This window comes from Camelus ferus, chromosome 9 (assembly GCF_009834535.1).
Source record: "Camelus ferus isolate YT-003-E chromosome 9, BCGSAC_Cfer_1.0, whole genome shotgun sequence".
Taxonomy (NCBI): Eukaryota; Metazoa; Chordata; class Mammalia; order Artiodactyla; family Camelidae; genus Camelus; species Camelus ferus.
The window spans coordinates 10,795,933-10,868,021 of record NC_045704.1 but is presented as its reverse complement, the minus strand read 5'-3'; the positions used below and the strand labels follow the sequence as shown (position 1 = coordinate 10,868,021).

General features: G+C 40.8%; 3 protein-coding genes, 1 non-coding gene and 1 pseudogene across 5 annotated transcripts; 1 reads left to right on the top strand and 4 right to left on the bottom strand.

Moving 5' to 3' along the window:
* Positions 1-2,497: 2,497 nt before the first annotated feature.
* LOC102506619 (zinc finger protein 160-like) lies at positions 2,498-19,160 on the bottom strand. The gene is made up of 4 exons (XM_032487731.1): positions 19,068-19,160; positions 12,927-13,228; positions 6,528-6,654; positions 2,498-5,209 (listed from the first exon to the last, which is right to left on the bottom strand). The coding sequence occupies exons 2-4, from the start codon at positions 12,939-12,941 to the stop codon at positions 3,339-3,341; spliced, it is 2,013 nt and encodes a 670-aa protein (XP_032343622.1). The 5' UTR covers positions 12,942-13,228; positions 19,068-19,160; the 3' UTR covers positions 2,498-3,338.
* An 8,597-nt stretch (positions 19,161-27,757) lies between these two features.
* On the bottom strand, positions 27,758-42,427 carry LOC116666003 (zinc finger protein 160-like). Of its 2 annotated transcripts, XM_032487796.1 has the most exons (5): positions 42,246-42,427; positions 40,811-40,887; positions 36,315-36,441; positions 31,728-31,778; positions 27,758-31,412 (listed from the first exon to the last, which is right to left on the bottom strand). In XM_032487796.1, exons 1-5 carry the CDS (start codon positions 42,256-42,258, stop codon positions 30,307-30,309), a joined length of 1,374 nt encoding a protein of 457 aa, XP_032343687.1. In that variant the 5' UTR covers positions 42,259-42,427; the 3' UTR covers positions 27,758-30,306. The 2 variants fall into 2 exon arrangements, with proteins under 2 accessions (XP_032343687.1, XP_032343688.1); XM_032487797.1 differs by lacking the exons at positions 27,758-31,412; positions 31,728-31,778 and adding an exon at positions 35,699-35,915.
* Positions 42,428-46,105: 3,678 nt separating this feature from the next.
* TRNAA-CGC lies at positions 46,106-46,177 on the bottom strand. The gene has a single exon. It is a non-coding gene; the product is annotated as a tRNA-Ala (tRNA).
* Positions 46,178-46,762: 585 nt separating this feature from the next.
* On the bottom strand, positions 46,763-69,733 carry LOC102520173 (zinc finger protein 665-like). Its single transcript, XM_032487972.1, is given in 7 exon segments — positions 46,763-50,599; positions 60,053-60,097; positions 60,100-60,180; positions 60,657-60,723; positions 60,725-60,784; positions 63,901-63,991; positions 69,672-69,733. Coding segments are annotated over 6 exon segments (2,907 nt in total). The 5' UTR covers positions 63,973-63,991; positions 69,672-69,733; the 3' UTR covers positions 46,763-48,017.
* Positions 65,552-66,201, top strand: LOC102519932 (annotated as a pseudogene).
* Positions 69,734-72,089: the final 2,356 nt, after the last annotated feature.

Genomic DNA, 72,089 nt, shown 5'->3' with positions numbered 1-72,089 from the left:
TTTGATAATTGCTTCTTTAGTACATCGCTTAGTTATACTATCTAGAAAAACATTCCCAGACACTAATTTTTAGCAACCTAGTGTAAAAGTCTTAGGTCATATATCTAAGGAAGATTTTTTCAAGCATTTCAAGCATTGTTTCTCTACTGACGAGTATTAAACGTCACCACAACCTCTTCCTACTTGGCCTGTGTGATGTAGGTGACAAAACAGCCTGAGGGCTTCCTCTTTTGAGCAACTTTAACCAACTGGAAGTTCAAACCCTAAGTGGGTGTGCTCCCCTCAGCCCCCACCTAGCAATCACATTAAGAGTAAGCCGGACACCATTCCTTGTTTCTTCATATCATTTTTTTGAACTTGAAAGTCTCGCCTGTGCCCCTAGAAATCTGAACTATAGAACATTCTCATACTTGAACGTTAATACCACTATAAATGACCAAACCAACCTTTGGCTGGAGGTCCGTCATAATCCAGTGAATGGCCACAAAAGCAAATTAGCAACAACAAAAACTATTTTTGCATAATATATGAAATTCCCAGTGTATCTATCAAACAAAAACTTCCCACTGTGCATGGTTCATTTTTAAGAGAAAACTCAGGAATATTGTTCCTCTCTAATTATTGTACTGAGTTGGCCAAGGAGAAAAGTGAAATTATAGAATTTTTAATATGTCTACTATTTTTCATATGCTTCCTATATTCCTATTTTCCCTGCAAATAAATGAAGGTGCATGTCATTAGATGGATTTGGGTGGGAAAAGAAACCTCAGGAAGAAATACATTCATATGCTGAATATTCAGGACTAAGGAGCAGCTTTTAGGGAGTATTTAAAAAACAAATGAAAACAGTCCCAAGGTAGAGTCACTTACCCACAAGATAGCAAACCAAGACTTAAATGTAGTTTCAGCCCTCAAAGAAATAGGACAGTAAACCAATCACTGTCAACTGTCCTGAACACCAGAGGTAACCTACGGGGTAAGATTTCTGTCCTTCCCCTAAACAAGGTAGACTTGCCTGAGAGAACCTTTCCCTTTACTAATAACTTTCTATCCCACCCAGTTTATGCCTGAAAAGGTGTTCCATAGCATACAGCGCCTTGGAACACCTCTTAATTTAGAAGGTGGAGTGCAGCCCAATTCACAAATCATGCAATAAAACCAACTAGATCTTTAAATGTACTCTCTTCAATTTTTGCACATTAGTCGGAGTCTGAAATGAACTGCTCTGCCACTCAAGCTCTTTTGATAAACTTTTCCTCTTGCGGGAACTGCTCTCCCCTCAAATTCCAAAGGTAAGAGGAACTTTTCACTAAACATACATACCTACACCACCTACTCCCACGCGATGGAGAAAGTGACCAGCTTTCCCCGAGCCTTGTTCCCACCACATAACCGGTCACGCTCCTCCTGTGAAACAGCCGGTCCCTGGACGCCCTGCTGCTCTGCTCATGGGCGGGCGCGGCAGGCGGGGAGCTTTCTGCGCTGTAGCCCGCTGCGGCCTGTCTACAGGCCGGCACCCTGAACACGCGTCTGCTGAGTCAAGTCAGCTTTACATTAGTCTCCGACCCTCCCTGATGCTAATCCACACAATATTGAATCTGATAACTCTGGGTCCTGTTTTTCCAGGGAACTTGGACGTGAGTTGCCGTGCCTGATGAAGTTGGCCCCTTCATCTTACTGATTCCTTCCCAGGGAGAAAACTCAAAGGCCTATAATGTAGGAATCAACAGACTTCAAACTTCAGGTTGAGAGGCATGAAAAGTAATGTACTCCTCTCCAGGAAACCGAAATACTGTTTAGACACGGAAGATAATGGGTCATTTCCACATGTCCTTCTGCCTCTTATACACACATCATGTCATCAGTTTTACCCTGTTGTGACTTGTAATGATTCTGCAGTTTGCTGCATTTCAGAGAAGTAAACACTGATTTCTTCCTAGATTGCATTCTCTGACAGGTGGTCTGTTTTAATTATTGCTCAAAAAATTCACAAGATTCATGACATTTGTAAGGATGGATTCCCCGAACAGGAGTTCTTCGGTGAAACCAAAGGGCAGTTTCTTAAAAGCGCTTCCATGTTCAGTGTACCTGTGTACTTTCTGACCTGTAAGGATTTTCTCATTATACCAAAGCGGTTGGGACATGATGAAAAACGTTACAACATTCATTCTGTTTGAAAGCTTGTTCTTCAACTGAAATTCTCTGTGTTCCTGTATAGTTGATCTTCAGGTACAAGCCTTAGAACACACTGCTTACAGACGTTTCTCTCAAAACTGTATATTCTTAAGTCTAGTGGACTGTGAGACTGCATAAAGTTTCTACCGTACATTACCATGGCTGTTCTTCAACATGGAGTTTGTCCTGTTGCCTAAGAAACGGAACTCAAGCTAAAGGTTTAGCCACACCATTACACTTGTAAGGTATCATGCCAGTAAGTCGACCAACTTGTGATCTTTGATTGAATTTCTTACCACACACCTCTGTGTGGTCTCTCCAGGATAAATATTCTAATCTCTAGTGATGAGTATTATTATGAAACTGCTATTTTCATTGCATTTTTAAGTAAGACGTGTTTGGTGAAGCCCCTGCTTTAAGGCATGACCCAAAAGCTTTGCTACATTCAGAACATCTCTAATGTTCCGTCCAGTACGGACTACCTGGTGACTGCTGAGAGATGAGCTCCAAGTAAGGATTTTCCCAATTCAGGGCCTCTGTAATCTCCAAAATGCCTTTTCTGGTGAATGAATCCCCTGTCTAAAGGCCTGGTCATACTAAATCCATGTATCTGACTGCCCTTCAGGACGGCTGTTCCAATGGTTAAGATGTGCACACCTGCTAAAACCCTCACTTAACATTCCTCACCAATAGGGATTCTCTGGCTCTAAGTTAGGATTCAAAGTACAGTGAAGAATTTGCCGCACACATTATATTTGCAACCGTCCTCTCTAGTAGGAATTCATGGAGGATCTTTTTTAATTGAAGCATAGTTTATTTACAATATTGCTGGTTGACTCTGAGGTATGAATTTTGACTGACGACACTGAGACATTCATTACATCTCTCTGATTTGTCCAGTATGGTTATTTGACGGTAAGTGAGGCTTTTCCACATTCACAGCACGTCCATCATTTCTCCCCACAATCAATCTCCTATGAACTTAAAGTGTCAGTTTTGAATGATGACCTTCCCACATATATCATATTGATATGGTCTCCCCTGTGTATCGACTCCCTGAGGTGTAGTGAGGGTTGAGATGTGAGGAAAGGCTTTTCAACATTCTTTAATTTGTAAGGTTTCTCCTCACTATGAATTCTCCGATGGCTTATAAGTTGTGAATTTTAACCGAAGCCTTTCCCACATGCATCACATTTACATGGTTTTTCTCCTGATTGCATTAGTTGATGTTTTGTAAGATGTGAGCCTTGATGTGAGGTTTTGAAACCCTTATTATTTTTATAAGGTCTCTGACCAGAATGAATTCTCTGATGATTTTTAAGGTTTGTTTTTGTACTAAAACCCTTCCTGCACTCATTACACTTGTAAGGCTTCTCTCCAGTATGAATTCTATTATGGCTTGCAAGCTCTCCTTTGCGACGAAAGGCGCTGCCACACTCATTACATTTATAACGTCTCTCTTCAGTATGAATTCCGTGATGACTCCTGAGGTTTGATTTACACCTGAAGAGCTTGCCACACTCACAACATTGATAAGGTTTCTCTCCAGCATGAATTCTCTGATGGTTTGCAAGCACTCCTTTGCGACAAAAGGCCTTGCCACACTGATTACATTTATAAGGTCTCTGTCCAGAATGAATTCTCTGATGATTTTTAAGGTTTGTTTTTATACTGAAGACCTTGCTGAACTCGTTACATTTGAAAGGTTTCTCTCCAGTATGAATTCTCTTATGGTTTGCAAGCACTCCTTTGCGACGAAAAGCCCTGCCACACTCATTACATTTGTAACGCCTCTCTTCAGTATGAATTCCGTGATGACTTCTGAGGGTTGATTTACAGCTGAATTCCTTGCCGCACTCACTACATTGATAAGGCTTCTCTCCAGTATGAATTCTCTGATGAATTTCAAGGCCTTCTTTATAACGAAAGACCTTGCCACACTCATTACATTTGAAAGGTCTCTCACCAGTATGAATTCTCTGATGAACTGCAAGATTTCCTTTACAGCCAAAGACCTTGCCACATTCATTACATTTAAAATGTTTTTCTCCAGTATGAATTCTCTGATGAAGTGCAAGTGATGCATTTTGAGTAAAGCCTTTTCCACAGACGTCACATTTATGTGGCCTTTCTCCTGAATGGATTACTTGATGTTGTCTGAGGTGTGATCTCTCACAAAAGCCCTTGCCACACTCACTGCATTTGTAAGGTCTCTCTCCAGAATGAATCCTGTCATGCTTGGCCACATTTCCGACGTGAGTAAAGACCTTGCCACACTCATTACACCTGTGAGGTTTCTGTCGAGTATGAATTTTCTCGTGCCTCCCAAGTGTTTCTTTATAATTAAAGACCTTGCCACACAAATTACCTTTGTAAGGTCTCTCACAAGTATGAATTCTCTGATGTCTTGCAAGTTTTGAATGAAAATGAAAGACTTTCCCACATACATCACATTTATCTAATTTCTGTCCTGTATGGATGATCTGGTGGGTACTTAGGTATGATCCTTGGAGAAGAGCTTTGCCACTCTGGGTACTTTTGTACAGTCTTTCACTGTGTGTCTTCAGGTCTTGTGTCAGTACTGAAGGATGCATAAAATCACTCCCATCTATTTCAGAAATGTTGGTTTGGACATTAGAAGTTCCTAGAAGTGGTGAAAATGAGGCATTACTGTTGCCTCTCTTGTCAGCTTCATTAAAAAAATCAATTTTCTCTTCACATTTAAAAATATGCAGTTCATTCTGAAAGCTTAATGCAAGTCTGTTTCCCCTGGGCTCGGTCCCTGCACCACTTGTGGCACGTTGGTCTCTCTCATCACGCAGATTTCCACTAGCGTTTACAGACGTTCCTTTGTGATTTCTTTCCTCATCTCTCTGCAGAGAGTCACTGTCATATGCATTTTCCTGGATGCTCCTGGGGTCAAAATGTTTTCTTTCAGTCCTTTCATGAATTTCTGTCATCACTGTTTGGAATAATTCTCTATCGATGTTTGCCTTTAGTTGTAATTTCTTGATCACATGTATATGAGACATATCTAAAAAGAACCATAAGTACCCCATTCATTACAACTCATTAATAAATGTTTCACATTAAATACATGAGAGTACACTAAAACTAGTACTCATACCAAACAGAGTTATGAACCTCCCCAGCGTGATCTTATAAATGTTAGGAACACACAGAAAAACAGGATTCTTTACCAAAAATGAAGTGATCCAAGGTAATTTTAATACTTTTAGGAAAGCCTACTTTCAAACAACCTATGACAAAAGGACACAAATGAAACAAAATTCTGTAACCTATCAAAGAAATCATTTTTCGATCATAACTCCAAAGCACATACCAATTAACAGTAGATACTGCTGTTTCATAATTGAGGATGAAACTATTATGCTACACAGATTTTGCATACTTACTGAAAAGGAAGAAATGCTAAAGAACTGACAGTAGCTGTGAAAGTACATAACTGAAATCTAGCGTATGTAACTAGTAACTGAAATTCGTGGCAGTTTAGAGCAGGGAAACAAATTCAGCACAGGAAAAGTTATGTATTTCACAAACAAATTTAAAAAAACATTTTTCTAAATAATCCTAAGAAAAAAAATGTACCCAAAACTTGGGGAGATGAAATATATTCTTCAAGACTTTTCAATAACAATAAATAAACTTCTGTTAGCCCACAAAATCTCCACAGTGAGAAGAGGATCCCAAACACTATTAATGCTGTAGGGCCCTTCTGAGAGCTGACCTGTGTTCACACTTTTCATACATTCTGACCCATTGGGGCGTTTTTGCTTTTGTCTTTTGCTATTTTCATGTCTCTTCCCATAGTTTAGGGCTCTTTTCTATTATCCCCCAAAATGGAGGTAATATTCAGATCAGAAACAGAAACTCTTGCCTATCAGAAGGAAGAACTGCAAAACCCTGTGTCTTTTCCAGAATCACAACTCTTATTTAGCTGAGGAGTGAGGACTCTGCAGCTGAGTCTGGGAAAATGTTTGATAACTTCCCACCACACGCCTCCTGAATGTATAGAACAGTGTGATATGCACATATCTAGCTCTCTTCCCAAAAATAAGAGTCAAAAGCCAAAAGGCAGAATACAGGAAATTGGGAATTCTTTAAGAGTTTACCATTGAGCTTTATTTATAATTCAGCCCCGAAACAACCCTGACATAACATGAAAAGGGCTGATCATCTGAAGAAAGGGTCAGTTTAAACTCGCTGTACTATATCATGTCTGAGACAACAGGGCTTTCAGATCAACCAAAACAGGGGCTCCCAAGTGGGACACAGGGGAAAATGCAAACACCCAAGGGCAGATCTCAACATCAAAAGGGAAGTTCTCTCACCCACGGACAGCAGGTTCCTGCAGGTCTCCAACATCACATCCCTGTACAAGGCCCTCTGAGCAGGGACCAGGCACTCCCACTCCTCCTGCAAGAATGTGATGGCCACATCCTCGAAGGTCAGCTGTTCCTGAAATGAAAACATATTTCACCAAGGGGTCGAGGAGAGTTCTTATCTCCATACAAAGTGAAAAGAGGAGAGAAGGGTAAGGATTGTTTCAGGTGAAGTAAGTATTCTGACAGATGGAAGTTAAGTATTTGGAGCAAACTGTGTGTCCTTGTTTTATTTTTTAACTTTTTCTTTCCTGTTTTAAATTCTTACACATCTTCCTAAGAGATTATGATATCTTCCAATTAATGGAGATTTTCTGTCTGTCTTGAGAATCCATGACACACATGTAAATAAGACTCAGCTGAGTTGTCTATGCTGATGCAGTAGATATTCTCTCCTACACACAGAGTGACAGTCAATATCTACATGAGCAACAGAATGAGTGGTGTCTTCAGAGATGACAAAGTCCGCATTGGCTTTACAGAAATGTCAAAATCTCAATTATGATGATGATAACAACAACAATGTTTAAATTGTTGGAATATTTCTATAGGTTGAACATTCCTCATACTAAGTAATTTAGAGGCATGAATTTGTTATCAACATATTATCTCATTAGGAAAGATCTGTTCCCTTCTTACAAGGGACAAAACTGTGTCACAGACACACTGAGAAACTCAATTCAACTCAAGAAGCTAAGAAATGTCACAGCAAGCACCTGAACTCAGAGGGTTGGGCTCTGAAATTCAACCTTAGGAATCAAACAATGAGTTACAGAGAAATCCTGGACAGGCTTTGGAGAAATGGAAACCCTACACTGTTGGTAGGAATGTAATTTGGTCCAGCCACCATAAAACACACTACAGACATTCATTAAAAACTCGGAAATAGAGGTACCCTTTGATAAAGCAATCCCACTCCTGGGTGCTCATCAGGAGAAAACTCAAATGCAAACAGAGACATGCATCCCAATGTGCACAGCAGCAGCATTTACAGTAACTGAGCCATGGAAGCAACCTGAATGCCCTTTGACAGATGACTAAATAAAGGCGTTGTGGAATATACAGAGTGAAACACTACTCAGCCTTAAAAAAAGAATTGAATGCCAGTGGTAGCAACATGGATGGACCCAGGGATTATCATACTAAGTGAAGTAAGTCAGAGAAAGACAGATACATACACTACCACTCATATGTGGAATCTAACAAGATGATACAAATGAACTTACTTATAAAACAGACTCACAGACATAAAAAACATTCATGGCGACCAAAGAGGAAAGTGTGGGAGTGATACATCAGGAGTTTGGGATTAGCACATACAAATTACTACAGATACAACAGAAAAACAACAAGGTCCTACTGCATATAGCACAGGGACTATATTCAACACCTCAAAATAATCTTTAATGAAAAAGAATACTATATATGTATGCATAACTGTAACACTCTGATGCACACCATAAACTACAGAAGATTGTAAATCAACTATAACTCAATTTAAAAAAAAAGGAAACACTAGATGCATTCCTTCTGAAATTACAGTTGAGTGAAGTGGCCTGGCCGGGGCTCCAGCCTCTCACCACTGTACCATGTGCCTCAGCAGGGACCAACAGAGGAAGTAACGAGAGGTAAAACAGACAGGGAGTGACACAGAGACACAGACACAGAGGGAGTGTGTCAGACAGTGGGAACTGTTAACTTTCACAAATCTAAGGAGAGGGAAAAGCTAAAACTGAAAGGGTGGAAGAAGCCATCCCACCTAAAGAGAGCAGGCGACTACACTGTGGGGCCAAATGACATCCTTCAAAGTTCAACAGCCCCCGTTCCTGGGCTCTAAGAAGTCTGCCTGCCATCTCCCCAAAGATAAAGTATGTTCTGTCCTGGGCATGTTTGCGCTAAAAAAGTAACAGCCCCAGGTAACACCCAATCTCACACTAGCTCAGAGTGGCTTCTTTCAGGCTGGTCCCCAACTTATCCATCATAAATCCCACAGCCCTTCACAACCCTGAGATTCTTACCTCACCTACAGCCAATCAAAAAACTTGGGCACAGCCCCCAACCCATTGAGCTCACCAGCTCCTCCGCCCCGCCCCGAAAAAGACCCTGGACTTTCATCACAACATTCACACAGGCACACCTCGTGTGTGCACTCCACTGCTGTCTATGGCAGTGTAACCTGATACGTTCCTTTTCTATTTCCAGTCTTTGTCTCTGGTAAATTCTTTGAGCACCCGTGCACCAGTCCGCTGTGTTCCCCAACATACACTGTATCAGACAAAATGACAAAATAAAGGCAAAAACTAACACAAGACACAAAAGGTATTACATAATGTTAACAGTCCATTCACCAAGAAGATGAAAGAATTCTATGTTTATACCTAACGTTAGAGCTTCCCCCAAAATGAAGCAAACGTGAACAGAAATGAAGAAAGAAACAGAATCAGCTCAGCAATAGTTGAGGACTTCAGTGACCCAGTTTCACTTCTGGATGGAACCAGACTGAAGATCAAAGGAATCACAGGACCTGAACAACACTACAGACCGACTGGACATGACACACACATACAGATCACTCCACCAACAGCAGCAGAAAACACGCGCTTCTCAAGCACACATGAAATATTCTCCATGACACAGCACATGTTAGACCACAAAGGAAATCCTAACAATTTTAAGACACAGCGATCATAAAACGTAACTTCTTGTAGTCACAATGAAATAAAACTAAAACAGGAGGAAGAAAAAGGAAAAATTCTGCAAAATATGGAAACTAAGCAACTAATTCTTACACAATCAATGGCACAAAGAAGAAATCACACGAATATTGTTAAACATTCGGATGAAAATGAAAACACAACATGCCGGAATTTATAACACGCAGTGAAGGTTGTGGTGAAAGGGAAGGCAACATAGCAAAATGGTTACAACAAAATGCAAAAGATTTCAGATCAGAAAACCATTTTTACATCTCAAGAAAGTAGAAAGAGAAGATCAAACTAAATCCAACTTTAGCAAAGAAAGGGTGAAATAAGATTTGACCAGGGAGAAGGAAAAGGAAATTAGAAACATTTAAATGTCAACAGAGCAAGAGTGGTGTTTTGAAGAAACCTAAATGGAAAAACCCTTAACTAGATTAGGGAAAAAAAAGAAAAATAACGAAAACCAGATATGAAACAAGAGACACTGCAACTGATATGGGGGGAGGGTATCCCTCAAGTGGTAGAGCACATGCTCAGCCCCCAAGAGGTCCTGGGTTCAGTCCCCAGTACCTCCTCCTGCAAGTGGAAATCATTGAAGAAACATAAGTACCTCCCCCTCATAAAAACAAACAACACAAGCAATTGATATGGAAGTCAGTTTTTCAAGGAGTATAAGGGAATGCTATAAACAATAATGCCTACAAACCACATAATCTAGAACGTTTTTAGAAACACACAACATACTAAACCTCAATCATTAAAAAATAAAAATATTGAACTGAATTATGACTAGAGAGACTCAATTAGTAATAAAAGATCTCAAACAAAGAAAACCCACGATCAATTAAGTGCACTGCAGAATTCTACCATTCAAAAAAGAGTAATTTAAAAAAAATAATAATCTTCAATACTGCTAAAAATTCTGCAGGCAAGATCCTGAAATGAAACCGACAGAAAGACCCAACAAGAAACAGGAACTAAAAACAAATACTCTCATGAATACTGATGCAATATCCTTGACAAAGTACTAGCAAACCAACTTCAACAGCACATTCAAAATATCTAACTTTATGAGCAAAAGGATTCTATTCCTATAAGGCAAGAGGCACTCAATATACAAAAATCAATTCATTTGATAGATCACATTCACAGATGAAAGAAAAAAAAACACACAGATCATCTCAACTGATCCATAAAAAAGCATTCTGCAAAATTCAACAACCTTTCAAGACACACTCAACAAAATAGAAACAGTAAATGTTCTCAACAGAAGGAATATCATTTATGGCGTGGGCATCAGTGGTAGAGTGCATGCCTAGAATGCAAGGGTCCAGGGTTCAAACCCCAGTACTCAAGTAAGTAAATAAATAAACCAAACTACCTTCCCCCATGAGCGAAGAAAACAAATGAATATGATTTATGAAACACGTACAGCTAACACCATACTAAGAAGTGAAAGAATGAAAGTTTTTTCCTTTCAGATCAGGAAGAAGGCAAGGATGTACTCTCTGCACTACGGTTTTAAAAAGTACTGAAAGTTCTGCCAGTCCAATTAGACAAGAAAAAGAAATGAAAGACTCAAAAAGTGAAAAACAAGTAAAATTAACTTGTTTCTTATATGATAAGGTTACATATATATAACCTGTAAAGATTCCACAAGAAAACTGCTACATCAAATAACCATTTTATTGAAGTTGTACAATGCAAAACAAACTTGCAAAAACCAGCTCCATTACTATATACAATGAACAAAGTCCATACAAAGTTAGAGAAGAAAACTATTTAGTAAGTATTTAAGGAGGGATGAAATATTTAGGAATACATCTGCCAAGAAGGGCAAGGACTTGTACACTGAAAACTACTAAACATTCCTAAAAGAAATCCAAAAAGATACACATAAATGACAGACAACCTGTACTCATGGACTGCGAGTATTAATACTTTTGAAATGTCCAAACTACCCAAACTCTTCTACACATTCAACGGAGTCATCATCAAAATTCCAATGGCTTTTCTCTGAAGAAATAAGAAAAACACACTGAAGGTTATAGGTAATCTCTAAGGGCCTGAAATACCCAAAACGTTAGAAGAAGAAACATGGAGGCCTCCTTTTTTTTAGATTTCAAAGCATCCTACAAAGTAATCAAGATGGTGCGTTACCCGCATAGACAGATACACAAATCAGTGGAACAGAAGGAATGCTTGGATACAATTCTTTGCATCTATTTAAAATGTACGGACAAGGACGTTAAGATTGCAGAGTGAAAAAAGACAGTCTCACAACAAATGGTGCTGGGAAACTAGGGTATTTACCTGTAAAACAATGAAGCTGAAACCTTATGTGCCAAAAAGCACAACCAACACAGTGAAAAGGAAAAAAACAGAAGAATGGAGGTGATCAAAGTGATATAAGAATTTCCGACTCTCAAACATTTAGACTTATTTCATAGTTTAAAATAGATGATGGAATAAAACACCCTCTATCACTGATATCTCTTACTCATTATGATTTCAGTCACTGACTCACTCATTCAGCTTCGATTCTCTTACAAAAAGTCACAACAAATTTCCCCTTATTGCTCTATTTTCAGATTTTACCAGGTATTTCGCACGTTAATACTGACATCCACATGCAGCTTCTGTTCATTTTAATGGAGGTACTGGGGACTGAACCCAGGTCCTCGTGTAAATATACTTTTTTTTAATATTTTGCTTTATTTATATTTTGGTTTTGTTTTGGAGGGAGGTAATTAGGTTTACTTATTTATTTTAAACATGTGCAGCTCCCTTATCTTGGCATTATAGAGATTGGACAGTGCATCCAGATGGGCCACTACACAACCCTGCTGACCAACAGCACTGACACACCAGTTCTTTGAATCCACTAGTGTGAAGCCCTGCCCAGGACAATGCTCAGTGGAGACGCTTCGCACGTTCTAGGTCACTGGGTCACGGGGATGGAATCTAAGTGGAGATGACAAACACTGAGGAAAGGAGCTGGGTGACTGTGAATGTACAGGCGTGACACAGGATACTTCAGAGTCAGACAAGATTAGCGAGTCCAAAAGAGGGCATTTTGGAAGGACAGACAAAACGATCAACAGATGTAGTGTATATATACAACGGAGTACTATTCAGCCATAAAAAAGAACAAAATGATGTCATCTGTATCAACATGGATCAATGTGGAGTTCATCATTCTAAGTGAAGAAAGCAGGAAAAAGAAAAAAATACTATAGGATATCACTTATATGTGGAATCTAGAAAAAAGAGTCTGAAAAAAACCCACGCAGATAAACTTATTTACAAAAGAGCAACAGACTTACAGACATAGAAAACAAACTTATGGTTACCAGGGGGAATAGTAGGTGGGAAGGAATAAATTGGGAGTTCGAGATTTGCAGATACTAACTACTATATAAAATAGATAAACAACTTTATACTGTACAGCACAGGGAACTATATTCAATACCTTGTAGTAACCTATAATGAAAAAGAACATGAAAAGGAATATGTGTGTGTGTGTGTGTGTGTGTGTATGAAGGTAACATTACGCTGTACATCAGAAACTGATACAACATTGTTGTCAATGAAACTCACTATACTTTGATAATAGAGAGAGAAAAATCAACTGAGAATATGACTTTACCTGAGAAGGAGCCATTCCTGACTCCTTTTCTTTCCTCTTCCTCTTCTTCCCGACTTCTTCCTCAGACAAGTGGATTCTTCAGAGATCAGTCTTTCAAGCTGAAAACCTTCTGTTTAATGCTCCTAAAAAACATACCCACTTCCTGTGCCACAACCACACACATCGGGGAACCTCACCACGTGCACTAAACAGTCCTCTTCTGCCCACTGTCACAGGAGGGACTCAGGACAGGAAACTCCACACACAGACCAAGCAGGGAGTTCTTCACATTTCTTGGTATCTCACTCCACTTGTGGTGAGGCCTACAAAGCGATTATTTGATAAGTGTACATACTGTGTAATAATTCTCACAAGAAAGTAATTTATACTTCTATCAACTCGAGATTACCATTTTGCCTCTGTGTGGTGATTCCAAGTATACAGTCACACTATGAGAGTAACTACAGTCAGCAGGCTGTACGTTAGATGTGCGGGTTGCACTATTTTATTTTACAATCTCAACGTTTGTAACCTTTGGCCTACATCTCCCCGTTTCCCTCTCCACCCAGCCCTCAGGACAACCTTTACACTCCAAGGCTCTATGAGTCTCACATTTCAGGTTTCCAAGTAGTGTCCTTCTTCTGTCCTAATACTGTCATAATTCATGGCTGACATAAATTTTCTATGTCCACCCATGTGTGAACAGACATTTTAGCTCATTCTACATCTCGGCTGTCCTGAATAATGCAGTAATGCTCACTGCAGTGCAGACATTTCCCTCAATAGAATGATTTCGTTTCCTTTGAATATCTAGCCAGAGGTGTGTGATTTAAGCAAACAAATGTTAAATCTATTACATTCTAAAGCCATCAATCAGTATGACGCAGATTAGTCGTCCACATCGAAACAACTCATCTGCCATCTGCATTCAGTTTGCCCCCTAAACCTGCACTGTGTGTTTCCATTTCATTCTTTATCTGTCTCCCTATTTCTTTGTGTCACTATCTTTGCTTCCCCTCTACCCTCCCTCTGTCCCTGCTGCGCTCCTGTCCCCTCCCTCGCCCCTGGTCCTGCCCCAATCGGCAACGTGTTTCCCCTCTTGCTGCTCCTTCCCCCCAACCTTTCTGATTGCCCCGTATCTCCACGGATTTCTGCCTGATTCTTCTTCCACCTCTGCTCCTTGTCGGCCCTCCGGCTTACATCCCTTCTATCCTTTCACCCTCCCTTCCTCCCCACTCTCACACTCCAGGTGGCTGTGCCTCCTTCCTGTTCTTTCTCTCTCTTCCTCTGCTCTTCAAGTCAATAGCTGTCCTCTGTTTGTCTCCCGGGACCACCATGCTTTGAAGGCCATGGTTCCAAGTCTTCTAAGCTCTCTCCCACTCCCTGTGTGAAGCGCCTAACCGTTGTTAGTCACCGTCTCCCGCCTTCCCGCCGACCCAGGGCCCCTCTCCTGCTGTGGCTCTCCAATGGCCGGAGATCCTGTTCCTTTATTCACGTCTCTATATTATCCACCTTTTACTTTAAGGGATAAATCCATTTACCATCGCTTTGCAAGTGCCTCAGCCATCCTCAACGACACCATCGATTCTCTATCATTCTTTTCTCCTCAGTGTTTCTACTTTCCTCTGAGTTGCTCTGTCTGTTTCAACTGAACCCCTCGCCCAGGAATTTACTGGAGGAGTGAATAAATGCCCGCCTAAAGGAAGAGACTGTTTTCCAGCGGAGTCGAATTTGGGACGTAACAATACTGGGGAGTCACACGGCTCACTCAGGTAATCTCCTTGTATGCGGGTGTAGGAAGGGCTGACTACGAAGGGGAGGCCCGCAGAGCAGGACAGCCCTGAGGAGGCCGCGAGGATAGAGCGGCTGGGAGGGAGGGAGGTCTCTGGAGAGGCCGGGGTTCCCAGAATCCCGGGACCCGGGAGCGGCCGAGGACGCGGCCTCCCGGGAGCGGGGCGGCCCGCGCCGCCCTTGAGGCTGCGGGCGCGAGTCCACCTCGTGGAAGAGGACGTTACACGGCTGGCGGCGGAGGGAGGGAGTAGAGGGTTCTGAGCAGGAAAATATCAGGAAAGGCAGCGTCTCAGTGACCGAAGGCAGCAATGCCAAGAGCAGGGACCAGCCTCAGAGCGGTTTCAGACCCAAAAGAAAAGATCCCCGTCCTGGAGCGGCGCCGTCCGGACTTCCGTGGCCGGGGGGCCGGGTGCTGGGGCTTTAGCTTCGTAGACTCCGCGCAGCTGACTTACACCAGAAAAGAGAAAGGAGCTGTGCCCCACAGCCTCCAATCGGCGACCCCCGCTTCCGCATCCGGAAGAATGTGAGCTGAGTTAGAGGCGGGACCTCGTAGGCCGGGGCGTGGGCGGAGCGCCAGCGGCGGGGCGGGGCGAGGAGGGAGCGCAGCTCTTTAATTGGTGCGCCGTGAGACGGGGGGCGGGGGTGCTGCTCCATATGCTAAAACGGCTCATTTTAAGTTATTCTCTGTAACAGTTTAATGGTAAAATCTTACAGTTGTGTAGACCATTTAGGTAGGAAACTAAGATGCTTCCTCATAACAACTTGAAACCGATTTCAATAAAAAGCTGCTTGAACTTAAGAGTGTAGCTCAGGTAGCTTGTGTGCTTAGAATGTGCGAGATCCTGGGTGAATTCGCAGTCCCTCTATTAAAAATCAAATAAATATAAGGAACCTAACTCCGACCCCGCCCCACCACCAAAGAAAAAAGGAAATTCTGCCAGAAAGAGGTTCTCTTGCCCCTCTCCTGAAGTTGAAGAAATGCAGTGGTTGGGAATTTGGTCTCCATGTGGTTGCTGTTGGCAGCGGTGGATCTACGAATATTTTCTGAAATTACAATTAATTTAACCATTTTAAGGAAATAAGAGCTGGACTTTGTCTCTGTATCACAAACTAGAATGAGAAATAAAAAACGCTCCCTGGATAGAATGGGCCATTTCATACTGACAACGTGACACAACACCTTTTCCTCTCTGTTCTTCATTCGGTCAGGAGGCCAAACTCAACACTGCAGAGTTCCATCAACTCAGAGACAAAACCTAGGGTCTGAGACTTAAGGACTAAAACATACGATAATTTTGATCACTAACCATTGCTTTAAAAAGAGCAATACATTTTTCAAATGGTTATGAATTGCATTGTTTTCTTTTTGCTGACGAGTTTTACTTGCCTTTTAAAACCACATTTTCTCCCCAGTTTTACTGACATGTACTTGACATACATTGCTGTATGACTTAAGGTGTCCAGCAAAATGTTCTGACATTTATTGAAATAATTACTGTAATAAGAAAAACTGCATTCTTTAAAATAGTTGCTCTTTTCCACACTCTTAAGAATTACCTTTAACTATCTTTGACAAAAACTTGTTTATAAATTATACTTACATATATAACTAAACATAATGTAATATCTAATTGATTATATGTTCGTTATGAAGGTAATTAAAAACGTGTTCCTTTTGTTTTCAAATAGTAATCTATTTTTGCTCCTTTCTTTATTTTCTATTCCTAAGAGTTCTGCCAAGTGTGGGTAACAAAGCCTGTAAAATATATAGTCTTCAGAAGACACTGGGTTTTATTACTGTGTAAAGAATAATTAACTTGTAGTATTAATAAGGGCATTTATTTGTGTAATAGAGAAGAACAAATGTGACTCCACATTAGGTCTGTTTCTTCTACTTTAACCTTTGTATTATTAACCTAAGCAAAGGTTATTTATTTTAAACTTTGTATTGCTCTTTTTAAAGTAAGTCACTTAAAGTCTCACCAGTGGTTTTACATCTGCAGAACACTGAGAACTGGGGTGATATTTTGAGGATTGAAATTGCTTCACATTGTGATCCTAAATTTTATATTCACTATATTCCCTAAAGTATACCTTAATAAATATTTTATGACCAGGAAAAAAATGCAAATCACTAAAGAGATATTGCCCATGAGCTCAAATGATACATAAAGGCCCATCTCTGGGAATCCTGCCTCCCAGGCAATCAGCATTCAGCTACAATACCTTTCTGTAGCTCACAGAAACATCCTGACCCGTGAATGACTGCCAGAAGGATGAAATTAACACATCCCCTCAAGAGGCTGATCGGAATCAGGAAATATCTGACTATACTCTCCCTCTTCTTTTAGTACAGAAGAAGACTATATTCCAACTCAGGCAAGATGGTTTCTGGGAAGAGTAATCCCCATCTCCTCGTCTGCTGGTGGTCCAAATAAAGTCGCTACTCCTTGCCCTAGCAACTACTCTGTTCAATTTATCTCCCTGTCATGCAATGAACAGTATGAGTTTGAACTCAGTAACAATAGAGAGGTATATTCTTTCCTAAGAGCCCTAAAGAAAGTAAAATTAGATTATCAAGGATACAATAACTTCATTTCAGCCCTCACCATTTTTCAGGCACTATCTGTTAGATAACTTCTACTACGAAGTAGGTTTTGTCACATCCCTGCATGTGAAACATTTCATCCATAGAGACATGAGAATCCACTGAAATGTGATGATGTTTAGATAGGGAAATTAGTATATTTAAAATATTTTCAGTGGGGAGGGTATAGCCCAGTGTTAGATCACTTGCTTAGCATGCACAAGGTCCTGAGTTCAACCCCCAGGGCCTCCATTAAAATAAATAAAATTCTTATTAAATTCAAATTAGTTACCTTCCCCCAAAATTAAAAAAATTGCTTTTCATTTAATATTTTCAAGCAAAATGAGCCAAATGTCCTGATGTAGCACACATATGAATACAAGATGATCTATCACATTTTTAAGAGATGCAGTAACTCGGATAAATGTAAACTCGACTAGGTAGACTACTCCGTGTTAGATGATATTGCTGCATTTCTGGGAAAACTGGACGGCTACCTGTAAAAGGCTGAAATTAGAACATTCTCTAATACCATACACAAAAATAGTCAAAATGGATTAAAGACTTAAACTATAAAACTCCTAGAGGAAAACACAGGGAGAACACTACTGAAGTTAAATCACAGCAATATATATTTTTGAACAAGCTCCTGGACTAATGAAAATGAAAGCAAAAATTAACAAATGTGATCCGGGAGGTAGGAAGGAATAGACGGGATTTCAAAATGTAGAACAGATAAACAAGATTATACTGTATGGCACAGGGAAATATATACAAGATCTTGTGGTAGCTCACAGCGAAAAAAATGTGACAATGAATATACGTATGTTCATGTATAACTGAAAAATTGTGCTCTACACTGGAATTTGACACAACATTGTAAAATGACTATTACTCAATTAAAAAAGTTTTAAAAAATGTGATCTAATTAAACTGAAAAGCTTTTGCACAGCTAAGGATACCATCACCAAAACTAAAATGAAAAGACAACCTACTGAATAGGAGAAAATATTTTCAAATGATGCAACTGACAAGGGACTAATTTCCAAGATATACAAACAGCTCATAGAAGTTACTGTTAAAAAAACAAGCAACCCAATCAAGAAATGGGGAGAAAACCTAAATAGACATCTCTCCAAAGAAGACAGACAGATGGCCAACAAGCACATGAAAAGATGCTCAATATCACTAATTGTTAGAGAAATGCAAATCAAAACTACAATGAGGTGTCATCTCACACCTGTCATAATGGCCATCATTAACAAGTTCACAAACGATTAATGGTGGAGAGGGTGTGGAGAAAAAGGAATCCTCCTACACTGTGGGTGCAAATGTAAATTGGTGCAGCCACTCTGGAGGACACTATGGAGGACACTAAGGAGTAAGTCAGAACAAACGTCCCTCTGTTCTGTTATCCAGATTTTACCAGGTATTGTGCATATTAACACCTGACTTCCATGGGCACCTTCTTTATCAGCTTTACAGAGGGGGCAGTGCATCCTGATGGAGGCGCTAAATAGTCTCTCCTGCTGAACAGCACTCACACCATGCCTGGAATATATGGGTGTCAAGCCCTGACCGGTGGAGACTCTTCACAAGTTCCAGGTCCTGGGGTCCCGGGGATGGAGTCTGAGTGGGGAGGACAGGTGCTGAGGGAGGGCCCTGGGTGACTGTACACGTACAGGTGTCAGGCAGGACACTGCAGAGTCAGACAGGATTAGCGAGTCCAAAGAAGGGCATTTCAGGAAGGACAGACGGGGAATCCAGTGAGAATATGATGTTACCTGGGAAGGAGCCATTTCTGACTCCTTTTCTGTCCTCTTCCTCCTGTTCTGGGATTCTTTCTCAGGCAACATGAGTCTTCAGAAGTCAGTCCTGAAAGTTGGAAAGATGCAGCTTCATGCTGAGAATCAGCACATCCCTCCCTGTGCCACAACCACACACACAGGGGAGACCTCACCACGTAGAACAGACAGTCCTCTGCTGCCCACTGTCCCAGGAGGGACTCAGGACAGGAATCTCCACACACACACCAACAAGGGAGTTTCCCCACACTGTCCTCAGATCACCCTCCCCTCCTGGTGAGCCCCTCCCCTACAAGGCAGAAGCAGGCGCCTCAGCTGGACCCGACAGCCCCCTTCAGGTCACAGACCAGGCCCTGATCCATCCCCACGCAGAGCAGAGCCCCCTCCCCCTCAGCCCGGATCCCAGCCCTCAGGATGGGAGGACTCAGTCAGGATGCTCAGTGAGGCATCCAGACTGGAATCACCTGGGGCCCCCCGAAGTTTTATTGAGGTTGGATCTTACACACACTATATGAAGGGAAATCTCTGGTCTGAGGGTACAAAGCATGTATATACAAAATGCCCCATCAAACTAATATGAAGCCTGGGTTGAGCACCACAGGAGGCAATCACAGCACACCTCTCACTTTCCTTAGAACAGGATAAGCTCTCAGGATGAGGCTGGAGACACAAGCAGGGACCTGAGGATGACACAGGGCTGTGTAGACATAGTGAGGAGCCTGGATTTTGTCCTGAAGACAAGTTAAGAGCCAATGGAGATCTGAGTGCAGGACTGACATAATTTCTCCTCAAATTACACCTAATGCAGAGAAATAACATCTGACTGTGGCCACTTCTACTCTGAGCCTATGTTCTTGTCTCCATCCTAGCATTTCTGTTTTCCTTTTTCATTTTGGGAGGACTGGTACCCATTTAAAATTAAATACAACTGGACACTCTCTCAAAAATAACTACCATACACAGTCACACAGCCAATTTGGCCAATCATTTCAGGGGTCCGTGTTGCTCTCAGACAGACAATTTCTGTTTGACTCATCTCTGTGTTACAGGTGGGCTCTCTGAGACGCAGAGGAGAGCTATTTCTGAGAAAGTGCTGGGTGGAGTGAACAGAACCTGGTGCAACTGAATTCTGAAATGGGATCCTGAAGGGCCAATGGGCAGAGTCTGTCCTTCTCATCCTTCCAAATTAAAACACCAGGACCATTTTTTCACGTTCTTCAGCAAAGGAAACTTCTCCTTCAAAGTATGATCATACTGATACCAAGCATTTAATTCTTTCCCTGAAGATTGCAGTAAAAATTTTAAAGATAGAGAAATGAAAAAAAAAGGCATTGGTGTAGAAAACACTTTAAGGGGTCAGCTTAGAAATAAGCTAAGCAAACTTCTTCATCATAAATAGACAGGCTCTTTTGGAAAAAGGTTCCAAGTCAGTCCAGCCCATCCTTCATCACATTCAGAGACAGTCAAGAGGGACCTCAGGGAACATCTTCATGTTACCTCATAGCTCACTATTTTAACAGATCACAGGAAAAGGAAGAAAACTGAATATTAGACTAAGTGGTTACACTAGGTTTTGACTGTTAACATAAAAGATAATTGATATCTTTACCAACTGCTCATCATAATAGGCTAAAATTATTTTCTAATTACCAAAGAACTTCTCCAATATATTAGATAAAGAGGAGAAAGCAGGAAGGCCTCAAAAAAAACCCCCTAAAACAAGTAAAAAGAAGAAATGGTTTGTGATTTTTTTTTAATCTAAAAATTCCGGTGTCAAAGTTTTAAAAGCATGACAATAGATCATATATAGAAAAGAAGGAAATGAGTTTATTATAGAAGACTATGAAAGCTTATTCCAGAAGCTAATAATTATTTACAGGGAAATTGAATGAACTAAGATTTATTCCAATCTGCAAAAAGAATTATATGCAAAGGAACAGAAAAGTAAAAGTAAATCATCATCATCAAAAAAACCAAACAAACCACTTTTAATGTCCCATTTAAGAGGCACCATGTAGTGACACTCACTAATTGCTTTGCCCACGAGTCCTCTCCGTAGTCCTCTAGGCCATGTCAGGGCAAGGCAAGAGGGTGACCCACAACCTAGTGAATCAAGCCACTGCCCCCTGATAGAAATTACAAAATGCACAAACTTAATAGATAAGAGTTTTGCAATTCTCATCCTCATCTGAATAACTTAAATTTTAAATGTACAATATTCTAAAGCCACAAATCATAGATCACAACTTAATTGTGCAGATCCAAACTCACCACCCATCCGCATGCAGTTTCCCCCTCTACCTGCACTGCTATGTGTTTCCATTTGTTTATCTCTCTCCCTATTTGCCTTTTCGTTCCCCTCCACTCTTCTGTGTCTGCCCTCCCCTCTATTTCTTCACTCACTCCTGTCCTGCCCCACTCTGCAATTTCTTCTCTCTCGTTACTCTTCCCTCACAACCTCTCTGTCTTAAATTCTCTTCCTCTTTTTTCTGCCTCTTTTTTCCAATCTCTGCTCCCTCTCTACCCTCCGGGTTACACCCCTTCTATCCTGTTATCTTCTCTTCCTCCTCACTCTCTGGCATCCCCTGGTGGCTGTGGTTCCTTGCTGCTCTCTCTCTGCCTCTGCTCTTCTTTGTCCTTTCTCTTCCAGCAGCATGATGCTTAGGCCATGGTTACACTTTTTATCCTCTCCCTCACTCTGGGTGAAGTGCCTCAACACTGTTGCCCCCTCCCCACCGCAGATCCAGGGCCCATCTTCCCTAGGTTGCTCTCCAATCCATGGAAAGTCCGCTTTTTTGTTCACTTCTCTAATTTATCCAAGTGCTACTTTCAAGGGTTAATCTTTCTTTTTGTACCTTTGGCAATGCCCTCCTACCGGAAGAGATCGTTTTCCAGCGGGGTGGAATTTGGAACGTAACAAAACACTGTATGTCTAGGCTGAGCCAGGTCACGTTCCCCTACGCGGGGTGGCGAGAGCGCTAACTACGAAGGGGAGGCCCGCGGAGCAGAAGGATCGGCCTGAGGACAGAGGGGCTGGGAGGGAGGGGGTCTCAGGAGAGGGCCAGGCTCCCCAGAATCCCGGGACCCAGGAGCGGACGCGGCCTCCCGGGAGCGGGGCGGCCGGCGCTGCCCTTCAGGGGCCGAGAGGGCGAGTCTGAGGGCGCGAGTCCACCTCGCGGAAGAGGACGTTACATGGAGGAGAGACGGGCACCGGTAGTATATGGGTTTAAGAAGGAAAAATATCACGAAATGCGGTGCCTACATGGATCGAAGGCAGAAAAACCAAGGAAACAGACCAGCCTCAGGGCGATATCAAACCCAAGGGAGCGGCGCCGTCAGGCCCTACGTGGCCGGAGGGCCAGGTGCTCCGGTTTTAGGTCCGTAGTGACTCCCACATCCTGAGGAAAACAGACAACGGAACACAAACAGTAGGAAGCAGAAACTTTTGATCTGCTACGGGACCGTTCCTCCCCGCTCTCCGCTTCCGGTTCCGTCATTATCTTGGCGCGCGAAGTTAGAGGCGGGACTTCCGGGGCCTGGGCGGGGGCGCTCCGGGCGGGGGGCGGGGCGCTCCGGGCAGGGGGCGGGGCGCTCCGGGCGGGGGCGGGGCGAGGAGGGAGCTTAGGTCTGCGCAGGGAGACAGATAAAATCGGAAAGGAGGTGGGAAGGGGATGCTGCTTCCCCGTACCCTTAAACGATTCATTTTAAGTTACTGTTTGCAACAGTTTTAATGTAAAAGCTCACAGTTGTGTGGAGCAGTTATCTCGAAAACTAAAATGTTTACTCCTCAGAAGTTGAAAACGCTCTCAATTTAAAGCCGTTTTTGCCAGTAGGTGGCACCCTTGTCCTGCTTGTGAGGCACAATGAAGTCAGTGGTTGAGAACCTGGGTCTGCAGGTGGTCGCTGTGGGGCGGTGTTGGATCACGGAATACTTTCTGCAAGTTGAATTAATTTAAGAAGTTTTAGAAAACGAGAGTTGGACTTCTCTCAGTATTACAAAATAGAATGAGAAATACAAAACTCTCCCTGGGTAGAATGGACCATTTCAGACTGGACACCGTACAGAACAGCTTTTCCCTTCTATTCCTCATTCAACCAGGATTCTAACTCAGCTTGCTATCAGTTCCAGAGACTCAGGGACAAAACCTCGAGTCTGAGATTGGAGGGCTAAAGCATGTGGTAATTTCTGTCACTAACCAATTTCTTTAAAAAGGGCAAACATTTTAAAAAATTGTTATACACTGCATTGTTCTTTCTTTTCTGCTACACTGTTTTATTTTCCTTTTAAAACCACATCTCCCCAGTTTTATTGACATGAACTTGATATACATCACTATGTGAATTTCTGGTGTACAGCATAATGTTCTGACTTACATGTATTGAAATAGTCATTGCGATAAATTTAGTAAATTCATCCATCATCTCATGTTGATACCACAGAAAGAGAAAACAAAAAAAAAAAAAAAGAAAAAAATTTTTATGAGTACTGCAATATATTTTTTTAATTTTTTGTTGCAGTTTTTTTAAATTAAATTTTAACTCAAATTTTTTTAGGGCTCAGGTAATTAGGTTTATTTATTTATTTATTTTTGATGGCGGTACTGAGGATTGAACCCAGGACTTTGTGCTTGCTAAGCATGTGCTCTGTCGCTGAGCTATATCCTCCCCCCAATATTCTTTTGAAATACTTGCTAAATTCCACACTTGTGAAAATTACCTTCAACTATCTTTCAGAAAAAAATCTTTATAAAATTATACTTATATGTAGTAACTGAACATAACATAACCTCAAAGTGACTATATGCTTAAGACCATAATTAGAAAGTTTCACTTTTTATTTTCAAATTGTTATATAATTTAGTACTTTCCTTTGTCTTCTATTTCTGAAAATTCTAACAAGTGTGGATAACAGAGCTTGTAAAATATTTAGTCTTCAGAAGACATTGGGATTTATTTACATCTAAAGAAAAATTAAGTTGCAGTCCTTATAAGGGCAGTTGGTAAGTGGTATATTCTTTTTAATATGAACCATAAAGGAAGTAAAGCTAGAATACCAATATGCAATAACTTCATTTCAGTCCTCAATATTTTTATGGCAATATCTGTGAGATAGCATCAACTATGAAGTATTATCACATCCCTACATGTGAAATATTTCATCCATAGAGACATGGGAATCCATTGAAATATGATGATGTTTATATAAGGAAATTTGCATATTTAAAATATTTTCAGGAAAAATGTGCAGAATGTCCTGATGTAGCACACATATGAATATAAGAAACTATGCCACATTTTAAAAAAGACACAGGGATTCAAATGAATTTTGTGAGCTTTATTAGGCGGATTACACTGTATACACAATATTTCTCAGTAGCCATATTGGTAAGAAGATTTTATGAACCTGTGAGTGAAAAACGTTGTCTGCCATATCAGCAAACAAAAGATGGTATGGCCACCAAGCTATCAGCCACTACTACTGCCCCAGACAGTGAATCTGAGGGGACCCAGGATGGAGAAAAAGAGGCTTCCTGTTAGATAAGCCCTCACCCATGGCAGCCACTGCCAAAGGTGCAGCCGAGGGGCCGGGGAAGGGAAAAGAGCAGGATACTGACCTTACATCGTTAAGACTGCATATCAGAGGGATAATTTCAATGAATTGAGAGTCTTCCAGCTTCCCATGTTTAGCAAAGAGCTGAATTCATGACCTTGAGAAGTCTGTTTTGTTTTTCATTTTCTTTTCTTTTAAAATGGAAGTCCTGGGGATTGAACCCGGGACCTCATGCATGCTAAGCATGCACTCTACCACTAAGCTATACTCTTTAATGAAGAGTAATCTTTTGATATACTGACTACCTGGTTTTTGTTGCAAAATTCGTATGTATCCTGGCACCCCCCACCCTCCCTTCCTCCTCAGAGCAGTCTCTCAGAGCTACGTGAGGGACTGCCTCCCAGGATGCAAGAACTCAGAAAGTCCGCCAAATAAAACATAATTCTCAACTTTTACGCTGTGCATTTTTTTCAGTTGGCAAACCCAATATCTTGCTTCTTGTATCTAGACTAGCACTAAAATGACTAATGGTGACATCTGCTCCTCGTGACAACCAGCAAGTCTGTGTCTCCTCAGACCCCTTGGTTTCAGACCCTAACCCTGCAGCTGTCTGGTGCTCAGGCCCCGCCCTGATACCATCTTTCTTTCTCCTCTGCAAAAGCCTGTCCCTTTAAACCCCGACCTTCTGAGGATCCAAATGCTAAACCCCATATTACTGTTTATAAGTTAATGTAGCAATTGCCCTACATTTTTTATAATAGGCAAATATACTCGAAAACTCCCAGAAAAGATTTTCTCTCCATGTTAGCTTTAAAACAGCTTACAATTCTGGAAATATATACATACATAATTTACATTTGAGCTATGAACTCCATAGTGTAAACCTGATTATTTCTGTGGCTGTAATGAAAATACCATGGCAGTGAAACTTCAGACTCAAGCTCCCTAAAACCTGCCTCTCCACACCTCAGTACACACCATATGATAATAATTCCACATGCCTTTTTTAGGGCTGAAATTAGACCCATGGTTTGCATATTTAAATGAAATGAAAATAGAAATATAGTAGGACTATGGAAAATAGGAGGAAATACAATTTCAAAAATAAGGATTAAAATGAGACTACCTTCTGTGCTTGGAGTGCTCAGAGAAACAATCGGAAAAGATCAATGTTCATGAATTTCCTCTAAGTATGAACACAAAAAATGGGATTGTTTGATAGATAAACTTGAAATTTCACCTATTCACTCTCCAACACATTTTTCATTAGTTTGCACTTTTGCTTTCTTTTTTGAAAACGAAGGCGCCCCACTCAATGTTTAGTTTGGATGTCAGGTCTAAGAACTTCATACACTGAAGTGTTAGAATATTTGTCACATGAGGTTTCCTGGGGAGAGCAGGGTAGACCTCCCAAATTGGTCCAAAAATGGCTAGAGAGAGCAGAGAATGGAGATGGGCTCACCTTATGGTGGGTACCGGACTGGGCTGAGTGATGGTACTTCTCTGCAGTGTGAACCCACAACTACTGCCAAGGAAAGGCATGCTCAGTTTTTAGTATCAGCTTGCCGTGCTCACCTGGGCAGAACACAAAGAGCCTCTAGTGAGTCTCACAGTGTCTGGAGGATGGTTGTACTATTTCGGAATACAATATGCCAAAATGCTCTATCTGTAAAGCTGATAAAGCAACGCACAACAAAGAGGTAAGCTTGTATAGACATAATAGGAAGTTACCATAATCACAAGTACATGTGAAGATAACCCATTTAAAAGGGCGAATACACAAAAATACTAACTACATTCAGTAGTTGAAAAATAGAAATAATTTGCTTAGGACATTATATCCTGATATGACGGCTTCATATCCTGATTCAGCCACCTGCTGAGATGGGATTCATTAAGTCCTTAAACCTGCCTTTGTCCTAAGTTCCTTCATTGTAAAAAATATACATATATTTTACTGAAGTACAGTCTGTTTACAATGTTGTGTCAAGTTCTGGTGTACAGCATGTTTCAGTCATACATGAACATACATATATTCATTTTCATTCTTTTTCACCGTAAGTTACAAGGTATTGAATATAGTTCCCTGTACTATGCAATATAAACTTGTTTATTCTATATATAATAGTTAGTAACTGCAAACCTGGAACTTCCAATTTATTCCTTCCCACCCCCTTCCCCCCGATAACCATGTTTGTTTCCTATGTCTTTGAGTCTGTTTCTGTTTTGTAAGTAAGTTTGTCTTTCTTTAGATTCCACATATGAGTGATATCATATGGTATTTTTCTTTCCCTTTCTGGCTTACTTCATAAATAACAATCTCCAGGTCCATCCATGTTGCTGCAAATGGCATTATTTTATTCCTTTTTATGGTTGAGTAGTAGTCCATCATATAAATATACCACAGCTTCTTTATCCACTCATTTATCGATGGACACCTTCATTTGTGATATGAGAACAAACATCAGTAAATTTTTCCAAGAAGAAAACTCAATCTGTATTATGCATTAAAGCATTAATAACAGTGACTCTTATTCAAAGTGTGATAGTAGAATTCAAAATTAAGATCACTTATCAAAGAAGAATTATTATTTTCAGTAGGGAACAAATTCTAAGTGGAAGATACTGGGTGTCAGTTGTCATGCTAGAAATGGCACAAATCTTATTTTCTCTACAAAATCCTCTGTCTCTGAATGTGAATCCATCACTGGGAAAAGGCAGGATGGCTTCCAAGGATTTGGCAATGGAGAGTGTCTCCTTGTCATAAACTACAGTTGTCACCTTGGGGACTTTCTCACTCACCCATATAACTTCATTCACTTCACTATGTGCTTGCTAAACTCCACATACTTGATTTTGAAGCACCTGACTGTAGCCAAACCCAAAATAAAACATTTTAGTTCACCATTTTGCCATTACAAAATGAACTAAAGCACTAAAGGAATTATCTTTCTTCATGTTTAACGTGCACCTACTTCATATACGTACATTATCACATCACAAAAGTCCTAAAACAACCCACAGATTTAACCCTTGTTGTAAAATGGGAAATAAGCGTGGAAAAGAAAATAATGCTAAGGAAAGATTTATTTAAAACATTTTATTATAGCATAAAATTAACCATGTAACATCTTAATATCGTAATTTGAAATCAAAATTTTAAGTCTTTGGATAATTGCTCTCATAGTCAATTATTTAGTTACATTGTTTAATAAACATTTCCAAACATTTTTAGTAAACTAAGGTAAAAATAGCTTAGACAGTTTATCGAAGTATTTCTGAAGCACTTTCGACAACCATTTGAACAATCCTTTGCAGGAAGAGAAACGTAATAAATTATTGGCATGAAGAAAAGTGTGGTCTTTCCTAACCAAGAAAACAGGAGTTTCAAGACTAAACATTCAGTGTTTTATTCAAGAGTCTGACTCCATTTTTTGATGTTTGAGTATTGAGAACTATTATGCCTCACCACAACCTCCTCCTATTCAGATGATCTGGACAAGCTGATTTAAAAAAAAAAAAAGGCCTGTGGGTTTCCTCCTCTGATACCAAATGATGTTCAAACCTTAAGTGGGTGATCTCCCCTGAGCCCCACCCCACTTTTCAAATCCTGAGAGCCTAAAGGTACACCGTTAGCTTCTGTTACAAAGTACTGACACGGGATAAAACTATGTTGGTGGAAGGAAGAGGATTCTCCAAGGGTTATGACAAAAGTGATTCAATTTTATTAATTAAAACAAAACACCTATGATACATTCTGAATAAAAGAGCAGCAGAAGGGAATGGCAGCAGTTACACATGAACTGTGCACATACGTATCCTATTCTTGTTCTTTTGAATAAAATTTCCTCTCAGGATAACTGCCCTGTCTTCGGTTTCCAAAAATAAGACCAATTAAAAAAAAAAATTGTAACCCACAGCCCTTACCTATGGAAGGCACCATGAACAGAAGCATGATGAGCCATGTCACAGTTTTACATTATTCTCTGCCCACCCTGTTCCTATTTCACACAATATTGAGCTTGGTAACTCATGGTCCTCATTTTTCCAGGGAACATGGATGTGAATAAACCACACCCACTGACATCAGCGCCTTCTTACTGAACCTTCCTAAAGACCCTCATAAAAGTCCTGTGATGAAGGCACCAGATTAAACAGACTTCAGACTTCAGGTTGAAAGGCATAAAGTCATTCTGCCTTTTCAAAAAAACTCAAATAATTTAACACTTATACACTGAAGATGATGGCACATTTTCACATCATACACACATCATAAGTTTCACCATCCTGAGACTTGTAATGATTCTGCAGTGTGTAAGACCTCCGATTCATCTCAGAGAACTGAAGACTACTTATTCCTAGGATGCATTCACTGATGTGGGGTCTGTTTTAAGTATTCCTCAAAAGACTGAATCAAGTTCATTACATTCCTAAGGATTCACCCAAAGATGAGTTTTATGGTGACCCCTGCGGATGCACTTTCTTATAAGTGTTTCCAAGTTCAGCTTATCTGTATACTTTCTGACCTGTATGAATTCTCATTGCAGCAAAGACGTGACCACTTGATGAAAACAATTTACAACATTCATCACGTTTGGAAGCTTGTCCTCCGACATAAATCCTCTATGTCCCACATTCTGGATCCTCAGGTACAAGCCTTTAGCACACATATTGTTTTGTGTGGTTTCTCCCAAAGACGTGAATTCTGCAGTCCAGTGCACCGCAGGCCCTCCATAAAGCTGCAGCCCTACATCTACATGGCGTTCCTTCAGCATGGAGTTGTGCTGTTGCCTAATATTTGAACCTAAGGTAAAGGTTTCACATTTACTGCATTTCTAAGGTATTGCTCAGTGTTTCCCAACTTGTGATCTTTGGGTAAAATCCTTGCCACACACACTGTGTGGTTTCTCTCCATGAAAAATTTTCCGGTATCTACTGAGGAATAAGCAATAATTTAAAACTTTGCCACAGTCACTGAATTTTTAAGCATGAGATACTTGGTGATCCCTGAGTTTACGGCACAACCTCAAAGTTTTCCAAACTCTAGCATATGTGTAACATTTCTGTCCAGTGCTGATTATCTGATTATTGGTGAGATGTGAGCCCTGAGTATAGGTTTTTCACATTCGTGGCATATGAGAAGAATCGTTTCAGAATGAATTTTCTAAAGGCGTGACCACACTAAATACATTTATCAGGCTTCTATCCAATATGAATTTTCTCATGAAGCCTTAGATGTGAATGCCCGCTAAAAGCCTCGCCCCATTCATTACATTTTTAAGGGCTCTCGCTCGTGTGGATCATCTGATGGTAAATTAGGCTTGAAAGCACACTGAAGGACTTGACACATTCCTAACATTTAAAAGGTTTCTCTCCAGTATGAATTCTTTGGTGGATCATAAGGTATACATTTCCACTGAACATGCTGACAAAGTCATCACATTTGTAAGATTTCTTTCCATTGTGGATCATCTCATGGTGAGACCCAATACACAAAAGCTTTGCCACATTCAAACTTGTATGGTTTCTCTCTACTATGAATTCTCCCAAGAACAGTAAGGTGTGAATTTTGAAGTTTGAATTTTTAAAACTTCCAACATATATCACATTTTTATGGTCTGTCTCATGCATGGATTTTCTGATGTGTGGTGAGGGTTGAGACCTGAGTCAAAGGTTTTCCAGACTCAATTTGGGAGATTTCTTCGCAAAATGTATTCTCTGATGACTTGTAAGGCATGAATTGCGACTGAAGACCTTGCCACACTCACTACATTTGAAAGGTTTCTCTCCAGTATGAATTCTCCAATGAACACGGAGATGTGGTTTTTGACTAAAGACCTTGCCACACTCACTACATTTGTAAGGTTTCTCACCTGTATGAACTCTCCGATGACTTACAAGGGTTCCGTATAGACGAAATACTTTGCCACACTCATTACATTTGTAAGGCTTCTCTCCAGTATGAACCCTCTGATGAATTTTAAGGTGTGACTTTTGAGTGAAGACTCTACCACATGTATCACATTCATGTAATTTCTCTCCTGTGTGAATTTTCTGATGCCTACTGAGGTTTGAGCTTTGAGTAAAGGTTTTGCCACACTCACTACATTTGTAAGGTTTCTCTGCAGCATGAACATTCTGATGACGTGTAAGGCATGAATTTTGACCAAAGATTTTACCACACACATCACATTGATATAATTTTGCTCCTGGGTGGGTGATCTGATGTCTCGTGAGGTGAGAGCTCCTGAGAAAGCTTTTCCCACCCTCGTCACGTCTGTGAGGTCTTTCCCTGTGAGCTTTCTGGTGTTGCATCCTCACTGAAGGATGCATAAAATCACTCCCATGTGTGTTAGGAACACTGGTTTGGACACTGGGGGGAATTCTCTGAACTGGTGAAAATGAGGAACTACTACTGGTAGGCTTGTCAACCTCATCACATTCATAAACTTGCCCTTTACTTTTAATTATATGCGGCTCATCCTGAAAGCTTAATCCAAGCCTATTTCCCACGGGCTTGACTCCTGCATCCCTTCTATCAGGTCGACGTCTTCCACCCGTGAGATGTTCCTCGTGGGTTACAGGCACTCCTTTGTCATTTCTCTCACCATCTCTCCACTGACACTCATACTTATTTTCCTCGATTTTCCTGAGGTGAAAACGTTTGATTTCATGGCTTTCGGGTCTTCTCAACATTGTTGTTTGGAATACTTCTCCTGTATTACTGTTCGCTTTGGGTTGTAAATGTTTGACCACACGCACAGGAGGGAGATCTGCAAGACAAAGAACCACAGGTATCCTGCTCACTACAGGTAACTGGCTATTTGGAACTGAAAAACTTACATAGGATTGAGAAAATGAAGAATTTTATAAAACTATTTTTAAGAAAACAGGAGGAGGGTATAGCTCAAGAGGTAGAGCACATACTCAGCATACACAAGGTCCTGGGTTCAATCCCCAGTACCTCCTCCAAAAGTAAATAAATAAATAAACCTAATTACCCCACCAAAAAAAGAAAACACAATGTTTTTCTCAATATCTGCTATAAAACTATGCACCCATAAAGAAAAGGCACTTTACAACCTTACCCAGTAGAGCATAAGAGCTGTACTGCATGAGATATGCTGAAAAACCAGCACCTGTAAATCACAATTAAAAATTAATACAGAAAACATTCTCCAGTTATTCAACAGCCAATAAACAGAGCAATCCCAACTTACGCAGAGCCTGTAAATTATCTACGTTATTGGCTCCAAATGTATGTAAGAGTGAGAACTCTAAAAATTTTAACTAGGGTCAGACCAAATGGTGTTGAGAAAATTGCAAAAGCATACAACATATAGTGAGGAAAAAGGGATATAAAAAACCTGACAGAATATTATCTTTTTTATACAAAAGTACCTTCTTAGTCTTTACTATGAACCGCCCAATATTTTAAGCAATCCGACAGCACTTATTTCTTTTCAATGGCTTGAAGTCAATTAACACGATTTTCTAAATCAGGGCAGCAGACTCAGACTACGTACACCACCCCAGGGGACACAGAAAGCAGGGAGAGGACCCAGACGTGAACCCTGACAGACAGACTGAACAAGATTCTTAAGCATAACTGCTAATCCAGACAGTACAGCAAAGAAAATATTACAACAGAAGTGGGAGTTTAGAAATAAAACGTTCAGGGAGATGTAAGAAGAGGCGAGCAGTGTGACTAATACAGTTATTCAGCCACCCCTCCTGGAAATGGTCTCTGAGTCATCACGGCTGCACACGGTGATTTAGGCCGTGTCCTGAGAAAGGTGATCAATGGATGAAGAGTGGTCATTTTTTCCCCTGTTTTTAAATGAACTATTTTATTAAGATATACATATTAAGGTATGCAAAACAGCACATAATGTTGAAGCTAATCTGGGAGTGGTAAATAAATGAACATAACTGCTAACAAGCAACAGTCAGAATATAAAGCAGTTCTAGCAGATTCCCAAGGCCAAGTAAGAGGGGTCATTTTTATACTGAGTCATGTGGAAGGTGGAGGGATGGCTGAGGGAGGGATGTGGAAACTGGGAAGTTCAGGAGAACAACTTAAATGTGCTAACGAATAACCGTGTTTCCATCCACATCCAGGTGCCGTGTAAGGAAAGGTCAGGATGGAGAGAGGGTCTGAGTGGAGCACGGGGCACACGCACACGTGGGAGCACAGCCTGGGACTGCGCGTCTGTGTGCCTGTAACTGCATCATTCACGCCTGCACCTAACGTACTGACCTCGAGAGAAAAGATGAATTGGTTTAGCAAGTAGCATGATAATGTGCCATTTTTAACTATAGGTATGCAACAGAATCAAGAGATGTAAGAAGTTAGAGACCCAGATGTTGTAGGGAGAAACAGGATTACATCTGTTACACTACTTACTAAATATTACGTAAGTTCCCTTTTCATGCATATATTCAAGAAAAACATACGTTCTATTCCAGGAGATTCTGTAAGAATGTTCTTAGAGAAACCAGAAGGAAAAACTAGGAGGCCATCAAAAGGAGATGGATGAGTTTCTTCTGCTCACACACGTGCAGATACAAAGAAATCATATCAATGGTAAAGTAGGAGCCCATGATTTTGAAAGTGAATCCCTCTAAATCCGAGCTCCCTTGCTGAGTCTGATCATCCTCATTATCTAAAATCATATTCCCTTTTTGTCCCACAGCTGTTCCCCTCAAGACTGAGAAACATCAAAGTAAAGAAGGGATGGAAATGGAGTGGGACCCTGAGGGGCCCTGCTGGGTACAAAAGCCTTTCCACATTGCCCATTTCCTGTTTGGAGAAAAGGCTTTAGTCTCCTAGACCTTCCCTGAGATCCAAAGAGCAGATCCACTATTAGGGCAGTGAGGGACTGCAGAAAGAAAGGAAAATCAAGTCCAGGATAATCTTTTCCATGATTGGTAGTGTAAACCAATGCCTCTATCTATGACCCCAAACTGTGGCTTCAACCAAATGGCCCAGAGGTTTAAAAAGTTGATGATACCCAGAAGGTCAACAGAGAACTGAAATACTTAACCCATCACATCAGTTCTAAGTGAATAACAAACTGCCTCCACCATCACTTTTGCTCTCTCAGGTGGAGGGTACAGCTCAGTGGCAGAGCGCGTGCTTAGCACGCACAAGGTCCTGGGTTCAATCCCCAGTACCTCCTCTAAAAATAAATAAACCTAATTACCCACCCCCATCAAAATAAAATAATTAAATAATACAATAATAAAACAGAGCGCCCTCTCCCAGAAAGAAGTTAAGGGACCACAAGACCGGGATTTAGAAGCTTGTTTTATAGGATCATACAGAATAATCATGAAGGAAGTCCCAGCGTGGTCCTAAAGCCTGCAGCTGCAGTTTTACGAGAAAGCTGGGATCCCAGACACTCTCCTCCCCTTTCTCCTTTTGCCTTGAAAAATCTTACATCCCATCCAGCCAGCGAGATGGAGCTGAGACAAGGCTAGGTCTCCATCATCCAGGTTGGCGCCTCCTCAACTAAGAAACATATCTCTGCTCCAAACTCTGAACCTAAGGCTTGTCTGGACTCACAGTGCATTGGGCACAAGGACTCAGGCTCGACATCATGTTTGATGAATGTTCTCTGTTAGGAAAAGGTATAAGACTCTGTTGAAAACCGTGGTTCAAAGGAGCAGCTCCTCAGAGCTCTCATTACACTCAGTGGTGAAAGAATGAAAGCTTTTCCTGTAAGGTCAGGAACAAGACAAGGATGCATGCTCTATTTCTAAAAAAACGTATTACTGGAAGTCTGGGCAAGAACACAGAGGCGCAGGGGGCGGGGACAGGGGAAGGGAGGGAACGATGTATGTAACTCAGTGGTAAAATCAAGCTTACCATGCATGAGGTCCTGGGTTCAATCTCCAGCACCTCCATTAAAAAGAATATACGAAAATAAACTTAAAAAAAATAAAGACCATGTAGGCAGAAAAAGAGCTAATAGGTATCTCAATAGCAGAAGAAAGCAAAATTATCTGTTTACAATCGACATGATCTAATTATGTAGAAAACTCTTCAAGATTCTGGGGAAAAAAATAACCTTCTAGAAATGCCAAAAGAATTCCAAAAAATTATAGGATATTAAATCTATATGCAAAAATCAATTGAGTTTCTAAACATTAACAATGAACAAACAAAAAAATTCAGAAAATAACTCCACATACAAAAGAATGAAAAATATAAAATCAAATACTTGGGCATAAGAAGGGAAAGAATGGTACACTGTAAACTAAAAAGGCTTCAGAAAAACATCAGAAAAGATTATAAATAAATGCAAAGGAACCCCAGGCTCCACGGACTGGAAGTCAATAGTGCCAAGATGTCAATACTTGCTTAAGTGCTTAACAAAGAGAAAGCACATGTTCACCCTCCGAGGGATGCAGGCTAAGAAAGAGGATCTCTTTGTCCACTGTCCCTATACTCATCCTAAGTAACAATTACAGAAGATCCAATCCAGCTGGCTGTTACAACAGCCCTGAACTGTGTGGGAAAAGCAGAAAAAAAGAAATGGCTGAGGGATGCAAACAAGCAGACAGGGCCTGAGGCAGCTCCACACAGGTCTGAGGTGCCAGATGGAATCAAAGAGCAGCCAGTGTTTTCTCATCTTCTGATTACATCTTCCAAGTCCGGGACCAAACCTGGACAGGCTCGGGGGCTGGTCTCCTGACCTCTGTGGACTAAGAACTGAGCATCCCACAGGACCAAGTCCAGAAGCAGAGATGAAGGAGGCAGGAGACCCCAATGCAACAGCCCACCTCATGCTCCTCAAAGTCAAAAAACAAGTTCACAGAAGCCAGATGGCAGCATGTAGATCAGGAAAAAGACTTCGCCTTTGTCTCTACAGGAGCTGGAGCACCACCGGAGAATGAAAAAATACATTTCACATGTGGAAGGACAGAGTGGTAACTCTGAGAGAAGAAAACTTCCCTTGAAGAGTTTTCGATAAATAAACTTCTGTTTTCCCATCGAACTCTCCACCGTGAGAAGAGGTTCCCAAACACTAGTAATGTGTGGCTTCCCCTCTGCCCTTCTGAGATCCCACCTATGTTCATACTTTCCATACATCCTCATTCATTGCGTTTTTTTTTTTTTTCTATTTTCACCTCACTTTTCACAGTACAGGGCTCTTTTCTCTTGCTGTAAAATGGAGACAATATTCAGATCAGAAAGAGAAATTCCTGTTCATCAGAAGGAAGAAATGCGAAGTACTGTGTCTTTTCTGGAATCCCAGCTCTCTGCTCAGCTGAGGAGAGAGGACATTACAGGTGAGTCTGGAAAAGTGTTTCACATATTCATCTACTGGTTGCCGCCTTCTAAATGCAGAGGGGACAGTGTGATATGCAGGTATTTAGCGCTCTTCCTAGAAATACTGAGTCAAAAGCAAAGGTTAGACAACAGGAAATTAAGTGTTGCTTTTTTTTAACGTTTGCCATTAAGCTTCATACATAATTAAGCTCCAGGACAACCCCTTATGCAACATGAAATTCAGCAGATTATCTGAAGAAGGGTCAGAAGAAACTTGTCATACCACGTCATGTCTGAGTCAACAGGGCTTTCAGATCAGCCAAACCGAACAGGGGCTCCCGAAAGGCACACAGAGAAAATGCAAACACACCCAGCTTCTAAAGGGGAGTTCTCTCACCCAGGGAGAGCAGGTTCCTGCAGGTCTCCAACATCACGTCCCTGTACAAGGCCCTCTGAGCAGCGTTCAGGCACTCCCACTCCTCCTGTGAGAACTTGATGGCCACGTCCTCGAAGGTCAACTGTCCCTGAGATGAAAACACATTTCACCAAGGGGCCATGAGTGGAGTCCTTACCTTCACACAAACTGAGAAGAGAAGAAAGGGGTAAGGCTTGAAGGTCTGTGTTCTGATTTGGAGCAAATTGTATGTCTCTGATTTTAATTTCTTATGCTTTTTCATAACAGATTATGAAATCCAGAATTGATACAGATTTTTCATCTTTGTCGACGACAATTCACAAAAGACATCGAAATAAAACTCAAGAACAGGTTGTCTATGCAGGAGTGTTAGATATTATGTTCTACACACTGAGATAGTCAATATCTAGATGAGCTGCAGTAGGAACGGTGTCTTCAGACACGACAAAGTCCACAGAGACTTTAGGGAAGGATTAAAGACTTCAGCTGCGATGATGATGACAACAGCAATGACTAAAAAATGTGAACACCTCCCATACGCAAACATTACTCTAAGTAAGGACTTTACACATATGAACTTGTTATCAATGTAACAGCTCATTAGAGAAGGACCTGTTCCCACGTTACAGAGAAGAAACCTATGTCAGAGACACTCTGAGAAACTCGACTTAGGTCAAGAAGCCAAGGAGTCACACAGCAAGCTCCTGAACTCAGGGGGCTGGGCTCTGGAACCTGAAGCTAAAAAAATAGCAGAGTTTAATAACAGCATTAAAACTACATTGACAGAGGGTTCCCTGAGAAAACCTGACAAGCTCAAGGTGAATGAAATGGAAAGGTATTACGTATGTGGGCACAACACATACTGAGGACCTTAAATGTCAGTAATCTCATTACTAGTTAAACCATTAACATGACAGTGTAGAAAAAAATTCATGGCCAAAGAATATATTGAAGATACAACTTCAACTGCAAAAGATATAATTTTGAAGTTAAGATGTTATTCATATAAACCATGGACTTGCACATCCACACACACATCAATACAAAACTGACTGAAATGAGGAGTGGTCCCCTGAAGATTTTTTATTATCATTTTTATTCATGTGTATTTCAGCAGCTTTCAGACAAAGAAAATGTATCAACTGTACCAAATTTAGTTTGTCACCATGATTTGATAGGAAGCTAGTAAAAGAAAAATGGCACAGGTGTGAAAAATAGAATACTTAAACTCCAATCTCAACAAAATAACTATATTCAGAAATATAAATACAAATTTATCCATTTAAATTTACATAGATAGGCATTAACAAAAGCCAAAGACGATCTTTATTTTCTCCAGTAATAAAATTTTGAAATTCATAAAGTTATTACTATTATACATTATTTTAACAGATTAAAATAATATTACAATAGTAAAGTTAAAAACCTACTGGAGAATTAAAAGTCATGACAAAAAAACATGGGAAAAAATACACTGTAATTAAGCAACAACATTTCACCAAACGTCATGATCAGAAGGAAACGCTCAACCGATTCCCTCTGAAATTACAGTGGAGGGAAGGGGGTTGGCCAGGGCTCCCGCCTTTCACCACCGAACAAGGTGCCTGAGTGGGGAGCATGAGAGGAAGTAACAGGAGGAGACACAGAGGGTGAGAGACACAGAGAGAGTGTGAGACACAAACAGAGGGTGTCAGAAAGTTGGAACTGTGAACATTCACAAACGTAAGGAGATGGAAAGGCTAAAAGTGAAAGGATGGAAAAGATACTATATCCTCATCAGAGCCGAGGTGACTGCATAATATCAGAGAAAATGAACCAAAGATAAAAACTGACACAGCAGAAAAAAAAATCTTTAGATGATAAAAAGTTCAAATCACCAAGATGACATAACAAATAAATATATGTACATCTAACATTAGCTCTCCCCCAGAAATGAAATCTTAATGGAAATGAAGAGAGAGTACCACAGTAACTGTATGATACTTCAACACCCCGGTTTTACTCACGGTTGGAACCAAACAGAAGATCAGTAAGAAAGCAGAGGACTTGAACAACACTATAGACCAAATATACCTAACAGACAGGTACAGATCACTCCACCCAACAGCAGAAAACACGTGCTTCTCCAGCACGTGAAGCATTCTTCACGACAGAGCACGGGTTAGGCCACAAACAAATCACTTTAAAGAGACTGAGGTCATACAAAGCATGTTTTCAAACACAATCAACTGAAACAAAATAAACAGTAGGTGGGGAAAAAAAAATCTCCCAAGATGTGGAAAATAACAACTAATTCTTAAACCAATGGGTCAAAGAAGAAACCACAAGGGAATTTTTAAATATCTGGATGAAAACAAAAGTAAAACATACAAAATTATTAATACACAGTGAAGGCTGTACTAAATAAAAGGGAAGTCTACGCTACCAAATGCTTACAATAAAAAAGAAAAAAGATCTCAAATCAGAAGTCAATTTTATATCTCAAGGAATCAGAAAAAAAGAATAAATTCAAATTTAGCAGAAGTAAATAAGAAACATTAGTCCAAAGATAAATGAAATAGAAAGTAGAAAAATATAAAAATCAGCAAACCAAGAGTTGGTGTTTTGAAAACATTAAACTGAAAAACCCTCAGCTAGACTAAGGAAAAAACAAAGAAGATACAAATAAAGAAGAACAAATATGAAAGAAAAGAAATTGCAATTGCTGTAAAAAATTATTTTACAGGATTATAAGGGAATACTGTGAACAATAATGACCACATATTACACGGTTTAGAAGGATACACATAATTTCATACAAACATACAACCTACTAAGCCTTAATCATTAAGAAATAAAAAACTTGAACAGAATTATAACTAGAGAGATTCAAGTAGCAATCAAAAACCTCAAACAAAGAGAAACTCAGGACCAGATGTCTTCACTGCAGAATTCTACCTAATATTTACAAAAGAATTACCTCTGATCCTGATAAATATCTTACAAGGAGTTGAAGAGAAAACACTGGCAAATTCATTCTGTGGAACCGGCATGATTCTGATATCAAACTCACACACATAAGAACACAGGAAAACCAGAAAGCAAAATCCCTAATGAATACTGATGCAAAATCCTTAACAAAATACTAGCAAAGCACTTCAACAGCACATTAAAAAGATCTGATGTCATGACCAAGTGGGCTTCATTCTTATGTGGCAAGGATGACTCAGGGCACAAAACTCAATTAGTGTGATACAACGAAGTTAACGGAATAAAGTAAAACAAAACAAAACAAATATATCATTAGAGTTGTCGCAAAAAAAGCATCTGATAAAATTCAACAATCTTTCAAGATATAAACACTCGACAAACTAGGAACAATAAACTATCTCAACATAACAAACAGTATATATGAAAAAAATACAGCTAACATCATACTAAATGGAGAAAGCTTTAATTCTGTGATCAGCAAGAAGGCTGGATGCACATTTTGCATGACTGTTCAGCAAAATACTGAAACTCCTAGCCATAGCAATTAAAGACAGAAATCAAAGTTATCAAAACCTGAAAAAGAAAAATTATCTTATTTCCTAGATAACAAGGTTTTTACATGTACAAACTGTAAATATTCCACAAGAAAACTGCTACATCCAAAAAACAATTTTAGAAAGTTGCAGGATACAAAATCAACATGCAAAAATCAGTTGCATCTCTATACACAATGAGGAATGTCAAGACAATTGGAAAACAATCCTATCTACTACAGCATTACAAAAAGAATGAAACACTTAGGAATAAATCAGCAAAGGAGGTGAAAGACTTATATACTGAAAACTATTAAACACTGCTAAAAGAAATCCACAACATACAAATAAACGGAAAGACATCACCTGGATGGAATGGGGCATAGCTCAGTGGTAGAGTACGTGCTTAGCATGCACAAGGTCCTGGCTTCTAGCCCCAGTACGTGCATTTAAATAAATAAATAAATGGGGGGGGGGGGAAGCGTTCAAAAAGAAAGAAAAATATCCTGTCATCCTGTACTCATGGAAGACTTAAAGCTCTTTAAAGGTCCCAACTACCCAAAGTGTTCTACAGTTTCAACAGAATCCCTATCAAAATTCCAATGGCAATTTTTTCAGAAATAGAAAATCATGCTAAAAGTCACAGAGAATCAAGTGAGCACAAACTGCCAAAAGGCTCTTGAAAAAGAAGAAAGATGAATACCTCTCCTTTTTAGATTTCAAAACATATTACAAAAGTATTCAAGATGGTGTGGTACTGATATAAACAGACACATAAACCAATGGAACAGAACAGAATGCTCAGAAATAACCCTTTGCATATAGGCACTGAGACAGGCACTGAAGGAGGGTCCTGGGTGACTGTGAATGCACAGGTGTCAGGCAGGACACTGCAGAGTCAGACAGGATTAGCGAGTCCAAAGAAGGGCATTTCAGGAAGGACACATTGAGAATCCAGTGAGAATAGGACTTTACCTGAGAAACAGCCATTCCTGACTCCTTTTCTGTCCTCTTCCTCCTCTTCTGGGCTTTCTCAGGGAACATGAGTCTATCTTAAACGTTGAGAAGATGCTGCTTAATGTTGAGAATCAACACATCCCTCCCTGTGCCACAACCACACACACACAGGGGAGACCTCACCACAATGGAACAGACAGTCTTCTGCTGCCCACTGTCACAGGAGGGACTCGGGACAGGAAACTCCACACACACACCAACAAAGGAGTTTCCCCACACTGTCCTCAGATCACCCTCCTCTCCTGGTGAGACCCTCCCCTACACGGCAGCAGTGGGCGCCTCAGCTGGACCTGACAGCCCCCTTCAGGTCACAGACCAGGCCCTGATCCATCCCCACGCAGAGCCCCCCACCCCCACCCCCAGATCCCAGCCCTCAGGATGGGAGGACTCAAAGTCAGGATGCTCAGTGAGGGACCCAGACTGGAATCACCTGGGGCCCCGTACATGGGAGCACAAACTTGGATTAATAAACTTTAAAACTGCCTTGCTAGCAGAATGGGTTAATAAGCTTTAAAGCTGCTTTGCCAGCAAAAAGCTGCTACAATCTGTCTTGCCCTAAGAAGCAAAAACATGCTTTGCCTGCATAGTTCGAGGTCATAGATTAAGGGCTGCTTTTGCATATGGATAACCATAAACTGTCCCTTGCTCTAACCAGCAGGACGTGCTTCGCTTATCAGAGGCATAGGTGTACAGTGTAAGGCTGCTAACACTCAGTGGAAAGCCATGACCTTCGCCCTTGGCTGGAAACAGCTGGGCTTGCTTCACCTGCCAAGATAGTCATTGATCATTTATGGAGACTTTATTGTGGTCTGGTTTCTAGAATCAACCGCTCTTATCTAGTCCCTTAAAAAGGGACATTGTGGCCTTTCTCATTACTGCTTAGAGTTTAATATAACCATATCTATCTCTTTGGAAAGTTTATGTCCTATGCCTGTACACGTACTTGCTGAACTTTTACATTTCATTGATGTATGCAAGTTTGATCTTTGTAAGGTCTTTGTGCCTGCCTGGATACTTACTGTTATCAATTGTATTCTCTCTAGCTCCTGTACTATTATAACTTTTTCCAATACATAGGTTCAGATTGTTTGTTTTCCATGAAGCTGTTAATCTGTATCCCTGCACCTGCACCATACCCGTTGCTATTCCTATGATGTATTTTACTTTAATCGTTTGTTTAATTATTCTCAATAAATGAGAGCTTTGGAGGAGCTCGGGGATTTGGTCTCTGGCTCCCTCTCACTCTCTTGATTTGACAGTCTTGAGTAATTTTGTTCTCCCCAAGTGGGACTTTTGCTAGACAAAACCCACACCCTTAAATATCATTGAGTTTGGGCCCCACAGCTCGCCCACGTATTTACAGGTATGGAGACAGAATAAGATGTCCTCCTACCAGAAGAGACCATTTTCCAGCAGGGTTCAAGTTGGGACGGAAGAGCACTGGGTGTCACAGGGTGGCCAAGTCACCCCCACCATGCAGAGGCGTGCAGGAAGGGCTGAATACAAAGGGGAGGCCCGCGGAGCAGGACAGCCCTGAGGAGGACACGAGGACAGAGGAGCTGGGAGGGAGGGGGTCTCAGGAGAGGGCTGGGCTCCCCAGAGTCCTGAGACCCGGGAGAGGACGGGGCCTCACGGGAGAGGGGCGGCCGCCCCCCTGGGGCCGAGAGGGCTAGGCTGGGGGCGCGAGACCACCTCGCGGAAGAGGACGTTAAACGGGCGGGGGCGGAAGTCAGTGAAGGGTTCCATGAAGGAAACACCGCTAAAGGTGGTGTCTACGTGGACTGAAGGCCGGAAAACCCGAAAGACGGGAACAGCCTCAGAGAAATTTGAAAGCCAAAGAGAAACGACCCTGGACCCAGCACAGCGACGTCTGGATTCACCTGGGATGCAGGAGCGGGTGTGGGGACTTTAGGTTCGTAATGACTCTCAAAACCCTGAGGGTATAGAATAACGGGGACAGCAGCAGCACAAACTCCCATTATAAAAGAGAAACTTACCCTCCGCAGTACGACCTTCACTCGGCGCTCTCTGCTTCCGGTTCCGGAAGAAACTGCGCGCGCGGAGTTAGAGGCGGGACTTCCGGGGTGGGGTCCGGGCGGAGCGATACTAGCGGGGGCGGGGCGATGAAGGGAGCGCCCGTGGGCGGGGCAGGGGGCGGGGCAGGGGCGGGGCAGGGGTGGGGAGGGGATGGTGCTTCCTTGTACCTTTACCTGCTTATTACTGTCTGTAACAGTTTTAGGGTAAAAGCTTCCAGTTGTGTGATTCAATTATGTCGAAAGCGAACATATTTTATCTTAAGGTGGAAATGGTGTAAATAAAAAGTATTTTTGTACACAAGTTGCTCTCCTGTCCTACTGGTGAGACTGAAGCAATTCCGGGGGTATGGGGATTTGAGTCTCCCAGCGAGGTTGAAATGTGGCAGTGGCTGGATCCAGGAACACTGCCTGCTCATAAAAAAACCTTTACAACAGGCAAACAGAATTTGGATCTAACCATTCTCTTGAGTTCACATTTGAAATCTGCTTAAGTTTAAAAGTAAACTATGTTTTCTGTGGGCACCTGTCTGTTTCTATATATGGGTATATATGTCTTGGAGATGTGGGCTATTACTTTCCTTTTCTACTTCTGGATGGTATAGCTAAAATTAAGTTGTAAAAGAATTCTATTTCACTGGCTTAAAAAACGAAAAAGCACTTACGAATTAAAGAAATATAACAGAAAGTTAACTAAAATGTTTTTCTAGTTCACGTGGTCTAGAATTAAATTTTAGTAAACGAAAGCTAGTGTAAGTTTGTGGTTTAATTTAAAAAGGCATGTTCTTGGAGCTGTCAAAACTCAAATAATGCAGGCATATAGTTTTTATTCTACCTGGGCTTATTGATTTGTTAAGTTTATGTTATCTGTGTCACAAAATTGTCAGCAAGAAAAATAACTTGGTATGATACATTTTTTTGTGAGTTACCAAAACATCACTTGAAAACAAGTGAGTTGAATGGATATGTATAAGATAAAAGTTTCGAGGTAAACTTTTTAAATAGCTTTCCCAAATCTGTTTGGCAATATGAAATCTTACACTTTTGCTATGGTAAGTTAAATGACTGGTAGTCAGTAAATATCTAGTTTGTTCCTAAATAAGATAAAAATACTGAAAATTTACTAAATCTAGGGTTAATCCATTTTAAGCTTCCTTTACAAATGATGTAGAGATTCAAATTCTATTTACAAACCAAAAACAGACTCACAGGACATAGAAAACAAGTTATGGTTACCAAAGTGGAAAGGGTGGGGAGGGATAAATTATGTGTTGGGGGTTAATAGACACTCATTACTATATATAAAATAGATAAACAACAAGGACCTACTGTGTAGCACAGGGAACTATATTCAATTTCTTGTAGTAACATTTAATGGAAATGAGTCTGAAAAGGAAATCTATTATTTGAGATGATAACAAATTCTAAGTGGAGGATGTTGGGTGTCGGTTGCCATCGTGAAAGTAGCACAAACCTCATTTTCCCTGCAATTTCTGCCAGCTCTGAATGTGACTATAGCCTTGGGAAGTAGTAGAGTAGCCTTCAGCCATTTGGCAGTGGAGATTATCTCCTTGTCACAAACTGTAGTTGGAAGCTTGGGGACTTCCCATCTTATTCCTCATTGTATTTTCTTTTACTTCACTGCATGCCTGTTAACTTCCACGCACTTGATTCTCAAGCACCTGACCACAGCCAACTCCCACATGAAGAGATTCATTTCACCACCTCGTGTCGTTCCAGTTCTTCCACTGAATAGAGACCTAAAGGAATAAATAACAAGGTCCTACTGTATAGCACAGGGAACTGTAGTCAATATCTTGTAGTAACATATAATGAAAAAGAATATGAAAAATTATATAACTGAATCACTATGCTGTACATCAGAAAATAACACATTGTAAGTCAACTCTGCTTCAATTAGAAAAAAAGGCCTGCTGGAACCCTCTTTTTCATGTTCATAGGGCACCTGCTTTCTGCCTGTCATTGACTTATGTGCATTTCCATGTCTCAGAAGTCTCCAAACAACACACTGATTTATGTATGCCTTGGTGTGAAAGAGAGAAAAATATATAAATAAATAACCTACGTCACAATGTGTGGAAGAAAAAATAACAGTAGGGAAGAATTATATTAAAAAGAAATAAAGAAATTTTGCTATAGTTGAAAAGCAACTGGGTAACATAATACATTATTTGAAATCAGTATTTTAATAACCTTTGGGAAACTGCACTTCTAGTAAAATTAGTAATATTTATTATGCAGTAAACATTTCCAAACATTATTTCATTCAACTAGTGTAAAAATACCTTAGGAATTTATGAAAATAGCATTTATAAGCATTTTCAACAACCAGATCGTACAATAAGCCTTATGTGTGCAGCAGGAAAAGGAATGTAGTAAATTATTAGCATAAATAATGTTGGGGTTTTCTCCAATTATTTCCCACATTTTAAGCCTCCTGACAGCATTTGCCTATTCTGCGTATGTGGCCAAGTTGATTTAAAAAAAAAAAAAAAGCTTGAAGCTCCCTCCTTTAGAACTGGCTGAAAGTTCAAGCCATAAGCAGGTACCCTCCCCCGCCCATCCAGTACCCACCATAACACACCAAGCCACTCACCATCCCTATTCTCTCAAGCCATTTTTGGATGAGCATGTAAGTCTGCCCTGCTTCCCACAGAAAGCGTTAGTAGGTAATAAACTCTCTTAACACTTTGGTTAATATCAGTCTCAATATCCAAACCCAGCATTGGGGCAGGTTCCATCTTATTCCAGTGAATTGCAGAAAAGTGCAAATGAGCAACAAAATGTTTGAGGAGTGCCTTTATAACTCTCCTAGTTATCTATGAAACTAAAAATGGTTGCCATTGTATATTGTTTGTTCTTAAATGGAAACTCGAGAACATTGATCTTTTCAAACTATTTCGCTGAGCACTCCAAGCACAAAAGTGATTGTCCTATTTTAAAATCTGATTTCTGGAAAGTTCTTTTATATTCTAGTATTTTTTGTATGTTTACTATATTCCTATTTTCACTTCATGTAAATCAAGGTGTATACCACAGCTTTTATTTGGGCACAAAAAAGGACATGAAGAAATATATTCATATGGTGCATATTCATGAGTGGGTGGCAGGTTTCAGGGGGTACGAACAAGAAGTAACAAGTCCAAGGCAGAGTCACTTGCCCCCAGTACAGCAATCCAAGTCATGTCTTTTTTTTTAATGTAAGTACTGGGGATTGAACCCAGGACCCCCTGCATGCGAAGCATGTGCTCTACCACTGAGCTATACCCTCGCCCCAGCAAACCCAGTCTTAACTGAAGTTTCATCCCTCCCAAGAATGAGATCTTAAACCAGTAACTCTGCAATTTCTGGATTAAACACTAGTGAGGTAACCTGCAGGAAAAGACCCCTGCCCCACGACTCCCCAAATTAGTAGACCTGGCCTGAAATAACCCTTTTTATTTTTTTTTACCAATAAGTTTGTCTTACCCACTTTATCTCTATAAAAGTATTCAAAATTACACAGCTCCTTGAGAACCTTTCTATTCATGAGTAGACATGATGATCAAGTCATGAATCATTGAATAAAGCCAATTAATCTTCAAATTTACTGTTTAATTTTTGTGTATTAGTGGAAGTCAGAGTCTGAAAAACACTGCTGTGCTGTTTGTATTACAAATTCTGGAATAGTGTGGAGGGAATAACTCAGGTACAAATTATAAGCATGTAGTCTCCCCAGGTATGATGCTTGATTCCTCCATGGAAAGAAATTGTTATAGATGCTTTCAATGCACAGAGCCTAACAGCACACTGTTTCTGTAATAAAACACCGAGACAGGACAAAACTGTTGGTGGAAGGAACATGATTCATCCAGGGTTATGACAAAAGTGATTTATTCAACACAAGACCCATGATACATTCCAAATAAAACAGTAGCAGCAATTAAAGGTGAATCATACAAATACAATTATTGTTTGTTTTGATTAAATTCCATTCACGGTTAACTGCTCATTATTCAGTTTCCAAGAATAAGACTCACTTTTCATTAACCATTGATTTATACAACAGCTTTGCCATTCAATGGAGAATCTGACCACCAGTTCCCCTACATTATTTCTACCACAAAATTAAGTCCCAAGTAACCTGTCACTCTCCTCCTGTTAACAGTCCAGTCCCTTAATGTCCTGCCTTCTGTGTTCACGGTCAGCAGGTAGAGCTTTCTGACCTATAATCCAGTGGCCTGTTTACAGAAGGGCACCCTGAACGTGAGTCTGATGAGTTATGTCATAGTTTTACATTATTCTCTGCCCCTCCCTGATGAAAATTCATACACTATCGAATTTGATTTTTTTTTTTCTCCAGGAAAGATGGATATGAATGAACCACACCTTATCAATCTGGCCCCTTCATCCTGACTCCTCCCCACAGACCATCATGAAGGGCCTGTAAGAAAGGTATAAAATCAACAGATTTCAAGCATTCTCTTAAAAATCACGAGTAGCCATGCAGCCTTTTTAAGACTACTCAAAGTATTCTGTATTTTATTAGAAGAGACTGGGCCATTTCCACATAGGACCTTGATCCTGTGATATTCGCATGTCCTAAGTTTGAACATGTTATGACTTGCAATTATTCTGTAATAGCTCAGGTTAATGTTGGAGAACTTTAAAGTTACTCCTAGTATGGGTTACTGGATGTATGCTGTTGTCAGATTTGGTCAAAAAACTCACATACTCATTGCATTTTTACAGATTCTCCCCAACATGAATTCTTTGGTGAACCCTGAGAACACAGTTTCTTAAAACGTGTTTTCACGTTTAGCATATCTGTATAGTTTCTTTCCTGCACCTGATGAGAGCAATCATTTAAAACTTTGACACATTCACTGCATTTTTAATATGAAGTATTTGGTGAACTCTGAGTTTAAACAATACCTAAGTCTTCAGTAAATGTGTAAGGTTTTGCCTAGTACGGATTACCTGATGATTGGTGAGATGTGAGCCCTGAGTAAAGGTTTTACACACTCATGCCATTTGTAAAATTTCTCTCCAGAATGGCATCTTTACTGAGTACTACAGTCAAACCATTCTCTAAAAGCCTCCACGCACTGAATACATTTCTGTAGTTTCTATCAAGTATGAATTTTCTCATGAAGCCTAAGGAGTGAACACCTGCTAAAAGCCTTGCCACATTCATTACATTTGTAATGTCTCTCGCCAGTATGGATCACTTGATGGTAAGACAGGCTTGAACGCAAGATAAAGGCCTTGCCACACACATCACATTTGTAGGGTTTCTCTCCAGTGTGAGTTCTCTGATGATACGCAAGGTGAGACCTGTGACTGAAGGATTTTGCACAGACATCACATTTAAATGGTTTGTCTCCTGTATGGATGACCTGATGGGAAGTTAAGGTTGATCGCATGCTAAAGGATTTGCCACACTTACTACATTTATAAGGTTTCTCTCCAGTATGAATTCTCCGGTGATTTACAAGGTGTGAATTCTGATTGAAGCCCTTGCCACAGACATCACATTTATGTGGTTTCTCTCCTGTATGGATGATCTGATGGGAAGTTAAGCTTGACTGCACAGTAAAGGCTTTGCCACACTCATTACATTTGTAAGGTTTCTCTCCTGTATGAATTCTTTTATGATTCACTAGTTGGTAATTCTGACTGAAGCCTTTGCCGCAGACATCACATTTATGTGGTTTCTCTCCCATATGGATTACCCGGTGGGAATTTAAGGTTGATTGCATACTGAAGGCTTTTCCACATACATTACATTTGTAAGGTTTCTCTCCAGTATGAATTCTACGATGATTCACAAGGTGTGAATTCTGACTGAAGCCCTTGCCGCAGACATCGCATTTATATGGTTTCTCTCCTGTATGGATGATCTGATGGGAAGTGAGGCTTGAACGCACACGAAAGGCTTTCCCACAGTCGTAACACTTGTATGGTTTCTCCCCGGAATGGATTCTCTGATGGATTTTAAAGTGTGACTTTTGACTGAAGACCTTCCCACATACATCACATTTATATGGTTTTTCTTCTTTATGGATTATCTGATGTGTAGCAAGAGTTGAACCCTGAGTGAAGGCTTTGCCACATTCTTTACATTTGAAAGGCTTCTCTCCAACATGAATTCGTTGGTGGACCCTGATGTCAGACAGTTGCCTAAAGTCCTTACCACATTCAGTGCATTTGTACGGCTTCTCTCCTGTATGAATTCTCTTATGATTTGTAAGGTGTGAACGGTTTATAAAAAACTTCCCACATTCATTACATTGGTAAGGTTTCTCTCCAGTATGGATGACCTGATGGTAAGTTAGACTTGCATGCATACTGAAGGCTTTGCCACAAACATCACATTTGTACGGTTTCTCTCCAGCATGAATTCTTTGGTGAATCCTAAGATAATACCATTGCTTAAATGCCTTGCCACATTCAAAACATTTGTATGGCTTTTCTCCAGTATGAATTCTCTCATGATTTGTAAGGTGCGAACAGTTTATAAAAACTTTCCCACATTTATTACATTGGTAAGGCTTCTCCCCAGTATGGATGACCTGATGGTAAGTTAGGCTTGAATGCACAATAAAGGCTTTACCACACACATCACATTTGTAGGGTTTCTCTCTGGTATGAATTCTCTGATGACTTGCAAGGGTTCCATTTTGACTAAAGACCTTGCCACACTCATTACATTTATAGGGTTTCTCTCCAGTATGAATTCTCTGATGAATTCTAAGTTCTGAATTTTGACTGAAGACTTTGCCACATACACCACATTCATACGGTTTCTCTCCTGTATGGATTATCTGATGTCTAACGAGGGTCATGTCATGATTAAAGGTTCTGCCACACTCACTGCGTTCGTAAGGCTTCTCTCCAGTGTGAACTCTCTGATGAACAGTAATGTTTGAATTCCAACTAGTAAGTTTGCCACATACATCACGTTTATATAAATTTGCTCCTGTATGGATTCTCTGGTGTCTACGGAGGGATGAGCCATAATTAAAGGACTTGCCACACTCATTACATTTGAACAGTTTCTCTCCAGTATGATTTCGCTGATGACTTGCAAGATCTGAATTTCGACTAAAGACTTTGCCACGTTCATCACAGTTACATGACTGCTCTCCTGTGTGGACGATCTGATGCTCAGTGAGGGATGAGCCCTGATGAAATGTTTTGCCAAACTCATTACATTTGTAAGGTTTTCCCCCATGTGCTTTCTGGTCCTGTGTCAGTCCTGAAGGATGGATGAGGGCATTCTCATGTGTATTTGATATGTGAGTTTGGTCACTAGGAGGAACTCTTTCAAGCAGTGACAAGTCAACACTGTTGACAGACTCTGCGGCTTGATTACATTGAAGAACTTCCCCTTCAGTTTGATGTATCAGAAGTTTATCTCCAAACCTGGATCCAAGCCTGCTTTCAACGGGCTTCTTTCCTATATCCCTTCTCCCACACTGACTTCTTTTATCAGTGAGATTTTCTTTACAGGTTACAGGCATTTGTTTGTCATTTCCTTCACCATCTCTCCACTGACACTCAAACTCCTGTGTATTTTCCTGGATTTCCTGGAAGTAAAAATCTTTCATTTCATGGCTTTCATGTCTCCCCAACCTCATTGTTTGGAATACTTCTCTGTCACTGTTCATTTTAGGTTGTAATTTCTTCATCACATGTATATGAAAGATATCTACAAGATATAAAGAACCATAGATATTCTATTAATTACAGTTTGTAAATACATAATTTCTTGCTGAAAACATAATCTTAAACCAAAAATAATACTTATCCTGAACAGAGTTATGAAACTTCCCAAACATGATGTTCAAAATTTAAGGAACATTAAAGGAATAGGATTCTTTACTAAAGAAAAAGTGATCACATGTAATTCAAAATAAACTTGTATGGAATATAACCTTTAAAAACTGAATCACAGTGGGGGTGGATATAGCTCAGTGGCAGAGTGCAAGCTTAGCACATGAGTGGTCCTGGGTTCAATCCCCAGTAACTCCATTTAAAAAAAAAAAATTGTGAACCACTAAGTTGGACACTTGAAAGTTAAATAATATTGCAAGTCAACTATACCTTAATTAAAAAATAAAGATATGGAATTGAGAAAAATAAAAACTATTAAAAATTTAAAAAATAACTTTAGGGTAGTCTAGTTTCAAACACAAACCTCTAATGATGCACAAACTTTATGTTAGTTCTCAAAGAAAGGGCGTTTTTCCACCATTATTCCAAAGCACACACCAACTGGCAGTAAGCACACTGCTGTCTCATAACTGAGAGAAAAGTATTATATTATGTGTGATTTTTTCAGACTTGTACATAAGTAAATGCTGAAGAACAAACAATATACTATAATGGTAAATAACCCAAAAAAGTTTATCTGATGATTAATGTAAACAAATGGCAGTTTAGAATTGAAAGACAAAAGTAGCAATGAGTTGTTCCCTATCTAGGCAGTAAGTTTAAACTACCTAGTTCATTGGCCCCAAAATCTACTTAATACAGTGTGCTTTGAACATTTATGAACTATGATTAGAGACAATGTTGTTAGGATCAATTACAAACAAAAACATACAAGTTATAATGTAGACAAAGTGATATTTCACAGTAAACATGAACGTTAATATACTCTTTTAAACAAAAGTAATTTTTGAGTCTTTACCACGGAACATGAAATACTCTAAGGCATCCAAAAGCACCAATTACCATGATTTTTCAAATAAGGGCATTAGACTCACAGGGTTAATGTGCATAACCTCAGTTCACCCAGAAAATAAGTCAAAGAAATAGTATTTGAACCTGGACCTACAGACTCACAGAATGTGTTCTTAAGCATGATTGTCCACCCAAGCGGTGTAGATCACAGATTACAAATAATACCAAGGGTTTAGAAAGACAGTTTCAAGGGCGATACAACAACTGAGCTGGAGGGTGGAGTGGAGGGTACAGCTCAATGGTAGAGCACGTGCTTAGCGTGCACGAGGTCATGAGTTCAACCCCCAGTACCTCCATTAAAAAAAAAAAAAAAAAGGACAGAGCTGTATAACTAACATTATTCACCATCCTTCCTGGAAACGGTTTCTGAGTCACCACTTCTGTGCATATTAATTTAGGTTCCATCCAATGAAATTAGTTCATTGTACGAATCACATGCCTTCCCCCCACCCCCAATATGAGCAGTGTGGGAAGACAGCGGGATGGGTGAGAAAGGGCTCTGGAAATGGGGGGCTCAGGAGAAGAAATTCAATAGGCTAGGAAATAACATCCACATCAAGGCACCACATGAGGAAAGGTCAGAACTGGGAAGGCTGAGAAGCGGGGACGGGGAGTAACAGACCCGTGGGAGCAAAGCTTGTGACTGCATGATGGTGGAGGGCAAAGGACATACTCAACTTGGAAGAAAAGAACTGGTTCAGCAGGTAGCACCATATTTTCTCACTGTTAACCACTGAATGATATGGTGGGCATGCAACAAAAAAGGAAATCTAAAAAAGAGAGTGTGATGTCATATGGAGAAAGCAGGTTTTCATCTGTAATAATACAAAATGTGCCAGTTTTAATGTCCATCAGTTCCATTTCCAGGAACAGATATTCAAGAGAAAAATACAGACATTCCAGAGACATTTTCAGGAATGGAATAAGCAGGACCTGGAAGGGAAAAGTAGGAAACGGCCACCCAGAGAAGACAGATGAGTTTGTTCTGTACAGGCTCTTCCAGACACAATGAGATCTTATCAACAGCACAGCGAAGTAGGGAGACACGGTTTCACAACGATGATCTCCTGGCTGGGTGGGCAGCAGGGCTGTTCCAGGAAACAGACAGAACAGGAGGTCTTTCCCAAGGCAGGTGCATTTTAGGATGTGATCATTTTAGTTAAAAAAGAAACCTGAGGCAACATGGATCACGGATGGACCAGGGAGATCGTCATTCTAAGGGAAGTGAGCCAGAAAGAGAAAGAAAAATACCATATGATATCACTCATATGTGGAATCCAAAAAAAAAAAAAAAAAAAAAAAAAAGACAAATGAACTTATTTACAAAACAGAAACAGACACACAGAAAACAAACTTATTATCAGAGGGGGACGGGTTGGGAAGGGATAAACTAGGAGTTGGAGATTTGCAAATACTAATGTATAAGAAATAGATAAACAACAAGTTTATACTGTGTAGCACAGGGAACTATAGTCAATACCTTATAGTAACTTATGGTGAAAAAGAATATGAAAACAAATATATGCATATTCCTATATGACTGAAGTGTTGTGCTGTACCCCAGAAATGGACACACTGTAAACTGACTATACTTCAATAAAAACATATTTTAAAATAAATTAAGAAAAGAAAAGAAAAAGAAAGTTGGGGAGGGTATAGCTCAGTGGTGGAGTGCTCGCTTAGCATGCACGAGGTCCTGGGTTCAATCCTCAGCACCTCCATTAAAAAGAACTAAAAAACAAACAAACAAACCTAATTCCCCCCACAAAAAAATTAAGTTAAAAATACATTAAAAAAATAAAGAAAAATCTTGCTAACTAAATTATTAAGTACCTAACATTTAAAAAGAAATTTAACAATTTGATATATCAACTTTTTAGCCTAAGGCTTCTTGTTTGGTATTAATAATAATAACGTCCCCTTTGCTGGGCTGCTCTAATCCCTGGAAATCATATCACTGGATCTCTTAACACAATCTCTGCCATTAAAAAGAGACGTGTAAAGTTGCCAGCAAGACAGCAGACCAATAAAGTCCAGGCACTCACTTATTAGCTCAAGGAGACACTAAGTTAACAACAATATAAAACAAAACAAAACAAAAAACCCCTTTGGACTAACTGAACTTCAGGTAAGAAGCTGGAGCACCCAAACATATGCCTACACTCAAAACACAAAACGAAAAAGTGTAGGAACAGTCATGACAGTTTTCTGGCTTTGACTCAATCCCTCCCAGGCACAGTGCAGTGAGATGGAACAGGCAGACGTCTCCCAGCTCCCAGCTCCCCCCTTAGGAGGAAATGCAAATCAAAGCCTCAAGGAGACTGCACCTCACACCTTTAGAATGGCTATAAACAAAAAGACAAGAGCTAAATTTATCCCTTCCCACCCTTTCTCCTGTAACTATAAGATTGTTTACTATGTCTGCTAAATTTGAGTTTGAGATTTACAAATGTTAGCCACAATATATAACATAGATTTTTTTAAAAAAAGTTTCTTCTGTATAGCAAGAGAACTATGTTCAATATCTTGTAATAACCTTTAATGAAAAAGAATATGAAAATGAATATACGTATGTAGCTGCATGACTGGGACATTGTGCTGTACACCAGAAATGGACACACTGTAACTGACTATACTTCACTTAAAAAAAAAAAAAAAAAAGACAAGGGCTAGAAGCGTTGGGAAGGTTGTGGAAGAAAGGGAATCCTACTGCACTGCTGGCAGGACTGTAATTAGTTATGGTCACTGGAGAAAACACCATGGAGGTTCCTTAAAAAAAAAAATTGTTTTAAAGTACCATGTAATGTAGCTATGCCACATTTCAGTGTATGTCAGAAAGAAATGAAATCGCTATGACGAAGAGAGATCCGCACCCCATGTTAGTTACAGCACCGTAAGCAAGAGCCAAGACACGGAAACCACCGAAGCGTCTAACCAACGAATGAATTTTAAAAAGTCTGGTTTCTTTACATAATGAAATATTATTCAGCCATTAAAACAAAAAGAATCTGGAGGCGCAGCATGTGGAAATAGATCTCTGCTCATTGGAATTAAAATTAAAAAAAAAAAAAAGAAATCCTGCTACTTGTACTAACATGGATGGCATTTGAGGAGCTTATGCTAAGTAACATAAGTCTGAGAGAAAAACAAATACAGTGTGCTCTCACTCATGTGTGGGGAGGAAAAGGCCAAATAGGAACAGAAAGCAAAATAGTGATGACCAGGGGCTGGGGCTTGACAGAAACAGGGAGATGTTAGTCAGAGAGAATAAACTTCAAATTGTAAAATGAATAAGTTCTGGGGATCTAATGTGCAGCATGGTGATTCTAGTTATCAATACCATATTATTTACTTGGAAGTTAAAAGACAGTAAACCTTAAAAGTTCTTACTACACACAAAATTGTCATTATGTGAGCTGATGGATGTCTTAACAAACATGTGGTAATCTTTTTGAAATAAAAGTATGTGTCAAATCATCACATTGTACACTTAAACTTACACCAATGTTATATGTTAATTATATCTCAAAGCTTAAAAAGAGAAAATACAAAGGAATGCACACAGAAGATTCTGGTTTATCATGTGAATGAAAAGAATTTAAAAAGGAAAATAAAAAAGATCTCAGGAAACAAAAATGGAGCTGGAAAGGTAGAAAGAAAAAATTAAGTTAGAGATATACAAAAGAGAATTTTAAAACTACAAAAAAAATCACAAAAATAAAATTTGGTTCTTTGATCAGATGGACATAATTAATGAACCTTTCAGTAGATTAGACTCAAATCACTAATATAAAAATGAAAGTGGGGACTTTACAACTGATTCTGCAGAAATCAAAACAATTAGAAGAGGACAATTCTATGCCCAAATATTGGAAAATTTAGAAAAAAGGAATAAATTCCTAGAGACACATCACCTATCCACTGGGTTATGAAGAAATAAAATACCTGAACAGACTTATACCTTGTAAGGAGACTGAGTCACTAATCAAAAATCACTAATCAAAATCAAAGGAAACCTAGCATAGCATCACTGCTGAATTCCACTCAACATCTAAAAGAGTTAAGTTCAGTCTTATCAATCTTCCTCAAACTCTCCCTCTAAATTTTAAGACCAGGGAATACTTCCAAACTCATTCTATGAGGCTAGAATTACTCTAAAACCAAAGCCAGATAAAGGCACTACAGGACAACCACAGACCAGTATCTCTGATAAACATCAATGCAAAAATCATCAGTCAAACGAGAGTAAACCAAGTTTAACAATACATTAAAAGGATTATGCAATCTAACACAAAAGGATATATTCTTGGAATGCAAGTGTGGGTCAACAAATGAAAATCTTTCAATGTAAAATTGCACATTAAAAAATGAAAGAAAAACACCCAATATAGTAAGAATAGAAGTAAACTACCATAACACATTAAAAGACATATATAAAAAGCCCACAGCTAACATCCTACTCAACAGTAGAAGACTGAAAGCTTTTCCTCTCAGATCCGGAACGAAACAAGATATACTTGCTTTCAGTATTTCTATTAACATACAGCTGGAGTCCTGGCCAGAAAAAAGGACAAGGAAAAAAAGGCATTCAATTAGAGAAAGGAGAAGCAAAGTTATGTCTGTTTAGAGATGATATAAACTATAATGTAGAAAACATGAGATTCTGCCCCAGAAAACACGCAGATATAAATGATGAATATATTCAGAGAAATCAGAAGACATAAAATCAACATGGAAAAATTTTTGTTTCTATACATTAATGATGAACAATCAGAAAGAAAATTAAGAAAACATTTCCATTTAAAACAGCATCAAAAAGAATAAAATACTTAGGCACAATCTTAGTCACATAAAAGATTTGTACACTGTAACTAAAATCATTGCTGAAAAATATTAGAAAAGATAACAAGTTAATGCAAATATCCCTAGTTCATGGATCAGAATATAATAATGTCAATATGTGAATACTAATAAAAGTGATGAAGAGGTTCAAACATCTGGGACATGTATCCAAAGGAAGCACTACTTCAAAAAGACAGAAGTTCCTCAGCGTTCACAGCAGCACTATTGACAGTAGCCAAGACAAGGAAGCAACCTAAATGTCCGTTGACAGATGACTGGATAAAGAAGTTGTGAGAAATACAATATACAATGGAATACTACTGAGCCATAAGAAGAATAAAATAATGCTATTTGCAGCAACATGGATGGACCAAGAGATTATCATACTAAGTGAAGTAAGCCAGAAAGAGAAAGAAAAATACCATATGATATCATTTATACGTGGAATCTAAAAGAATGATAAAAATGAGCTTATTTACAAAACAGAAATAGTCTCATAGACATAAAAACAAAGGGGAAAGGGGGTATAAATTAGGAGTTTTGAATTAACAGATACACACTACTATATATATATAATATATATATATATAAAATAAGCAACAAGGATCTACTGTTCAGCACAGGGAATCATATTCAATATCTTGAATTAATCTATAATGGAAAAGAATCTGAAACAGGAAATACACACACATATATACAATGAAAAACCACAAATAAACTTATTTAACAGAAACAGATTCATAGACATAGAAAACAAACTTATGGTTACCAGAGAGGTAAGGGGTTGAAAAGGGATAAATTAGGAGTTTGAGATTTGCAAATACTAACTACTATATATAAAATAGATAAACAACAGGGTCCTACTGTAGAGCACAGGGAACTATATTCAGTATCTTGTAATAGCCTAGAATGAAAAATAGGAAAAGGAATTTGTCTATCAATCTATCTGAATCACTAAGCTGCATACCAGAAAGTAACACAACATTGTAAATCAACTATACGTCAATTAAAAAAAAGATAAAACTACAGAATAATAACTGAAAATCATTTAAAAATGATATTCAAAGCAATACCTAGCAAAACCACAATATCATTTTTGGAAAAAAAGTACTTACATCCTAGGACATACATTGAATCTCAAGACACCAGGAATATCAAAATCAACCCTGAAAAGAACAAAGTTGAAGGTCTCACACTTCCTTACTTCAAAGCTTACTAAAAAGCAAAATGAATAGAAAGAGTGTGGTACTGGTATAAAGACAGAAAGGCCAGTAGAAAAGATGTGAGAAATACATGCTTGCATATGTGGTCAAATGATGTCCCAGAAGGGTGTCAAGGTTACTCAATGAGGGACAAGCAGCTTATTGAAAAAGGTGTTGAGAAAATTAAGATACCCACTTGTAAAAGGACATAGCTGGACTGTTACATGACACCACATTAAAAAACCAACTAACAATGGAACAAAGTTCTAAACATACAACCTAAAAGCCTAAAACCTCTAGAAGAAAATGTAGGAGAGAAACTTCACGACACTGGACGCATCAGTGATTGAGCACACATCACCACAAAAGCACAGGCAACAGAAGTAAACACAGATAAATGGGACTACATCGAAATGACAAACTTCCGTGTGTCAAAGCACACTCGGGAGAGTCAAAAGACAATCTGTAGAATGGGAGAAAATATTTGCAAATCATGTATGTGAAAACAGGTTAATACTAAAACTTATCAAGAACTTTAAAAGGGTCTGCTCACCAGTTTCACAATGGGTGTTGGGCGGTGGGGGACATTCCAAAATTCAATCCTCCCACACATTGCAAATAAGAAAACAACACAAAGAGCATGATCAGACAGGAACCTGATGATTAAATAAACACCAACTTCATTTAAAATGCACAGAAATGTACAAGATGAAAGTAGCAATGGCTTAATCAAAACAAAACACGGTACTTCATTGAAGGCACCATTCAACTTCATAAGCTCCCTCATTAGGACGCTTCGAAACAGTATTTGTTGAGGTCGGATAAACAATGACACATACAGGGGGTGAAAATGTGGCATGAGCAATAAATAGTTCAGTCAGCAGCCTCAGGGACACGAGGACGTGAACTTGGACAATGTTCTCCCAAGGAGAAATTTCTACACCATTTATTGAGGCTCAGAGGGGATGATTATCAGTACGTGAGAACATTGTCACAGTCGCTCTTGAGACGTGCTTTTGTAATACTCCTCAAAAGTGGGGGGAAAAAATTGGAAACACGTCTTGCTCAGTCAAGCTCTTGTGATACTTTCCACCTCAGGGTCCTGGGACACGCTGACCAATATGCTCAGCAGCTTCAAGTGGTGCAGAATTATACTGCCACATATTAGTGGAAAAATTCCCATCAAGAATGCTGTGTTACCAAGTAAAACCCTTCCATTAAAGACGGCTTATCGCAGCAACAACAACAGCAAAAAACAAAAACAAAAACAAACAAACAAGCAAGCAAGCAAGCAAACAAACAAACAAAACCAACAACAACGAAAATCTCAGGATGAAATTTGAGACTCTAATAATGTGTATTTTAAAAGCAATTTTGGGGGTGGGTGGGTAGGAAGGGTTAGTGACAGAGCACATGCTTAGCATGCATGAGGTCCTGGGTTCAGTCCCCAGTACTTCCATTAACATAAATAAATAAATAAATAAATAAAAAGCAATCTCAGAGGCAAAGTCACACAAACTAAAAAAAACATGACACCGAGAAGAGTCTACATTCCCAGGCCAGGTAAAGAGGTCAAAGAGTGAGAAAAAGACAAGATATGAGGGCCAGATATTATAGACCCTTAATGTGGGACCCTGCGCTCTACCCAGATGCCAAGCTCAGAGCCTGGAAGATTCATATATGCTCCCCAGTAGGACTGGGGGTCAAAGAGACTCTCTCCGTCCACTGCCTTTACAGTTTTCCTAAGTAACAAGCACAGAAGATCCCGCCCTTTGCCCCTTTGCACACCCCCCTGAAGGAGGAGGCACAAGCAGAACAGAAGAAAGGGCTGAGGGACCTGAGCAGGCAGGCAGGGCTTGAGGCAGGTCCGTGCAGGATCTGGGGCGACAGATGGAAACAAAGGGCAGTCAGTGTTTCCCATCATTTCATTAGTTCTTCCAAGTACAGCAAATGAGAATGAAACTGAGATCGGGCCAGGGCTCAGGACTATGAGCCTTCAGCTCTTATCTACATAGACAAAAAATGGAAAATCCCATGGATCAAGTATGGAAGAAGTGATCAACGGGGAAGGACATTCCTTTGAACAGTTCACCACATGCTGCTCAAATAAGGCAAGAAGCTGACAGGAGCCAGAGGGCAAAGAGATCCTGACAAAGACTCTGGCTCTGTCTCCAGTGGAGCTGCAGCACCAGAGAAGTGACAGGATGAATTTTACATGTTGAAGGACAGTGTGGTACGTACGGGAGAGGAAAAACTTCCCCCACGAGGTCACAAGTAATAAGCTTGTTTTCCCAAAGAACTCTCCGACGAACGGAGAGATTTCTAAACACTGTCAACACTGTGGCTTCCTCTCTGCCCTTCTGAGATCTGACCCAGGTTCGTACTTTTCATACATTCCCACCTGTTCGGCTTTTTGTTATCCTCACGTCACTCTTCACAGTCCAAGGCGCTTGCTCTTGCTCCAAAATGCAAATAATATTCAGGTCAGAAACCAAAATTCCTGCCTCTAAGAAGAAATAAATGATGTGCTATGGGTTTTCCAGAATCCCAGCTCTCTGATCAGCAGAGGAAAGAGTACATGAAAAACGGATCTGGAAAACATTTCACAAATTCATTCATTCACTGCTTGCCTCCTCAGAATGCATGGGGAAGAGTATAATGTGCAGACATCTAGTTCTCTTCCAAGTAGGGAATCAAAAGCATGGGGTAGAAAATGGGGAATTGGATATTTTAAGTTTCCAACTGGGCTTCATCAGTATTTCAGCTGCGGAACAACTCTCGGTGCAACATAAGGTGGGCAGATCAGCCGAAGAAAGAGCAAGTTTAAACCCCTGGCACGACACCATGAAGCTTTTCACGTCTGAGGCAACAGGGATTTCAGATCAGTCAAGCAAAACACAGGCTCCCAAGAGGCACACAGGGAAAATGCAGACACCTAAGGGCAGATCCTGAATTCTAGAGGGCAGTTCTCCTCACCCAGCGAGAGCAGGTTCCTGCAGGTCTCCAACATCACGTCTCTGTACAAGGCCCTCTGAGCAGGGTACCAGGCACTCCCACTCCTCCTGGGAGAACTCGATGGCCACATCCTCGAAGGTCAAACTTCCCTAAAATGAAAAACATTTTCCCAAGGGGCCATGAGGAGAACTCTTATTTGCACACAAAATGAGAAGAGAGAGGGGTAAGGATCAAGTCAGCTGAAGTGTGTGTTCTGACAGATCCGTGGAAAGGTATTTGGAGTGAATTATGGGTCTACAATTTTAATTCCTTATGCCTTTTCATAAAGATTATAATATCCTTCATTCAGTGTGGATTACTCATTCTTGTGGACAATACATGAAAAACATACAAATAAAATTCAACCACAGGTTGCCTATGCAGAAGTGGTAGATACTCTGTTCTACACAACGAGTAATATTCACTAGATGAGCTACGGTCTGAGTGCTATCATCAGAGACGACAAAGTCCACAGTGGCTTTAGGGAGAGCTCAAAACTTAAATTATGACAATGCTAACAACAAGGACTAAAGGTGTCTGAATACTTCTTATGTGCTAAGCGTCACTCTAAATGCTTTACATGTATGAATTTGTCATCTACGTAACAGCTCATTAGAGAAAGGCATGTTCCTGTCTTTCAAAGGAGAAAACTGTGTCACAGACACTCTGTCTGTCACTTGAACTAAACTGACTATACTTCACTAAAAATATTTTAAAAACACTGATTCCCTCCCCCGCCCCAAAAGCAAGTATAGCTCAAGTGGTAGAGCACATGCTTAGCATGCATGAGGTCCTGGGTTCAGTCCCCTGTACCTCCTCCAAAAATAAATAAATAAATAAACATAATTACCACCCCCTGCCAAAAAAAGATTGACAAATACTTAGCTAGACTAAAAAAAAAGACAATGTTCAACTGACTAAAATCAGATATGGAAGAGAAATCGTAACTGAATCACAGAAAATCTTAAAAAGGATTAAAAGAGAGTGCTATGAACAATTTTATGCCAAAAAATTACATAACCTAAAGATATGGGTAAGTCCCTAGAAACATACACCCTACAAAGACCAAATCATAAAGAAATAAAAAATATGAGCAGAATCATAGAGATTGATGCAGTAATCAAAAACCTACAAGGCAAGGATGATTCAACATTAAAAAAATCAGTATTGGGTATGGCTCAGTGGTAGAGTGCATGCTTAGCATGCACAAGGCCCTGGGTTCAATCCCCAGTGCCTCCATAAAACAACAACAACAACAACAACAAGAACAATATAATACACCACAATAGAATGAAGGAAAAAAATAACACATGATCATCTGAACTGATGCAAAAACAACCATTTGACAACATTCAACAACATTTAAAGATAAAAATGTAAACTCTCTCAGTTTAATAAAAACCACATACTAAAAGCACACAGCTAACATCAAAATCAGTGGTGAAAAATGAGCTTTTCCTCTAAGGTCAGGAAAGGCCAAATATGCACACTCTCTGCACTACTATTCAACAAAATACTGAAACACCAAATCAGAACAATCAGACAAGAAAAAGATAGAAGTAAAATTATCTTTTTTTTTGCAGATGACAAGATCTGACACATCCAAAACGATAAAGATTCCACAAGAAGAATGTTACAAATAAAAAATGATTTTAGAAAAGTCCTAAGATACAAAATCAACACACAAAATTCACTGCATTTCTATACACTCACAATGAAAAATCTGAAAAGGAGACTGAGAAACAATCTTTTTTACCATAACATCAGGAAAAAAAAAAAAAAGAAGAAAAGAGGCTTAGGAATAAATTTAGCCAAGGAGGCGAAAGACTTCTACACCCAAACCCACTAAACTTTGAGGAAAGAAATCAAAAAAGGTATCTAGGCCGCTCTCCCTTCTGAGATGAGATTCACGCGTTCTATCTATGAAATGTGTACCTCTCTAAATAAACTTGCTTTCACTTAAAAAAAAAAAAACTTAATGTTGAATGTCCACGCCACCCACAGTGTTCTATAGATTCAATGGAATCCCTATGAAAATCCCAATGGCAATTTTTGTAGAAATAGAAAAAAAATATTAAATTCACATGGAATTTCAAGGGACCCCCAAATGGACAAAACACTCTTGCAAAAGAAGAAAGTTGGATGACACACTGTTTTCAATTTCAAAACACTTTAAAAAGCAAGATGGTATGGTACTGGTATAAACACAGATAAATAAACGAATAAAACAGACCAAGATATTGAAACATAAACCCTTGCATATATGCCAAACAATTTCTGACAGGGGAGCCAAGACTACACAATGGGGAAAGGACACTTCAAATGGTGCTGGGAAACTGGACATCCACCAATAAAAGAATGAAGCTGAAACCTCACCTGCATCAAACTTAAAAAAAAAAACCCTGTGTGTGTCAAAGGATACAGTCAACAGAGTGACAAGACACCTCCGACGAATGAAGGTGATGAAAATAATTTCAAGAATCTCCAAATGTCACACATTTAAGTGGATTACACAGTTTAAAATCCATGATGAAATAAAACACCCTCTATCACTGACTGTCTCTAACTTTCTATTTCATTCCCAGTCATTAAAATTTTGAAATACTCACTCATTTAGCTTTAAGTCTACTACAAAATGTGAGAACTGATTTACCCCTACTGGTCTCTTTTCCAGAATTTACCAGGTACTATGCATATAAATACCTGACTTCCAAGTGCAGCTTCTTCTTCTTTTCCTTTTTTTTTTTTAATTTGGTTTTTTGGGAAGTATGTTTTTTGGGGGGTAATTAGGTTTGTTGATTGATTGATTGATGGAGGTACAGGGGATTGAACCTAGGACCTTGCGCATGCTAGAAAGGCACTCTATCACCGAGCTATACTCTCCCCACCAAGCGCAGCTTCTTTCTCTGGTTTACAGACAGCAGACAGCGCACCCAGATGGGCCCCTAAACCCTCCCTGCTGCCCCACAGCACTGACTCCGCGTCTCCAATCCACGGGGGTGAAGCCTGCCCAGGACGCCGCCCAGGGAGCCGCTTCACAAGTCCCAGGTCCAGAGGTCCCGGGAGTGGAGTCTGAGTGGGGAGGACAGGCGCTGAGGGAGGGCCCTGGGTGACTGTGCATGTACAGGTGTCAGGCAGGACCTGCAGAATCAGACAGGATTAGCGAGTCCAAAGAAGGGCATTTCAGGAAGGACAGACTGAGAATCCAGTGAGAATATGACTTTACCTGAGAAGGGGCCATTCTCGAGTCCTTTTCTGTCCTCTTCCTCCTCTCCTGAGCTTCCTCCTCGGGGAACATGAGTCTTCAGAAGTCAATCCTGAAAGGTGGAAGATGCTGCTTAATGCTGAGAACCAACACAGCCCTCCCTGTGCCACAACCACACACACAGGGGAGACCTCAGCACGTGGAACAGGAGGGACTCTGCTGCCCACTGTCCCAGGAGGGACTCGCGACAGGAAGCTCCACACACAGAACAACAAGGGAGTTTCCCCACACTGTCCTCACATCACCCTCCCCTCCTGGTGAGCCCCTCACCCACAATGCAGCAGCGGGCGCCTCAGCTGGACCCGACAGCCCCCTTCAGGTCACAGACCAGGCCCTGATCCATCTCCATGCAAAGCAGAGCCCCCTCCCCCTCAGCCCGGATCCCAGCCCTCAGGATGGGAGGACTGAGTCAGGATGCTCAGTGAGGGACCCAGACTGGAATCACCGGGAACTTTAAATATTATTGAGGCAGGACTCCACACTGACCATGTGAAAGGGAATCTCTAGTCAAGGCGCATACATGTGCAAAACACCTCATCAACCAGATGTGAAGCCTGGGTTGAGCACCTCTGAGAGGAGGCAAGCCCAGCACACCTCCCCCTTTCTTTGTTTTTTCCAGCTTTATTGAGCTATAACTGACGAATGAAAATGATGTGTATATCTACATATATACCTATCAGCTATACAATGTGATCATTTGACAGATATATGCACTGTGAACTGTTTTTCACAATGAAGGAAGTAACACATCTATCAACTCACAATTACCATTTTTTGGGCCTTTGTGCTCAGAACTCTTTAGATTTACTCTCTCCAAAAATTTCACAAATATAGTAACAGAGTATGATTAGCCAGTCACCATCCTATACGTTAGATCCCCAGAACTTACACATTTTACAAGTGAATATTTGTACCTTTACACCAACATCTCCCCATCTTCCTCACCTCCAAACCCTTGGTAACCACCATTCTCCTGTCTGGTAATGTGAGTTTGACTTTTTTAGAATTTACACGTAAGGGAGATCATACAATATCTGTCTCTTTCTGTCTGGCTTAATCCACTTAGTGTAATGTCCTCTGGGTTCACCCATTTTGTCATAAAAAGCCAAATCTCCTTCATTTTTATGGCTGAACAATATTGCACAATGTCCTCATCATCCATTTGTCCGTCGGCCGACACTGAGGTTGTTTCTGCATCCTGGCTGTTGTGAAAATACGCACACGTGCCGTAAGGGTCACGGGGGTGCAGGCGTCCCCTTCAATATCTTGCTTTCATTTCCTTGAGGTACACAACCAGAAGCGGAACTGCGAGATACCAAGCCTGTCCTGTTTTTAATTTCTGAGGAAACTCCATACTGTTTTCCACAAAGCTGTAGGTTCACACTGCCGCCAACAGTGCACAAGGGTTCCCCTTTCTCGGTATTTTGTGTGCACGTGTCGTCTTGGAGACGCAGGGAGAGGACGTCAGGGTAACCACGCTGGGCCCGCAGCAAGGAAGGAGCAGCTGCGTCTTCCCCACTCTGATTCTTGGAACAAACATTCCCTCTGTTATGGGATTTTGTGACCCCTCTCAAGTTGAGCCCATACACCTGTCCCCATCAGGTCTTCTCTAATGAAATCCTTCCGCTTTTGGCTTTTGGCTCTGAGGAGGCCAAGGTGCAACTTTCTTTGGTCGTCCTGAATCTGGGTTCATCCGACACTAGCCACCTCCACCAACGAGACCAGAGATCAAAGTCGTATACCTGAGGTGCACTGGTGGAGAAGTTGGTGCCACATCTGCCTTGGCCCCCAAGATCAGTCCCCTGGGTCTGTCTCCAAAAAAGGCTGGTGATGACATTGCCAAGGCGACCGGCGATTGAAAGGGTCTGAGGATTACAGTGAAACTGACCATTCAGAACAGACAGGCCCAGACTGAGGTGGTACCTTCTGCTTCTGCCCTCAACATCAAAGCCCTCAAGGAACCACCAAGAGACAGAAAGAAGCAGAAAAATATCAAGCACAGTGGAGACATCACTTTTGATGAGACTGCCAACATTGCCTGACAGATGCAGGCACCGATCTCTAGCTAGAGAGCTCTCTGGAACCATTAAAGAGATCCCGGGGACTGCCCAGTCTGTGGGCTGCAATGTTGGTGGCCACCACGCTCACGACATCATAGAGGACATCAACGGTGGTGCGGTGGGATGCCCAGCGAGTTAAGAACTACGAAGGAAAATGATCTAATAAAGGGTTATTTGACAACCAAAAAAAAAAAAAAAAAAATCCTTCCATGGAAGCTTAGGACCCATCATTTCTCTTCTGGACTCATACTAACTTAGTAAGTCCCCAGACACTCAACAATGAACCACCTACTCTGCTATATAATTTTATGAAATATATACCAAGCCCCAATAATGCATGTATTTATGATGGAATAACACACAGGAGGATACCCAGGGACCCACTAGACCAGAAGACACAGTATGCTCATTCACAGTTACCCCAATCCAAATACTGTCATCTCCAGAAATTAACATGAGATGTCTCCAGTGATACACATCTTTCAAGGAAACACTCCAAATTCTCTTTTGTGTCTTTCATAGCTGATCTGAAACTTTCTACACTTGCACGATGATTCCTGCCCTCCTAAAAGACCCCACAGAAGTCACTGTGTGGAGTGGAGGCTGGGGGGCACCTGCTAGATCCAGGCCCTCAGGACCAAGGCCTCCATCCTCCTGCACCCACAGCCCCCAGGTTTGCTCAGGCCTTGGATCAAGTTTCTCTCTGTCTGACTCCACTTCCTTCGCTCCCCTTCAGGTGAGATCATGAGCTACCCAATTAAAGACAGGCACGCAAAGCTCAGGCTCAGTCTCTGTGTCCCAAGAAGCTGAGGTAAGGCATCACAGCACTGCAAACCCTGCAAGGCAGCTCGAAACTAGCCCAAACCCACTTCCAGGTGCTCCAAGCAGATATCTCATATCCACATTTGGAACAGCTGGACACACTATTCATTAGGCTCCTCTAGGCCCACATTGCTTCCACAATCTTCCTGCAGACCTCACAGGCTCCCCTCCATGTTCCCCACTTCTCTTCCTCTCCTCCATGCATGAGTGACTGAGCAACAGGGCCAAAAAGAACAGGGGTCTCCAGGTACAGGCATCCCAACAGGAAGGCACAAGCTGCACCCAAGGGACCCTGGGCATTCAGTATCAAGGTCAAGAAGCTGGCCCTTCTGGGAAAACATATCAGTAACTGGGGACATCATGTAGCTGAGTTTTAAAGGCATCTAAGGATTGCTTGCACTGAGTTTCTGTTCTAGACTCCAATCTCCATGTTATAAGGAGGCTTGCTAAGGTCCAGAGAGAAGGTCTGGACATTTCAGAGAAGGTCTCAATTGAGCGAAAAGACCAGATATAACAATGCTGAGAAAGCAGCCTGAAGGGCCAGTGAGCAGAGTCTGCTTGTATCACTCTCAACATTTAAAACACCAGGTCCTTCTCACATGTGCTTGAGCAAAGGGAACATCTCTTCCAAGGTCTCATCACACTGATACCAGGCATTTAGTTCTTCTTTTCCAGAAAAAAATCACAGTAAAACAATTTAATAAGAATTGCAAAACAACAGCACTTGATGTGGAAAACATTTTAAGGGGTCAGCTTAGAAGAAAGCTCTGAGCAAACTTCATCATGAACAGATGGGCTCTGCTGGAAGAAGGTTCCAAGCCCATTCAGCCCACCCTCCACCATCTGCAGAGACAGTCAAGAGGGACCTGAGGGAACAACTTCATGTCACCTTCCAGCTCACCAATTTAACAGATCATCAAAAAGGGAAGAACACGGAATATCAGGCTAACTGGTAAAACTAGGTTTTGACTATTAATGTAAAAGATCATTGACATCTTTACCAAGTACTCGTCAAAAGTCTAAAATTACTAGTTAACAAAGAACTTTTCCAGTATGTAAGAGAAAGAGGAAGAAGCACACAGCACCGAGTAAACTTCAAAAAAATTTAAAAGTGAAATAATTTGTGATTTTTTAAAAATCTAAAAATTCTGGTGTCAAAGATGGAAAAATTGAGAATATATCGTATTTAGAAAAGAATGACATGAGTTGATTATAGAAGGTCACCAAAGCTTATTTCAGAAGTTATTATTTGTAGAAAAGTAGAAATTGAATATACTAAGATTTATTACAAGATAATAAGTAAATACAAAGAAATCAGAAAGAAAAAAGTAAATCCAACACAACCCCCCCCCTTTAATGTTCCTCTAAAGAGGCGCCGTGTGTTGACAGAGTCAGTCATTTCTTACCCCACGTGTCCTCTCCCTTGATCTCTACCCTGTATCACGAAATGGGAAGGGGGTGACTCACAACTCAGTAAATCAAGTTACTGCCCCCGGGCTGAACAGGGGCTGCAAATGTAAGTTATCTTCTGATACAAGTAATTACAAAATAAACAAGCCTTACAGACAGGAGTTTTGCAATTCTCATCCTCATCTGTAAAATCCAAACAAATTTTAAATGTATTAGATACTAAAGCCACAGATCAATATATCACGACTTAATCGCCCGCATCCAAACAACTCACCACCCATCTGCATCGTGTCCCCCTCTACCCGCATTACTATGTGTTTCCATTTCATTCCTTTTATCTGTCTCCCTATTTCTGTCTCTCTCTTTTTGTTCCCCTCTACTCTCCTGCTGTCTCTCCCCTCCTATTTTTTGGTGACAACTGTCCTGCCCCACTCTGCAACTTGTGCCTCCTCTTGTTGCTCCTTCTGTCCAGCCTTTCTGATTGCCCTAAATCTTTACGTTATTTCTGCCTCTTTCTTCCTCCATCTCTGCTCACTCTCTGTTCTCCGGGCTAACTCCTTTTATCCTGTTACCCACCTTTCCTCCCCACTCTCTGGAACCCCAGGTGGCTAGACTTCCTTTCTGCTCTCTCTTCCTCTGCTCTTCTAGTCACCACTTGCCCTTTCTTTCTCTCCCAGCACCATTTTCCAGCAGGGTGGAATTTGGGATGGAAGAACCATGAGTGCCACATGGTTGGCCCAGGTCACCTCCCCCTACACGAGGTCGGGGGAAGGGCTGACTATGAATGGGAGGCCCGCGGAGCAGAAGGACCGGCCTGAGGAGGACGCGAGGACAGAGGGGCTGGGAGGGAGGGGGGTTTCAGGAGAGGCCGGGCTCCCCAGAATCCCGGGACCCCGGAGAGGACGCGGCCTCACGGGAGCGGGGCGGCCGGCGCCGCCCTCCAGGGGCCGAGAGAGCGAGGCTGGGGGCGCGAGTCCACCTCGTGGAAGGGGACGTTACCTGGGGGAAGGGAGGGTAAAGGGTTTTACGAAGGAAAATATCACAAAAGGCGGTGTCTCCGTGACCGAAGGCAGAAAAGCCAAGGGCAGAGACCAGCCTCAGAGCGGTTTCAGACGCGAAAGAAAGGATCTCCGACCTGGAGCGGCGCCGTCTATACAAGGAGGAGGGACTTTACACGGCGGGCGGAGGTTAGTAAAGGGTTTATGAAGGAAAATATCGCGAAAGGCGGTGTGTCCGTTTCCGAACGAAGACAAGCCAAGGGCAGGGACCAGCGTCAGAATGGTTTTAAGCCCAAAATGACATGAGCCCTTTCGAATTTACTTAGGGTGGAAGAGCAGGTGCGGGGATTTTAAATTCCGCAGTGGCTCCCACACTCTGAGGACGTATGGGGTTACCCCTAAAGTGCAGATTTACTACCTTAGAAAGAGGAAATTCACGCACCTACGTGAGACTTCAGCTCCCGGTGGTGACCTCCGCTCCGCAATCCACTTCCCGGTCTGGGGGAAACTGCGCAAGCGCAAAGCGCGTTGGCCGTGACGCTTGTGGGAGGGGACTGAGCGCGGCGCTAGCGGAGGGGCGGGGCGAGGAGAGAAGACGGGTGGGCGGGGGGGACCAGGGGCGGGGCTGGGGCGGGGCTTCTGCTGTCCCTCTGCCTCTCCTGCTAGACGTCCCTTAGGGATTTGGAGCGGTGTCTTTTGATCCTTGAAGAGCAGCTTTGCTTCCTGCTTAAGTTAAGATCGTTGAAACAAAAAGTAGTCATCAGATCCATTAAACTATAACTGGCTTAGTAAATCATAATCTGTAACAGGCATCGCTGTTTGAGCTCGTTTTAATTATTTTTACAAAACTTGCACATACTCAAGTATCATGTAGCTAAAGAGGTTTGACTAAATTTTGTTGTTCTTAAACTTGCAATCATCTGTGCCCACTTCGAGACTCAGCTGGTTACAACTAGTTAGAACCACAGACCCTCCAACTGGGCATCTGTGAGCGTCTACTCTGTGACAATTTGACATCAGAGGGCCAAAAATTCCCCTTTCTGAACATGCAGACAGCCCTTTTCTGAACAGGAGTCCTGTTACGGAAATGACAGGCCAGCCAAGAAACAAGCACCACTTGGAGGGTTGGAGCACTCAGATTTATTACACCGGCGGGCTCAGAGGGGCTTCTGCTCCGAAGCTCTGAGCACCTCCAAGACGTGCACATAAGGTTTTATAGGGTTAATTACAAGTATGGGGCTATTAGCCAATAAGGTTCAAACAACAAAAAAGCAAGGAATCAGTACACTGGAGCTTATCAATTTGGAACAGATCACGTTACTGACACTTGTTGAGCTTGGATTTATGAGTTAGCTTGTTAGCCCAGTAAACTGACACTAACTTCAGATTTATGAGTTAGCCCAGCAGAACTTACATCAGTAAACCGACACTTATCACACTTAGATTTGTGACTTAGCTCGTTAGCCCAGCTGGGCTTTTCCTTCACATTCCCCCCTCTTGATGCTTTCACAACCCTTGTTGGAGTAAGCATCATCATTTACCTGTTGCAGGGGCTCATAATTGGAGGCTAACATCTGAAGTTTTATAGCCTCTATTTGTTCACTGACAAAGCAGGTCAGGAAGTTTAGGACACAGGGCCCAATTAGCAGAACTGCAAAAATCAGGAGTAAGGGACCTATGAATGGTGTCAGCCAGGAGATCCAGCCCCAGGGGCCTGTCCATGGGCTCTTATGTAAAATATGTTTTCTCTTTTTACTTGGTCTTGTAACTCTTGAACCACTTTTCTGACAATTCCTGATTGACTGGCATAAAACAACACTCTTCGTTTAGGAAGAGGCATAGTCCTCCCTCTTTGGCCGTGAGTAAGTCCAGACCCCTCCTGTTTTGTAAGACCACCTCGGCCAGAGAGTCAATCTGATTTTGCAGAGTTTTCAGGGTTTCTGTTATTTGTTGGAGATCGTGGCTGAATTCACCTGTAAGCTGAAAATACAGGTTGGTACATGGACCACTTGTCACCCGGTTCCATGCAGGTACATCGTGCAGCCAAGGGGAGTGAGGGCATTAGCGTCAGTAACATCAGCCTTATGATTATCTTAGACATGATGCTGCGGTGATGGCACTAATTACAACAAGATATAAAATAGCTATCAGGATTTTATGGCCTATGTTCCAGTCAGGTGGGGTGGCACTAGCTAGCCCCACTGCTAGTACGCAGACTGGTATAGCAAACAAGGAAAGAGGCAAGGGAGCACAAAAGAAATACACTTAACAGCTGTGTTGAGCTTTTCTCAAGCTTCGGCCATGCGTTGACTAGCCAGCTTCCGGGTGTGGCTAGAGCAGGGCTCGTCGATTCTTTTCTGGTCCCTCTTGATCTTGATCTTGAGCGGGTCTCCCGGGACACTCTCAATTTTTCAGGGACCCTCCGTCTGAGGTGCAGTTGCTCTCTTGACCCCAGAGTGGTGGATCCAAGGGATGATTCCTGCAACTTTAACAGCTGTAGGAGTAGTTAATACCACTAAATATGGTCCCTTTCATGTTGGTTTGAGAGGTTCCTTTTTCTAATCCTTCACCCATACCTGGTCACCTGGGGATGCACTTGGACCCCTAATGAAATGGTTTTTTTTTTATCACCCAACCCCAAACTTCTCGTAGTACTTTTCCTAGTGCCAACAGTTGTTGGTGGAGTCCTAAATTTCCTATTTTTGGGGTGGGATTTTTCATCCTGACTAAAGGTGGCAGTCGCCCATAGAGGATTTCAAAGGGAGAGTACCCAATATTAAATCTTGGGGTGTATCTAATTCGCAACAGAGCCAGGGGTAGAATGTCCACCCAGGGGAGCTGGGTTTCTTGGCTGATTTTA

Coding starts and splice junctions, on each gene's coding strand:
- LOC102506619 (XM_032487731.1), bottom strand. Junction 5,210..6,527: donor CAGGAACCTGCTGTCCGTGG/GTGAGAGAACTT, acceptor GGTTCTTTTTAG/ATATGTCTCATATACATGTG.
- LOC116666003 (XM_032487796.1), bottom strand. Junction 36,442..40,810: donor CAGGAATGGCTGTTTCTCAG/GTAAAGTCCTAT, acceptor TTTTCATCTCAG/GGACAGTTGACCTTCGAGGA. Junction 31,779..36,314: donor CAGGAACCTGCTCTCCCTGG/GTGAGAGAACTC, acceptor TGTGATTTACAG/GTGCTGGTTTTTCAGCATAT.